Genomic DNA, 72,089 nt, shown 5'->3' on the forward strand with positions numbered 1-72,089 from the left:
ACACTAGCATCTTCATCTTCCAATTCCTTTCCATTCTCTTTTCCAAGCCTCTCAAGACACTCCCTCCTAATATGGCCTTTCTTTAGATAATGAAAGCATGTAACATTATTCTTTGACTTTGATTTGCTACTTTTTTTCCCATTATCCTTTATAGTTCTTCGTTCATGTGTACATCTAACAGTTAGACCTTCACCATCTCCATCTTTGCCATTGATTCTTTTCTTAGCATCCTTTACGATGATAGCCACTATCACTTCCTTCAGGATTGTCTTTCATACTCGAAAAGTATCCACCAAAACTCTTATTTCCTCTAGGTAAGGAATTTAGCAAAATCACCATTTGATCCTCATCCAAAATTGAGATTTACAAACTCTCCATTTCTTGAACCAACTTCATAAAGTCATCAAGATTATTGATCAAAGACTTTTTGTTCTTCATCTTCAAATCGAAGAAGTGTTGCTTCATATGAATGCAATTTAGGACCATCTTAGACATGTACCTTTCTTTCAATTTCTTACAAACACCTGCCGTTGTCATTTCCTTCTACACCTTCTCAAAACCTTGTCTCCTAAACTAAGAATTATTAAACTATAAGTCTTTTTCAATAATTAATTCTTCTCTTTCAGATCCATAATCTCTAGTAATTCATCCTCACCATTTAAAGCTGAATTTAACCTTAGCCAATACTGCCTTCATCTTCATCTTCTAAAGCCTAAAAGAGTTTGAACTCGTGAATTTCTCTACTTCAAACTTGTTAGACACGGTTAACTTTACTTTTGTATGCAAGATTTCAACTTCATTTCGATTAGGGAACAACAAACTAACTAACAAAAAGGCAATTTAATGACAACACAAAATCCCTAAATCTAAACCACAGGTTTAAATCCTAACCTAAGCTTTAATACCAATTTGTTGGGTAAATACAATGTGTAGTTATGAATAAATCTTAATCCAATCAAATAAACTAAAGCACAAAGAAAGATAGTAACAATAAATGGAACCCAAGCACACTACCAACTTAAATCTAGAGAGAGAAAGACAATAAATAAAAATAGAAGTCGTGGCTCTTGACAAGTCAATCTAAGAGAGTCCTAGGTTTTTAGATAAAGAGCCCTAGCTCTTAAAATAAAGAGCCTCAAATTCTATCTTCTAAGCCTTAGTCAGCTCCTTCCTATGCTTTCTAACTTCTTTTGCTCTTTCCTTCTTCAATTCTACCTCTCCAAACACCAATACACATCTCATAGCACTCCATCAAGCTTGTGTCCATGAATTTAGAGCCATAAACAACAATTCCGCACCTTGACTCTAAATTCCCATTTCTTCACCCTCTACCTTCCTTGTTTGCAATCTTCCCTCATCAGTTATCAAACACATGGCTTAGGCCCAAGCCCACCTAAGCACACCAGTTGCAAGGCAAACACCAATGTGTTTTTTCTAATCACAAATTCATCTCCCATGAATCCTTTTGAGTACATAAGATTCATACTAGTGCTTCCAAATGTGGTTTTCGAAGTTTACACAAATACCTTCTAACTATACTAACTGATTGAGCAATGTTAGTACAAACCAATTGACATTCCAGGTGACCTCTAGCAGACACACATGGAACCTTTTATCTCTTCCATTACCTAGATGCATCCACCAAACCACAAAGACCCTTGTTGTAATTAGCTTCTAGGTTTGACAACCCAATAACTCCTTTCTCTATCCATCCATCTGATCTTACAAACATGAGGCTTCACCCAAACTTCTATATTAAACTATTTCATGAAAGTCTCATCCTTGGTCTTCACAAAATAAACCCACACTCCCCTTGAATTATCATCGATAAGTCTTACAAAATATTTGCAACTTCCATGAGAGAGTATTTTGGCCAATCCCCACAAGTCAGAATAGATATCTTCCAATATCTCCTTGGTCCTATGCTCTAAAAGATTAAACTTCACTCATGCTCGCTTGCCAATAGTGCAATATTCACAAAAGTCCAATTCCTTAAGCTTATCTTCACTCAATAGGTCTTGATTGCTAAGCTCTGTTATTCCTTTCTTATAATATATCCAAGCCTTCTGTGTTAGAGTGTAGCTTTATTTAAATTCTCATAAGACATTAGAACTTCATTTTAAATTACATCCCTATTAAAAAAAATGCAAGCCATTTATTTCCTTGCTTTAATTACCAACAAAGATGTTTCTAAGACTTTAAGAATCCCCCTCTCAGCTCTATAGTCATATCCACTCTCTTCCAACATTCTCAATGAAATCATATTCTTTTTTAACTCATGAACATACGTTACATTAATTAGCATCTTAAAGCTACCATCATGCAACTTCAGCTATATGGAACAAATCCCACCAACTCTGCATGCTACATCATTTCCCATGAGGACTTTCCTATCTTCAATCTCAATGGAAGATTAATTGTAACATTTCGACTCAATAAAATGCCTTAAATTTGAACTTTTAACCACGTTTGACACAGGTTGATCAGAATTGACCAAGTGAGTTTCACGGTTGACCTTTTAGTCTGAGAGGAATTTTATATTGACCGAGGTACCTGGTAAATTACTCATTGACATGAGTTCGTAGGCTAGTAGTACTCTAAAATCGGAGCTAACATTTGAAAGTTATGGTCAAAACAAGATGTGAGCCAAAATGATCAACAAGCTCAGGATTGAATTTTGATTTATATGGATTTTGATGTTGACTTGTATACCATGCGATAATGCTTATTAATATGAGAGCGTATACTAGTGGCACACTTAATTGGACCTAGGTTGAAAAGTTACGGGTTTGTAATATCGTGTCTATATTTTCTGAGAATGTATTTATCGGGTAGATGAGTATTCAAATATATCTCTGATAAATGCCACATGTCACTAACTAGAAGGAGCCATGTGTCACTATCAAAGAAGGCCATGTGTCACCACTATTTTTCCTTTTCATTTCTCTTTTCTTCCCCCCACCCCCCCTCTCTCTCTTTCTCTCTCTCTCTCTCTTTCTACCCCCTTCCTAAATGATAGTACGCACCCTCTCTCTCCTCCTTCTATCTTGGCCCTGGTCGGTTGCCGCCATCCCGACGACCATGGGCCACATGCATCGGCCATGAGGGAAGCCAACCTTATGGCGGCATTAGAGCCCAAATTTCTTGGTCAGCCACCACGTACACATCCAAATCGGGCCGACGATGTCAACTTTAGTTTTTCTAGTGGACTTAGCCCATTTTATACCCTATTCGCCCTATTTTGAACCTTTTGATCTCAAAAATGCCTTCATTTGTCCAAATTCCAAACCGTTTGAGAGCTAAATTGAATGGAAGTTTGGCCAAAACTTTCCCACTATTTTTCGACCACCAACGGTGAGATTAGGGGCTTTGAGCTAAGTATATTTTATCTTTATCATATAAGCTTTCATTTTATATATAGTTTATTAATTATAGTTGTGTACTTAACCATTTTTGAGCTAATTGAGGAACTGTTGTAAAAATTGGATTGTATTGAAAAATTTTCCTAAGAAAAATGATCACATTTAGGTTCATAGTGGGTAATAACAACTAATGAAATAATTAATTTTATAAAAATTGGTTGTAATTAGGGAAATCCCAAATTTTGGGTGATAGATGAATTGGAGATTGAGATGTAGTCAGACGCATTTAGAGTCTAGTATTGAAAATCCGAGTTATCGAGGGTGAGTTTTAAAATATTTAAAGTATTCTAGTATCATTGGAAAAGGTATGTGTTAATTAGGTAATATTTTTTTATGTATGTTAGACATCGATGGGATTTGCAGTGAATTCTACGATAGAGTAGGAATGGACAATATCCTTAAAGTGAGTAATCCCTTTTTCCAAAATTATTGTCGTGCTGTTGAAGGTATATATGTATATATATATATATATGTTTTTTTTGTATGTTATATAAAATTCTGAAGAAATTATGTATATCTTAAAATTTAAGAAAATTATTATTAAATTTTATTTTTTAGATTTTATGTGCATAAAATTTATATTTGTGATTTTAAAGAAATATTGTATTAAACTATTGTTAAATTTATTGTTATATTTTATTGCTAAATTTATTATGCAAAATAAAATGTAATTATGTGTGTTTATTTATGTGTGGATTTCATTTGATCTAATATAATTTTTGCATAAATAAATTTTAAGGGTTTTAGAAAAATAATTGTATGTTTGATACTGTTGGTATATCGTATGATGCATCAAATATCTTTTTCATATATATATATATATATATTATGTTAAGTCCATGTGTATGCATCGTACGATCCGATTCTAACCATGAATAGCTTAGTCTTATCACTCTGTCGCCTACGAGACCAATGGATCGGACGGCTACTGTAGGCAACCATTCCAAACCATATTGATAGCAATACACTTATGACAGCTGATATCAAAGGACTGTGCATTAGTATGTTATATAGTATATCGGCAGTATCTTCGCTACGAGTGTGCGAGTTACTTAGTATATTTATAAACTTAAAATTTTATTTTATTTTATTCATTCATGATTATGATTTTCTATTATTATCATTATTTATTTATTATTGTTGTTGTTGTTGTTGTTGTTACTACTACTATTGTTATTACTACTACTACTATTACTACTACTATTATTGCTTATTGTCATCATTCATATTATTGTTATTATTTTTTATTTTATTATTATTATTATTTATTATTTTTACTGTTGTTAATTATTATTGTATTGTTGTTGTTGTTGTTGTTGTTATTATTATTATTATTGCTGCTTGTGAATTTGTTACTATTATTATTATAATCATTAGTGTTAACTGCATACTCATCATATTTATCAAAATGGGCAAATATTATAGACTTCGAACAAGTATCGTAGCCTTCAGACAAATATCATAGCCTCTGGATAAATATTGTAGCCTTCAGGTAGGTTACCCAAACTCTTGAAAGATTGTATCATCACTATTATTGTTGTTATTATCATTATTGTTATTGTTGTTTTTATTATCTTCTACTTGTATTTATGAGTTTGAAATATTTATGAAACATTGTAATAATATATAATTGTAATAAGTGGATGGTGTGGGTGGACAAGAGTCATAAAGGTATTTATGCATTATTAATTTATAGAAATCCTACAAATTTATACAAATCTCTCGTAATAATGTAAAAGGAATAAAATGGTGTATTATTGACATGTGTTATTTGGGCAGGAAATTTTGAGTCATGTCCAACTTTTAGAAAAGATGCTGTGGAATTTTCTATAAACTTGCAAGTATGATGATTCAACTAGTTTCATTCCTCTAATCTATCATTTTATCTGGTCCTTTTCTAACACTTGCCAATAGAATCTTAGAAGAAGCTTTTCAAAACAGAATGAAACCTTTGACTATCCTTCCTAACTACTAGGCTTAGCTCCATGGATATATATGAAGTTAAATTGGTTTTTTTTCTTTTTTTCTTTTTTTTTTATTTGAGTAATAGTAAACTCACTAGAACTAGGAAATAGGGATTTCACCTCAGATTAAAGTTTAAATTCTGAAAATGTATTTTTAATGATTTTTATCACTAGGCTAAACTTAAAAAATCAAAGCCAATTTGGTTTGTACGTTGGAATCTTGCTGTTTAGTTTTAATCTACACATACTAATTTTATGGTGTGAACTCAAATTTCAGCCATGCTCGTCGAAACTTTTATTATTAGTTTACTAGCTATGTATAACAAGCCTTAAATAATAACTCCACAGTTAAATGAAAAACAAAACAAATATATATATATATATATATATACATATGTGTGTGTTTATCAAGTGAAGCAACAAAAATTGACATTGTACAAATGATTATTTATAGTAACATTTATGTACGCCTGATTTTTCAAATTTAATATATATATATATATATATATCAGAAAAGTTTTTGCAATTTTTAAGGAAAATGGATTGAGAAATGATTATTAGCATAACTTACCATTGCCGAATTAACAAGAAACTCCGTTCTTTCCTTGCCTTCTCTGTCCTAAGAGTTGGAGTGGCAATTGGTTCAAATTGCCCCAGCTTCATGGTGCCCTAATCAGGATGGTAGAATGAAGAGGGGCAAGCTTATTGGCGAATATAAGCCTACCATATACATATATGCAATTAAAATTTTATTTTTAATTGTTTATACACTTTATTATAACTCTTTTTTTTTTTTTTTTGGTTATTTTGCTTGAAAAAGGAAATAGTAATATTACCACCCCAAGTTGAGGAGTGCGAGCGAGCTACACTCTCTTCGACACTCGCTGCCTTTATAAGGTGACATATGTCTTTCTGCTTTTGTGGAAATCAAGACAGCCATGACAAAAATAACTACCCAATGTCTTTTGCATATAATAACGAAATTGTCATCTTCTCAACTTTTATAAAAAGAGTACTTTTGCAAGTCCAGTTTTAAGGTTTTTTTTTTTAATGAAACCACTCGTTTTGCCAACTATTAATTTATACGGCTTCTTTAGGGAAAAAATAAAATAAAATAGACCATGAGTTAAACACAACCTATGAAAATAATAAAATAACAAAAAAATTTCATATTTTCACATATTTAAGATAAAGAAAAATAATATTTTACAATACTTCATAATATATATATATATATATATATTGTCGGTAAATTTAATTTTTTTCAAAAAATATATATTTTTACACATATTTTAATTATGTCAGTCAAATTAAAATTGTGCCCTCACTTCTTGAGTGTAGTTTTTTTTATTTCATTTCTGCAATTTAACAATCCACATAGTGTCTATTACAAGTTTCATAAATATTTTTATGTCTTAAAGTTACATAAGTGTTAATAGCTGAGAGTTTCTAGATCAATTATTAATTATCATTTTAAGAATAAAAAAGGGTAATTAATATGTTAATGTATGAACATTCACAATTGAAATTTGATCCAAAATATATAATTTTTGACATTTTAGCTACTTTTTAGAGAACATTGGAGAATATTGTACACTTGATGCATATATTGGGCTCTTGTGGTGTTGTTTTATTATGTAATTTCATTATTTTTTTTATTGTAACAAATACATTGCATATTTCAAAATTGTTAAAAACTAAACTAAAAATAGTTTAAGGACCAATTATACATGAAAACTTATATTTAAAGATCCACCCAAAGATATCATAATCCAAAGCACATTTATTATGGAATAGTTAAAGATTAACGAATCCAAATATATATGAATCATCATCATCTTTTTTAATTTTTCATACTTTATGAAAGTATAAAATTATTTTAATTAAATTTTGTTTTTGGTTTAACATTATAGCTAAGTTGTTTAGCCCTTGAGTTTGATTAAAAAAATAAATTATAAAAGAATGGAATTCATATTAGAGTTCCCAAAAAAGAAGGGGTTTCAATAAAAAACTTAAAATTAAAAATTTCTTTAAAGAATGGAATTTCTTTAAAGAACTGAATTAAAAGTTAACAAAATGGCAATTTTCGTTATTAAATGCAAAAGACATGGTAGTTGTCATCCTCTTATTTTCACAAAAGCTGTAAAACACAATAAATGCAGAGTGTCTATGCAAGTGTTTTAAGAGTGTGTCGCTAGTACCTTCTACCAAGTTTCAAAACATTATTTTTAATTTTTTTTTTTAATTAAACATTTTAAAAATTAAACGGAGAACTGGGATGCTGAATGGATCCCAGCCAGCCTTTTCTTAAAAGTGGAAATTAGGAAAACAAATCAGGTGTTTTGTACCATCTAGTTTTAGATAATAGTTTTATAAATATTTTAATATACGATAAAATTATTATTAGAAAAATTAAAATATTAAATTATATTAAATAATTTTAAAGTCATATTAATTAATTTTTTTCACATTTCAAAAATTTATGCTCTAAAAACCACTTCATTTATTTTCAAAACTTAGACCGAGAGGGAAAAATTGCGGGGAGCAGCCTTGGTCTTGCCCAGCCTTGCCAATCCCAAGGCCAGTTGCTTTTGCCTTATAATTATTCAAAAAAATCTGCAACTGATTGCACCATTCTCTATCAGTACTTGAGCATAATTATTTCTGGTTGACCTCATGTTCCAGATAAACATTTAACCAATTAAAGGAAGTTATAAATCAAGAGAAGAAAATATATTAGCTTTTTGGTCATTTCCATTTGTTAAAATCATCAATTTAAATAGAATATTGAAGTAGTTTCGCAAAAACAACTTAATATAAGGATGTACCAATATATTTATATTTACTAGTCGGTAAGGATGTGCTATTGACAATGACTTGTGGAATCAGTCAATTAGATCAAATATTAATCACCAAAAAAAAAAAGAATCTACTATCTTATTTATGAAAGAAAGGAAGTTGTAGGAGATATAGAACAATTTAATATTGGAAAACGAACAAATTGGATTTTGGAAGTTTTATATGCTTTAAATTGAAATGCTTAAATGTATCAGCACCTAGGAAACGTCTTTGTTCGTTCATCAAAAATTAAAAGGGAGGAAACATGCTAGTTCTTGAAAAGCCTTCATTCATATGCATCAAATCAAAAATTCAAATAAAAACAAACAAAAACACAGAGGACAGAATTAGCTAAAGCATCAACGATTAATATCTTTCTCTTGCGTGGAAATTTCAAAAGTCAAGGTCTTTGTGATGTTGTGATGCATGCCATGCCATGAAAGACAGAAATAGCTCATGGCAGGAGCTTGTTTTAATTGACCAATCAAGCAGTTTGTATTTTCTCTCGATATTTTGCCACAGATAATAACGGGTGGAAAATTTTGATTTTTCTTAACTTCGGACTCAAATCATCCAAAACGATCCATCTCAAATTAATTGTTGGCTGTGATTTTCCGGTCACAATTGACTCAGTAAGCATTGACATAAATCTCAATCCTCCATTGCTTGATACTTCTTTAGCTATTTAGTTCTTCCTACAACTGTTTTTGCTGTCTGAGAATTAATGCATGAACTCTCTCTCTCTCTCTCTCTCTCTCTCTCTCTCTCTCTCTCTCTCTCTCTCTCTCTCTCTGTGTAGCGTACATCTTCTGCCATGTTTGCCAAGCTTGTGAGTATATTATCCTTCTACTTCATCATAGTTAGTGTATTTGCAGCTGAAGATCTGAGTTTCACCTACAATGGATTCAAGTCAGCAGACTTGCTTAACTTTGACGGCATAGCAAAAGTCACTTCCAATGGTATTCTCATGCTTACCAATGATACTAAACAGCAACAAGGCCATGCCTTTTACACCACTCCACTAACCTTCAAGAACTCTATGAATAGCTCTGCTTTCTCCTTCTCTACCACCTTCGTCTTTGCTATCAGATCGGAATTATATCAACCTCTGAGCGGCCATGGAATTGCTTTCGTGATTGCTCCAAGAAGAGAGCTACCAGGTGCTGTTCCGAGTGAGTTTCTTGGCCTTTTCAATCAAGCAACTAATGGGAAGGGCAGCAATCAGATCGTCGCCGTCGAGCTTGATACGGTAAACAACTATAAAGAGTTCGGAGACATCAATGACAATCACGTTGGGATAGATATTAATGGGCTGAGATCTGTGACATCTGCTCCAGCAGGATATCATGCAGACGGTGGGTTTAGGAACTTGCCCCTCATCAGTGGCAAATCAATGCAAGTTTGGGTCGAATACGACGGTGAAAATAAGCGAATGGATGTGAGTTTGGCTCCAGTCAAAGTTGGCAAACCTCGGATTCCACTTCTGTCATTGACTAAAGATCTGTCCCCCATTTTCAACAACAGCATGTATGTTGGCTTCTCAGCCTCCACTGGCTCTGTTCCAACCTCACATTGTATTCTGGGTTGGAGCTTCAAAATGAATGGCCTGCAGGCTCAAGAACTTGTCCTCTCTCAGCTTCCCAAGTTACCCAAATTAGGAAGCAAGAATATTAGATCAACAATTTTATTAGCTGGGTTGCCATTGATTTCTCTAACAATACTTGCTCTAGCAATTTTGGGTCTAGTTTATGTCATAAGAAGAAAGAGGAAATTCATGGACCTCGTTGAAGATTGGGAGATTGAATATGGACCTCATAGATATAAATACAAAGATCTATATACTGCAACGAGGGGGTTTAAAGATGATGAGCTGTTGGGTGTTGGGGGTTTTGGTAGGGTCTATAGAGGTGTATTGCCAATGACTAAATCTGAGATTGCTGTGAAAAGAGTCTCTCATGAATCGAAACAGGGGATGAGAGAATTTGTGGCGGAAATAGTCAGTATAGGGAGGCTTCGTCACCGGAATTTGGTACCACTTTTGGGGTATTGCCGGCGAAAAGGAGAGCTCCTATTGGTCTATGACTATATGCCAAATGGTAGTCTAGACAAATACATCTATGACCAACCAAAAACCACACTTAATTGGACACAGAGATACAGAATCATCAAGGGAGTAAGCTCGGGTTTGCTATATCTCCATGAAGAATGGGAACAAGTTGTGGTTCATAGAGATGTCAAGGCTAGTAATGTACTCCTTGATGCTGAATTCAATGGAAGATTAGGAGATTTTGGGCTTGCCAAACTATATGACCATGGAACAGACCCTCAAACCACACATATCGTCGGAACACTTGGATACCTTGCGCCAGAGAATACGAGAACAGGCAAGGCAACGACCAGCAGTGATGTGTTCGCTTTTGGAGCTTTTTTGCTTGAGGTTGCTTGTGGAAGAAGGCCAATAGGGGCACGAAATCCGTTGGAATCGGAGGAGATGATTTTGGTGGATCAAGTGTTTTCGTGGTGGAAAAAAGGTGATATTCTTGAAGCCAGAGATCCAAAGTTGGGTTCGGAATTTGTAGCAGAGCAAGTGGAGTTGGTGTTGATGCTTGGCTTGTTGTGCTCTGTTTCAGAGCCTGCTTCTAGGCCAAGCATGCGACAAGTCGTTCACTACTTGGAAGGAGAAATGGCATTGCCTAGTTTAGAGTTGCTTGCTGTTTGTTCGAATGGCTTAGCATTTGCTCACCATGAAGGTTTCGATGATATTGTTGCCACGCCTTCTCCTTTTTCTGTTGACCAAGCATTCTGCTCGCAGAAATCTTCTACTGCAGATTGGCTTCTCTCAGATAATTGATGAATGAATCATCTATTTAGCAACTTAGTCCAAAAAGTAGTTTTAGTATAAAAAATATAAAAAAAATAAAAAATTAATGTTGCTAAGCTAATACTTCAAAATAAGAAAAATAAATATGTTGCTGAGCTTAGACTAAACTTGATGCGTTGTATAGATTGTTGTATATATGTGTATATATATATATATATATATTTATGCTTGATGTCTAGTAGGAAAGGAATGGATTATTTTCATTGTGATTGTCAGAGGAAACATTAAATTTACTACTGGACCATCTACGCAGGAACTAATTAATTGTTGAAATCAAATTGGATTGATTAGAGTATTTTGACACCTGTATTTTAATTTTATTAAATATTCTATTTAATCAAAAATTTAATGCAGAGAAAATAGATTTTATTTATTTTTTTTTTTTTTTGGGGGGGGGGGACAAATGGGAAGAAATTGATTGGAAGTTAAAGCATACAAGAAAATATAGCATTTAGCTTTTTGAATTGTCTTTCCCATTGACATAAACAGCATTTGGCTATTTGAATTGTCTTTCCCATTGTCAAAAACAGGGAAAGAGAAAATCGCGAAGAAATTGGTTATTTTCAAGACATGGTGATCTATAATTGTACAACCTGGTGTACAAACTGATAAATTAGCATACTTCACAATAGCAAATTAATCTAATTTTCCCCCAAAAAAAAAAAAAAAAAAAAAAAAAAAAGGTGGCGAATCGACGAGAAACTTCTCTTTCCTAAACTTTCATATCTAAAATGGGGAGGCTTTTCTGAAAAAGAAAATAAATAAATATATATATATATATATATATATGTGTGTGTGTGTGCGTGTGCGTGTGTGTATGGTCAATAATCTGTGATCAATTGCACCTTCAAGATCCAGTAACGACGAACATTACAATTTCTGGTTCACCGTGTATCAGATAGACATTAAACAATTTAATATATTTATATATAATCTCATTTGGAGTCTAAAAACTAAGAGAAAATAGTAGCTTTTGGTCATTTTAATTTTTTGAACCTATCTAATTTTTCAATGTTTTCAGGAGTTTATTTTCACTAGATCAAGCTAATTATAAGGTTGTTTGAATTTTTATATCATGTTGTAGGTAAGTATGTGCTAGTAACAAACAACTCATCGAACCAGCAAGATTAATCGATTGTGATTTATTTTTAAATTTAGAAACAAGAAGCTTATAGCTAGGATATGTCAATAAAAATAAAAATAAATAAATAAATAAAGGCACATTGGACTGCCAGAATGCAAATATCACATATTAAAATTTTGATTTCGATCCAAGCTACCAGATCTTTACGTAGCATAAACTTATATTTCATTTTGATACAGAGTTCTCATCTTTCAATAAAATAATCCACTGAAATAATTTTATCTTGCAAAAATATACACTGTTCAACTATGTTGAATCACTCTAGCTGGTAACAGACAAAGTAGGTTGGTTTGCCTTGAACTAACTTTAAATTTCAATCATTAAAATAGCAAATTCAATCAAAGTTAAAATTACTCATATAACAATACAGATATAATCTCTTTGATACTATTGACTAGTGATTTTCTTTCTTCTTTTTCTTTTTCTTTTTTTATTTTTTTATTTCTCTCTATTTTTAAGTAAAGGATGCTAAATAGAGGCTCTAAGGTGAGAAATAAAAACATCAACTAACAATATGAGATGGAATTGCACCTTCAATGACCAGTACAGATAGACATTGTACATGGTAAGCATGCGTTTGTTAAGAGAAATTTAGTCCAAGAAAAGGATTAAAAAGAAAAGCTCGCCTCGTGCACCTGCCCTCACCCCTAGGAACATGAATATAATTTACAAGCCCTCAGGTTATAACTCTACATTAAATCCAAGATGTATTACCAGCAAACAGCAGAGCGTAGGAGAAGCACGTCAAGTTAGTCTCCATGAATCATGAACGATTGAAAAGGAACCCTCTTGATTTCCACAAATGTCGAAAACTGCTCGTCCATTGGCTGTTTCCATGGCTCCCCATCCATTTGCATGTATGCATTTTTCCACTCACCACCTCTAATTTCCAATCGGATTGCAGCAGCCTATATAATAGAAGATCTTATTTAACCAATGAGTGTAAAAGTTCGATACGAAAAAACAAATTGACCGTGTGTATTCATAGAGGAAATTCACCAGAAAAAGGAGACATTCGACCATTCCACAATTTGAGTACTTTTAAGGCTTGTATTATATAAAAAATAAATAAATAAAATAAACTAAAAGTAAAAATAAAAAAGGCTGTTACTCCAGCAGATAATTCAAGACATGTAAGGGATAAGGATTTGTACAATGTATCCAACATCATATATTGGAAAATATTAATATTTGTAAATGAAGAACTCGTACAGCATGTAATTAAAGCCATACTAGCTAACGGATTGTTTGAGTTCCAACTAAGGCCACATACAATACAAGCATGGCCCCAAATAGCAACCAAACCACCCTTCAATGAAGGGCCACAATATCACATTACAATGTCATGATTTTTCAATTTTCTCCTTAGTTTTTGGCAAGACTTTAAATTTTTAATAAGCATAAATACATTTTACCCTAACTTTTTAATGACCAACTGTTGATTCTAGGATTTTTAACTAAATGCGGTACCTGGGCAATGTGCTTGGCTGAGATGAGTTCCACCATAACAAATGACGCATGCCATCCTTGCTTAAGCCCAAAAATTTCTAAGAGACCATCATCAACATGAGCCTCAACAAAGCCTCTCTGAAAGCAAACATAAAATTCAAGGTGACCATTATCATCTTGAAAATTAATAGTCATTTAACCTGGCAAGGTGAATACATGCAAAAAATTGGGAATACAGTTGTAATGAAAGAGTCAGAAGACCAAGAGATTGGGACAATGAAACATGTAGCTAATACAGATTATATATACATATAAAAGCACTTGAAAATGTTGACAATAAAAATCAAATCCACTCGAGGAAAATATATTTCATACCTTTTCCAAATATTCTGGCTTCAAATGACCCCATGGATTTCGTCCACTTCCATAGTTATGAAGATTTAAAGCAACAATAGCCCTCACGCTGGAGTAGAACGAAATTATATCAATGAGGTGTAGAAGAAAGATTCATGAAATCCATAGCCAAAAAATTATTGGGTGGGGAAATTAGACGATGAACCAATTCCATATAAAAATCCTGTGGTTCATTAAGTATCAATTCACTCCATATGCTTAATTCCATCAACTTTTCTCATTATATAACATTTAAGCCATCCTCAATAAACTAACCAAAAAAATCACAAAATCCACATCATTGTAAGTTCTGACGAAAAACATGGATGAGATCAATCATTTTATTTCTAAAAGTAACTTTGGTTAATTCAAGTTAACCTACATGAATTTTAATGCCACAATCTAACGTAATGAAGTATAAAAGAAAAACTAACACTTTGTCAACCACAAGGCAACAATGTTAAAAGGAACGTACAAGAAGCAAAGTAAATTTACATAGAAAAAGTAACTTTAAAGAACAAAAGTATATATGCCATTGCAATTAAATGCAACAATTACATCCATAGAAACAATAAAGGAAATCCAGATTAAACGAAAATAATAGTATGAAAACGATAATATTATTGGAACCATACCTTGAAGGTACTGGAATCAGCTCCCATTCTGAGCAGTTGACCTTTTTGACATACATCCTTAGGATGTTTTTAAGTCCCCTAAGACAAATTTTAACACATATCAGTAAATTATGTATATTACTTATATAAGATTATCTGTTCAGTGTTTACATACTTGGTTCTATAATTAAAAAGAAACTCTGAGTTGCTTTTAGGAACCAACACAAGATCTTACTTAATCATAACTTACTTTCCTACATTAACCCCCAAAAAATAATAAATAATAATGGCCACACTCCGGTCAGAAAATCTAACCTTAAACTTGGATGACTTGTGCAAGGAGTGAAGAACCAACCTTGAGTGCAAGTATAACCTGAGTAGATCAGCTGCAACAACAGATGGACCAGATGAATTATAATTAGCAAAATATGAATATAGCTAGGAGAGGTATACTAATGCATGTTTTCTCATCATGGTAAAACATATTACTTCTATGAAAACTAATATAATATATTCAGTATCAAATACAGAAGGAAACAGAAAGATTGAGGACTTGTCTGGAAACCAGTTTGAGAAAATTGCTTCCCCAAACTATATCAGAGAACATCATCAAATGCAGGAACATCAATTTTCTATTTTCGAAAGAGCATTTCTGTCTTTAGTTGCAAGAAAAAAAGAAAAAATAAATAAAAATAAATCTCCCACACAAATCTAAAACAACCCAAACAAACACAATTGTTTTATTATTTCTAAAGACAATATTTAAAAACAGTTATAAAATAGCTTTCAAGCAGTCTCTTGGTTCTGAACATAGAAACATTTATGACACTGATAGAATGGTTTCAAGGGAGTTGAAACCATTAATGAAAGGGTGATGAAATTCAAACAGACCTTATTCGTAATTGGACCTTGTGCAAGGTACGGTTTTTCATTTCGTAAATGGTGGAAACCATATGCAACCTGGGCGTCCATTCCTATATGACCAAACAACAAAAAATGAGGTTCCATAAAGTTTCAAAATCTGGGCTCCATTTGTTTCCATTTAAGTGATCAGCATGTAAAATGAAGTTACCATCTTTGCAATCCATAAACAAGCTTATATGTGTGGTGTTTCCAAAACTAACAGATGACTAATAACAGCTCTTTTTTTATCACAAAAATAATAAATAAGAGTATATCTACAGGTCAAATAAACATACCTATGCTAAAATAATTATAAAACACTCCTTCATAGCAACTCACTTTGTCAGCCAACTTTCCCTCAACTTCCAAACCCTGCAATCACAGTAAGGATTACAAAGTAAAATACAAATCATGTTATCTTAAAGCACTAAAAAACATAAGTCTCAACCAAAATGATGTGTATCTTAACGCACTCTACATTTTACCTAACAAACATCAATGTGTTTTATTACAAGCATCAATTTTAGCAAAGATCACCCACCCTTCACCAAATTCTCTTCAACAGACTACTAGTAGTTTGATTCTTCTGCAATTGAATGGAGATTTAATCCCTCATTTTGAATGAAGACTTTAATAATACTCACAATACAAGTGCCAAAATAAAGCTTAATCACTTTACATGAACACAAAGGAACAAGGCCTAGAGGAACATGGATAGCACCAGCAAAGTTGACTTCCAAAAAACCCACATGAGACATCTATATCCTCATCTAGAAGCAGAGCACAACTCTAAAAGGAGTTGCTTTTGAAATTTAATATTTGTTCAAAACATGCTTTTATGGTCAGAAAAATATCTTTAGGCAATAAATCTGAAATCAGTAGAAAATGGGCAATAGATACACTCCCCAAAACCTATTAGCATAGCCTACTAAATAACAGTATTTTAGAGAGATTATCAGATCAAGTAGAGTCACATCTCGATATACATTTTGCATTTCAGGTCATCTTTTGAGGAGATTATTCTCAACTTGATTCTAGAAACAATAGGGGATACCATTAAAAGCACAAAAAAAAATGATAAAAATTTTTTACCAACATATATATAGAAAAAATAATAATAAAAAATTCACAGCAAAGCAACAAACTAAAGATAAGTTTGAGGATAATCTGCAGTTGGCATCTGAATGAATAGTACTGTAAATTAAAAGATTCACAAGATACAATTTCTCCAAACAGAAGCTAACATAATGGTGTAATGTAAACTAACTAGATCCACAACCTCATCAAGAGCACATTCTTCTATATGCTTTAGAGAATGAGGAGGCTCCACAATTTCTCCAGTGGGCATTGACAACAGAATATGCCAGCTGCATTCAAAATGAATATCAGACTAACTGCTAGATTAATCACTAAGCAGTATTTTGATTAGTAAAACAATGAGTATTCAATCCATATTAAAATTTATAGGAGAAAAAGACATGACCGACCACCAGGAAACAGCCTCTTGTAGAAATTGTACAGGAATGAAATTCATCATTGCTCTTTGGTAAACAACATTATTATTGAAATCACCAAACCAAAATAAAATCCAAATTAGTTTATGTTGTTTTTAACTTTCTCGTCTCTTGTTTCATAAAACCAGTAAAGATGCAATATAAATATTACATACGAGGAGAATACAGATATTATTGATATTTTAATAAAAAATTTTAAAACAGATCCTCATTTATCTCTGTAAAGAGCTGCCCAGAGAAACTGCATCTTAATGGATTTTGCTAAAAGCTCTTCGAAAAGCCTAAAGCTTTTATAAGGAATTGTCCACACCACCAAAAAACTACTTTTGAGCCTTAGAATCCAAAAACTGCTCTATTAAATTTATTCCAAAATTAACCCAAAAACTTCGAAAAACATTAACAACTAGATATTTCATTTGATAGAAATAAAGTATAGAAAAGAGAAGAAAAAATATGAGGGCCAATATGAGAACAACATTACCAAGTATTAATAATTAAAATGAAAATAAAAATTAAATATACTAATAATTGGAAACTTACCTATCCAAACGGCCAACTGCACCTTCAGTAGCCCTAGAAAGAGATCTTTTGATGGCTGATTTCCAAGCAAAAGGGAAAGAACCACCCTGTTGAGAAATTTAAAACTCAACAATCAACAAAGCAAGATTGCACTTGGGAAATCCAAAATTATCTGCAGAAGAAAACATACCCAACCAAAACTTCTAGATAGGTCATTTCCAGTACCAAGTGGAATAATTCCTACTGGAGGAACTGGAAGTCGGCCCTCTTTGTGAAGTTCTCCAAGACATCCTAACACCCAACCAACCGTTCCATCACCTCCTGCAACCTACCCAATCATCCAATTAACTCTACATATCATGTTAAAATATTTTGGGTACATTATTTATTGTGAAACATAAGAATATTTTTCGAGGGTAATGAAACCCACTATCATACCATAACTCTCATCTTTTCACGGCACTCTTTGGCACAAGAGTTGCCATGACCAGCCAAGATCTCCAGGCAACCCAGCCCATAGCGAACAAATTCATGAGGCTTCACATCTGATAGATCAAAAACCTGCATTAAATACAATTTCCAATTCAAAAAACTTGCAAAACAATTTTAAAATAAAAATGTTTGTCTATAGACAAAAAGAATCAAGAAAAATGAAAACTAGGAGTTTCAGTCTGTAAAAATCCATCCCGCTTTTACATTCCACATTCTCAAGCTAAATATCTAATTGACAGAAAGATTTCAATTCCATGTGCTAGTGTACATGTGGCAAGCATATAAGCCTATATTGAGCACCAACATATCATAATCTAAGATTCTAAATCCATCTAATTTTTCGCAAGACCAAGCCAGTTCAGGTGTACTCTTTAGAATTTCTTACCTCATAATGGCAAGTATTTGCATTTTCATTGGAAAATAGACAACTTTAATGTTCCTTTCAATACTTTCCAGAGACTGGATATATTTTTAAGAGTTAAAGAAACAACCATAAATATGAAAATTTTGTCTCACCTTGCATGACAGTAAAAAAACATTCCATTAATTTATTTTTGGTGCTGCACCCCGGAATCTCTAATGATTGCTAAGTGGCAACTAAAACATCAACCTTTGATAGGAAAATGCCCAATAAGAAACTCTCAAAGAAAAAAATATTTGGCCAACCCAACCATTGACATCATCACCAGCCATGGCTTTAACTACCAAACAAGAACCAGCCACCTTGGGCTTGGGAATAAGCTCTAATATATTCTGAGCACTGAAATAGCTCTTTTCCTCAACCTAGCTTCAACAACCTAACATAGGCTAGGACAAATCATCTAAAGCTTCTATGCAAAAGCCTTCAGCTAAGTCACCGAAAATAAAAACATAACACTTAATTGCAACACCACATATCACCTTAATATTGACAAAGAAGTTCTCCTCTATCTCCAATCTTAAATAAAGGGACTGCCAACATTATTGTTTGAAATACCCTTCCTCCCAAACCACCCATCACAAAATTTTTCAACCATCCTCCACATTGAAGGTAGTGACCAAATGCCCTTATGCAGGGTCCTGCATCCAATTTGCAAACTGATAACTGTTGTTGAAGTCAAAACTCAAATTAACTTTCCTAAGCATCTAATTAAAAGTTCGCTCATTTCTGGCACTAAAGAGAATGGGGTTGAATTATATCCAAATAATCTATTTGTCAACAACAGTCAGCTTTCCAAGCAGTCGACCATGATGACAAATTCAAAACCTTTACAAGATAATTACATCTACCCACTGAGCTGTCCATAACCAAAAAACAGCTGAAACAACTTTTACCAAGTGAGTTCAACAACCAAGTAGGCAAACAAAATATATAAGAATATTTTCTTATCAGTTAACCCTAAAAACTTCAAGTCCTCAGACTTTCCATGATATTCTTATGATACTTTAAAACTGATACTACAGATATAAAGCTATTGCTTTCATTTACATTACCAAATAATGTCGGATTGTAGCAATGCGAAGAGTGCCAAGTAAACAAAGACCTGGATAAGCAAACACTGACACACGTCATCATTCCTTGCTACCTTTTCTAATGAATTTTATAATAATGGAAACGGTAACCAGTTAGAACGGAGTACCCATTTGGAAAGTAGAGGCCAAACCACTCATTTTCCCAGCATAAGATGAAAAAGGCAGGGAAAGCTGAACAGGCAGATCTCTTGATGTAATGTACTGATCGAATTCTACCGGTATACTAAATAGTATAGGAGGCAAATAGGATTTTCCTAACCTATTTGAAAGAGACCACCAGCAATCTTAAAGTCAGAATATCTCAGTGAAAATATAAGATTGCCAGTCAGTTCTCTGAACTGAACACTAACAAAGAAACTTTAGGTCTATCGATTAAAAATTTTAAAAATCTAGTAGCCCAAAAAACCCAAAATATAAAAAAATTTAATGATTAAAAAAATAAAGAAAACATACTTGAAAAAGAGACCTAAATAACTAAAATTATAAGTTTCAAAGCTACATTCTTTTTACATTGTACCCTGTTTCTTAGCAACAAAAAAACATAATGGACAAGAAAAGCACAGGGGTCAAAAAAAAATAATAATCAAAAAAGTTCAAAACCGTACCCACCTTGCAACGAAAAACCCAAAACCAAGATGGTAGATATTATTCATCGAATTGGCATATATACATGCATGCATGTACACATACAGACATAAATAAAGATTGTTAATTTCATTAAGGTGTGTGTTCATTCAGTAGTCGTAGTAAGAAGATTAAGAAAATTGCGAACCTGTTCTTCGCTTATCAATTGCTGAAGCCTCTCCTTAAGCATGGGTCCATGTCGCCCACCGCTACGCGGATTAATAAAGACGACCATGGCCGACTCCGGCGGTTTCTCGTCCTCGGCATCGGCTGCAGCGGGTGCGCTGAGACTGTTTCCGCGTTCGAGGAGTCGGGTCTCGCCGGCAGCAGGGTTCTTGAACCTGATGGAGTCGCGCATGGCGAAACGCAGTAACTGAGGCATCTGGAGCCTCCGCCTCAACTCCACCTTGTCAATCCTCATCCCCGACAGCCCACATCCCCTGAACGACTCGATCATCGACGATCTCGTTGCGATCCGCGTTGAGTACTCGCCGGTCGATTCCGACGGCGAGTCCATTCCCTTCCCCTCTGTATCTATCTCTTTCAATTCCAAATATCAAGAGGAAGATGAAGAAGAAAGCTCTTTGCAAATGGCGTGTGTATATATATATATATATAAATAAATAGATAAATCAGACAATAATATGAATCATGTATTTATATATATATATATATATGTATGTATAGATATAGAGAGAGAAGAGAGAAAAGGATGGGGAATGAGACGGAGATTGGTGTGCGCTTATTCGTCAAACCCAAAGAAGAAGACAATGAGATTGATTCTTAGAGAGTGCGCGTTTGGGAGGAAAATGCTTTTCAGTTTTCAAATTCCCGGTGTGGTGGTTGTTTTCTACATTTAATTCGTTCCTTTTTCACAAAATGACCTTCTTTCTTTCACTTATTTACTAAAAAAGCCCCTCTTCTTCTTCTTCCCTTTTGTATACCAAATTGTGCCTGCTTTATGGAAAATGGAAAATCCAACTCAGCAGCTTCCCATTTCCAAACTTAACGAAAACTGTTTTTTTCCTTTCTTTTTCTTTTTTCTTTTTTCTTTTTTCTTTTTTCCACCTAAAAAAAGATACTTACAAATTTTGAATATGCTAATTGAGTAAACACCGGGCTCTTTATTTATAAAAATCACCATTTTTACTTGGGTCTCTTAACTAAACTGAAAGAGATAAATTCTCTTTTTCAAAGAAAAATAATACTAATAATAAATGGTTTTGTTGTTGAAATGTCAACAAACAAGATGTATAAATCCATAATTATGGAATATTTTGTTCATACACATCAAAAGTTTTGTTAATGTTTGATCAAATTATATTATTATAGTATATGTTTCTACTAACATTTTTTTCATCATTGAACAGTGGAAAAAATAAAAAATCCACGTAAGATTATCATCATGGTTTGAAGAAGAGTTAAGAAATCCAGCAACCTCCACATTTAGTGCCACATGCTTTTACAGTTGGTTCATTATTTATTATTTGTTTACATAATATAAAGACAATGATTTTCTCCATCAATGGGAAAGGCTGGAGTGACGCCCCACCTGTTGGATTTTGTCGAGCATTAGTTACCTTAAATAGACACGTATAAATAATACCTTCTCTAGAAATCCAACAAAAACCTATGAAGCCAAAAAATAATAATAATTGTACCAAAAATGGATCCATTATGAGCTATGATCAAAACCAAACTAAATCAAATCAATGATTGATTCAATTTGATTTGGTTTGATCAATTTGAAAAAAATTGGCTAAAGTTCATATGAATCAAAATCAATGCCCATTTTTACTTTAGAGTTTTTCTAACCATAATTTTTGTTTCTTCCCCCAAAAGAAAAATAAAATTTATATGCATACAAAGACATCACAATTAAGGTGAATAAGATATTGGATCCAGTAGTTGCAAACTTTCATTTTTCAACCTAATCTAAAGTGTATATATATAAAAAAAATAAAAGCTATTTTTATGTAATGGAGATAACTTTTTAAAAACCATATTTGTCAATTAAAAAATATTACAAATGAAATCCGATAAAAAAAATTAGTTCTAATGGTTGAGTATCTCTACTTGTATTCATGAAAATACGAATTTAAATCATAAAAAATAAAAAATTTGGGATAGATTATAATTTAAATAAATTGTTCAAAAAAAAATCCACAATTGATATGATAATTATTTTTAATAGTTCTATTTTTAATATATGTTATAAAAACTAAAACGTATATGAAAAAAATTAAATTCATAGAGACATTGTTCTATCGTAACACCAAACAAGGATGGTTGAAACATCACAAAATAAATAAATAAAATCGGTTGGAGAGTAAAAATGTGACGTCTGACGTCGAACGTCCAACGTCCAACGTCCAACCTGTGCAGGGGGACCCAGAGACATTCTTATAAAGGGAAAATGGCATTCTCGTAGTTGTTGAAAGAAGAAAGGGCAAAAGTAGAAATGAGGAGGGGACTGTGGAATCACAGAAACAGCGCGTAAAAAAGGGAATCGCTGGGGCACACACGGTGAGTGACCGTTGATCCTAAGCTTTGGGCCCCACAGGTAGACGACGTGGAGAGTAGAAGGAGAAGGATTTGGGGCTTGCGTTTGCTAATGCCTAATCCTTAAAAAAAAACAATTGCTTTGTTTGGATTCTTATAAAGAACTTTTAAAGAAATGGCTTTTGTTTGACCCCTCTCTGTTTTTCTTTCAGGGACTCAGACCCAAACAGAGAACACACACATGGATGCTTGAAAGGTCTTCCAAGGTACAGTGCTTGCGTTGTGTTAATTTTTTATTTATTCGTTGGTATAGATTTTTTGGTGAATAGGTACCATGCTTGCCTTGTTTGCAACCATAAACAGACACAAAGATACTTCCCAGTGTCTACTTTTTTTAGTATTTCTATATTCTACGCCTTTTCAACAAGTTGGATCAATCTTTAGATTTGATTTTATTTGTGAATTGTGATTTTGGTTTACTGCTATTTAATATTATTTTTTGTGAATTTTCACTTTGGATATTCTATTATAGGATTATGCCAACCATAATACTTTACCTTATTATCTAAAAATAAAATAAAAACTAGTGACAAAATTTTCAAAGTGAGAACTTTCTTCTTGAACCAACAAAACAATTATGGGCATTTTGATTATCTATTTATATTGATTATCTATATCCAAATGTGCCAGATCTGGTAACATTTTTTAAATATATATATATATATATATGATATGTGTGAAGAGGGATCCATGTGTGGTAAACGAGGAAAAATTCTATCATAAAATATTTCACCTTGACCTCAGCTAAAAAAAAATATATATATATATATATATATATATAATACATCTTGAAAAGATATCAATTATATTTGTGTTTCAGTGGAAATGGCGATGATGGGAAACACTATGACAACGATAGCAGTTGGTGCATTGATTTGGTTGTTATTGGTTTATCCTCTTTAATAACATACCAATTTACGAATATACCCTTCTTTATATATGTATATATATATATATATATACACAAGCAGCTTTACGCCAATAAGACCTCCAATAAAGACCTTTTTTATGGGTTTCTTACATTAGATTTTTCAATTTTCTTTTTATTATATTAATAGTACCAAAATTTTTTAACTCGACAAGTGAATTAAAAATCAAATTAATTAAATATTATTAAACTATTCAATATGCTATTTAATCAATAAAATCGGTGATCCTGTGATTATTATTATTATTGTTATTATAATTAGTAAGTAAGTTGAAAAAAGATTTCAAATTGGATTTGAAGCCAAAAGTTCTGCACAGATCAAATCATCAACTTGCAAACCAGCGTCATCTTTCCACTGGGGTCAAAATTAATGAAGAAAGAGACCACTGGGGTCAAAATTAATAAAGAAAGAAAGCATAAAGATTTTGTTGTCGTTGTTGTTTTTAAATAAGGATTTTGTTGTTGCATTCACTTTCACTATTCACAAGCATCAGAAATTATTAAGTGGTTGGACTCATTCTAATTATATTATGCTATTTTATTAAATATAATATATTATTTATGACTTTTTAAAAAATTAATAAAGTTAAATTTCAAATTGATAATTTATTTGCTACCAAATCAATTTCTAATTTAATCCATGTAATATTATTTTTAATTTTCTTCTACAGAATAATTATATTATTTACTTTATTTAACTTTAATTTTAAAAAATAACAAATTCAAATATATATATATATATATATTCTAAATATACCATAAAAAACTTTATTATGTATTTTATATCCTAACCAATATAAATATACACACACTAATATGATAATTTGAGAGGGATGCCTATTTATTTTTATTTTTTACTTTTGAAAACAAAGGAATATTTTTTTATACTTCCCTTTCTGTTGCTACTATTTTACAAGAAAAATATAATATATATATATATATATATTGCCTATACTAATTTTTCCAAAATGCTTATAAGAATAAAGCACTAGTATATATAATGTTTTTATTTTCTTTAAATAAATTAATAAATTCATATTAAAAAAATTGATTGATTTCTTTTAGATGAAATATGAAATATTAAAAGAATTTGATTTGTTAATAAATAATTTATCAATTTAGAATTTAATTATATTGAATTTTAACGATGACATAAATGATATATCATATTTGATAAACTAGCATGATATAATTAGATGGGTCTAATTTCTCAATAAGCACGGGTCGTCTAGAAAAATTCATAATCAATGCTAACGGTGACTCTGATAAGAAATACAAGTATTTTTTTTTTACTATTCAACTGTATACTACATTATTAAATGTTGAAATTATTCTATCAATTAATATTTATTATTATTGTTTTTATTCTTATTCTTGTTCTTATTTCATCTCCATGCTATAGTCCAGTGGGCTTTGCTAAATTTCGGGACTAGGGAGGCGTTTGTTTTTCAGAGATCAGAGGGAGGGGGGGGGAGGGGAAGGGCTTTGATCTGCTGCTCTTATGAACTCCACTAGAAATATTGAAAAGCATAAGATTTTTTAGCCAAAAAACCAACAAAAAAAATAAGCAGAAGGAAAAGAAGGGGGGGAAAAAAAAAAGAAAAAAAAGCGCGTCAAAGAAACGGACTAAAACAACAGAAAATTCTCCAACCATGGAAACATCTTTAGGTGTAAACAAAGAAAGTTAGCTTAATTTGTCCCTCTAATTAAAAGTTACCTTAATTTGTCCTTCCATGACAAATAATTAGAGCGCTTCTGGTTATTGTTGGGGATGGCTGATGATGGTGAGACCTTCTCTACCATGACATTGCCATTGCTGTCAATTTTGTATGAAACTTCTAATCCTTCCACTATCAGGTGATATATTATTTTGCCAGACGAAAGAAGAGACAGCTCGGCTGTATTGCTATGAGGTTCCTCATCTCTGTCATCCTCAGAATCCAAAGTTTTTTCGAAACCTTTACCATTTTCTGTCCTAATAAGGGAGTTGTGAGGTCGATTTCGTTGAGACACTGATCGAATATCCCATGAAAGCACCTGCTTTATCAGGCTTTGAAACTCATCAGCAGAAGCATAGAGTGACTTCTTTCCCTGGATTAAACCATATACATGATCAACTTGTAATGATAAATATAAAGATAAAATATACATATAAGCTAGTCCTTTGCAGTTAGTATATGACATAGTATCAACATCTAAGAAGCAAAAAAAGGATTAGTAATAGGATAGATACAGCACGCAGGCTTACTGAAAATAAAGGTAAACAGGAACATAGAGCTTCTAGACATCGTTGTTAATCATCCAGAATGAGGATCACAACAACAACACAGTGAAGAATTTTCCAAAAGTCAATGGACTAACAGAGTGAGGCCTAGAGACCAAGTTTTATGAAGAATATGAGCGGTAATGAAAACAAGTAGCAATGAAGAAACTATACAGAAGTTTTTCTAGTTTCTGTAGATGAGGTCAACAAAATCCAACAATTGGAATGTGTTTTAAGCATTGGAGATTGATCGTGTGTATGATCTAAAGATTTCAAGGTCAATATAAGACAATCAGGTTCCTGATATTATCAAGTTATAACTTATATCCTGATTCACAATGAGTTTCTGGGCCTAGATTTTGTATTCCCACCATGTGTCCTCTTGCTATAAAAGAATTGATTCTTTCTCATGGTACTACAAGAAGCTTGGACAGCTAGCATGTTATTTTATCAATTTCCCCAAAAAAAAATAAAAAATAAAAAGCGGTAAGTACATGAAACAAAGTGAAAGCAGACCCCAATTCAAATAAAAGTAAGTGATCCACAAGCTTGAGAATCCAAGTAAGGATTGGACTACTCACAGTTATTTCCCAACAATCAGCAAGTGTGGAAGTGAAATTCTCAGAGAAGCTTACAGAAGCTACCACTAATAAATTGTCCGCCTGCGCAAACAAGAGAATCAAGGCAAGGGAGTGAATGATATAAAAAATAAAATGAATCTACATAGACATCTTTAGTTTACAGGGAAGATTCCTTTGAGGAGATCATAGTTTCATAACAATTACAATTTATTACTTCATAGATTAACCGGTGACAACTAGTGCTATCGACAAGACTTCGTGGAATCACATAATATAAATTTCTTATCATTTGAAAACCGAACCCAAATCCATATTAACAAGCAGTGTAGAACCAGCTCTTTCGTTGGCAGTGAAAAAATTTTGGTGTGCCAGGTGCAATATTAAGACTAGCCACACACAATACTAAATCTCCACATTTAACAACTAATTATATTCATTAATGAAGTGGAAGTTATTTACATACTCGTGACAAAAGTAACAAACTGAAACCTTAGAAACAAACATAGATTTTTAATATACTGAAAAGCAATAGAAGTAATACCGTTAACCACTCAGGTATTGTTGCTCCTTGGATGCTGTCACAGTAGGGAAGATAAGGTTTCACATCAAGTACTGGCTGATGATAAAGTACAAACAAGGAACAAGATATCACAATCAAATATCAGTGCCATAAAAAGCAAACAATCAACGAACACACAGTTTTCTATATACTGCAGCTTTAGGGATAGAAAAGAAAACTTACCGTCCCATCAACCAGATCCACGCCAGAGAGTAGAAGCATATGCCCTTGTATTGCCTCCACCTAAAGTACATAGAACACTATTATTAACACAATATCTTCACTTTGCATTGCATACTTCTTTTTTCCAAGCAAACTCTTAATTTTCTAATTGTAATATAGGAAAAAACACCAAATGGTATAAGATTTCATGAAATGGACTGGATATGAGATAAATAATAATAATTTTGGAAGAAACCAATCTGATGAACAATAGGAATAAAAGCTTGTTCATATTTCCAATTTATTCTCAATGCACCAATCAACCACACAGCGAGAGAAGCAAATGAAATGCATATATCAGTAGCATGCATCAGGTACAGATGAGAATCCATTTTCCAATGCTATCCTATCCTCCTTTAACCAACCAGGTTACTAAATTTATTAACAGTGAACAAGAGCTACAACTCAAAGGAGAGGAAGTTCCAGTTCAAAAGAGTTATTCAACAAGTCTACGAATGGATTATTTTTAATCTTTGTTTTTATCATAGAGATCAGTTTCTTGAGATAATTAAATCCAAGTTTCCAAAAATATAAACCAAAGGGTTATATTCCAAAAAAACATCCTATGACAAGTCTGACATTTCGATTTCTCATATCAAAGAGGAACCAATCAATCTCTTGCAGACCTAAGCCATACGACTATCCATTGCTATTCATCTCTCCCAACCTACCATTTATGCATCTACTTGGCACCTATCAAAAGGAAGTCATATCCATCGAATCCCATTGAAACAGCAGGTAGGGGACCAGATATCGAATCTTTACTTCTCCTCCAGTGTCATAAAATTAGTCTCGGGCCAAAAACTGACAGGTTTACAATTATATCAACATGCAAAACACAACGATTCACGGGTAATATGTGTCTTTACCTTTGCAACAGTGAGCCCAATGGGGCAAGGCCGATGTGGAGACCGTGTTGCAAATACTCCCATCCTTTCACCTTTCAATCTCGGCACTCTCACCTATCCATCCAGCCAACCCTTAAAAGAATTTTATATAAACATATAAGAACACCTAAAAAAAAAAAACTAAGTCTAAGCAAATAAATATAGCACCAGCCAAGAGGCACAAACCTTTGCCTTGAACTTCGACTTAGTTGGGTCCTTCCAAAGCTTCTCAAGATCAGTATTTAGATGAAAGACACATACAATCCAGCAATGAGAATATTGCTCAAGACCCTCAAGGGCTGCTGGAGGAACACGAGACAAATCAAAGACCAAGCATGCCCTAGCAAGAGGTACAAGTAAAGGTTGCCTAGGTGTCCCATTCCTGCAAAAAGTGAAAAAAATATTGCTTCATCAGTGAAATTTTAACTAGTTTGAATCACAAAAAAAAAAAAAAAAAAAAAAAAAAACTTTTTTTTTTTTTTTAATTGAAACTACCTGGTAGAGAAACACGAGTGTATGATACCAATGGGTGTCATTGGATAAGAAGTCACCTCAAGATTGTCAAACTTTGGTTGAACCAGTGATTTCCTTAAAGCCTAAATTTTTTTACACATAATACATTTTTAAATTAATTAAAAAAAAACCAGCAGATGTATGATACAGCTAAAGACGATAAAAAAAAAAAAAAAAAAAAATGGTTTCAATGAAAGAAGAAATCTGTAAACCTGCTGAGCCCGAATTCGACCTTGTCTCTCCGCAGCACATTTCTCAAAGGAGGATTGGAGAGACTTTTCCAACTCTTTGACCTTGGATTCCAAATCCCTAGATTTTCTCCTCCAGAAATGCACTGTTATTATGAAGAAGTTAAAGAAAATCAGTTAATTTAGCTTCAACAATATATATATATATATATATATATATATATATACACTAGCAGGTAATTTGAATTTCAATATTTTGAGAGTGTGAATACCAGAGAAGGCTGCGGAGGCAGAAAGAGCTGCAACCACAAACACTATGGCGGCTTTGAAGCCAGCCCCTTCCCCAGCAGCCATGCTCATACTCCAAACAACTCCTGACACTGTTTTCCTGCGTTGTGTATTGTATTCCGACCAAAAACGAAAATTGTCAAAAAAAATACATTTAACCCTTTCCTAACCAACGATCAAAATTTAGATAGAAAAATATGGAAATTTTTTAAAAATATTGATAAAATTTTTTAAAAATAATATAAATTTATTTTTAAAAAATTTAAATTTTTGTTAAAATTTTAAAATTAATTTATTTAATTAATTAGTTATCAAAATAATTATAAAAATATTAAATAGATATTATATTTTTTTAAATAATTTAATTTATAATAAATAGTAATAAAAAAATTTATATTTGATATAAATTATTTATTAATTTTATTTTTATTATTCAATATTTAAAAAATAATTAAAATATATAAAAAAAACTACCACTAAAACTAATTTGACAAAAATAAATAAACATCAATAATATTTATAAATTTTTTAAAAAATTTATTGATATTTAAAAAAATTTTATAAAAAATTTTAAAAATTTCAATAAGTATTATAAAAATTTTATCAATTTTCATTTAAATCTAAATTTTTTTTTATATTTTAAAAAATTTTCAATAGAAATTTTAGATATTTAAAACTTTGTTTCTAACTACAGTAAATATTACCCTTTTGTTAGTTTTTCAATACTATCTACATTTTCAATATAATCTTTTAATATCTTATTTTTCTAATATAATATTATTTTTTAAAATTTTGAACAATAAAATTAAAATTTAATCTATTTATGTTTATTTGACCTTTTTTTCACTTTCATAAATTTCTTTTTACTCCTAAATACTTTAAAAGAAAAGGATTAGTAACAAATTATATATATAACTATGATCATCTTAAACACAACTTTAAAAATTAAAAAATTATTTATATCAAATTCATTTAAAACTATTTTTTTCTTCAAAGAAAAAAAAACAATTTATCATGAGTTGCTTTTTGTTTTTTTGTTTTTTTTGGGGAAAACTCATTATGAGTTATTAAATTATTTTCATTATTTTAAAAGAATTTTATTAAATAAAAAATAAATAGGTCAAAATTTAATTTTATTGCTAAAAGTTTTAAAAATTAATGGTTTATTGAAATGAAAGTTAGGTGCTGTATTGATATTTTTCATAATAAAAATGTAATAATATTAAAAAAAATACAAAATAAAAAGAGCTATAGTGATATTTACCTTTCAAATTATTAAAATATTATTACACATTTTGCATATTATTTCCACCTTTTGAATTTCTTTTTTTTTTTATCATTTTAGTCCAATTAATTGGCATATATATATATATATATATGTATACCAATTAAAAATAAAATATAATAGTTTTCAATAGGAAGTTGTTAATTATGTATGGTAAATTTGATTAAATTCATTTATGCAAAATGCATAATTTAACTAAATTGATTATAAAAAAAAAAAAAAAAAACAATAATCTAAGAGGCAATATGACTGCTGTAATTTGGATTGTAAAAATTTGTAAAATGCAGTATAGTTTAGAAAGACTAAAATGTATTTAACCCTAATATAAAATTAAAACTATTGTCAAGATTATAACTCAATCAAACTTTAAATATAATAATAATAATAATAAATCAACAAACCTTTTATTCCAAAAAAAATATAACTTTTTAGAAGAGAGAAAAAAGAATATATGTATATAAATATATATATTATATAGACATACAGAATAGTTTTACGTTATAGACCGTCTGTATACGGACCTCATCAAAAACCGATATTTTTTAGAAAAAATTGCTGTGTGTGCTGTGTACATATATACAGCAAAATCGATATTTTTTTTTTTCAAAAAACGTTGACTTTTGATATGATACGCATGCAAACAGTCCATACCATAGAATATCCCAAAACATATATACATATATATATTATTACTTAGAAGAATATCATTGAATGATTTTGAGACAACTATTACTTTTTATGTATGTATTATGCTAACACAATATTAAATAAATATTACCAAAAAAAACAATTTTAAGCAAAATGATTAAATACTTTATTGGACATTTAGAGGCCCAAATTTGTGATGGGCCATTGATCCTCATAGTGTGAGCTGTGAGCTGGACTAGGCAAAAAGGTAGAGCCAAGAGATACAATGATCCAAGAGACTTTAGTACAGAAATTATCACAAATTAATCTAATAAATTTCTTTTGATAAATTACTAATCTAATACTCTTTTTTTAATCATTACTAATCTTATACTTTGTTATGAAGAATCTCAATATAAATAAACATATGTTCCTCTAGGGTTTACCACCTTAAAATTAAAATAAATAAACACGCATATAGTTGTGCAAAAGAATTTATTGAAATTATAAACGAACCCAAAAATTGAAAGGCAATCCAATTTTCTTTGTGCATTAGTGGTCTGTACAAAGAAAATAAGGCCATGAGGCCCAATAGTATGAACCTGGTGAAATTTTTAAGATGTGCTTGGACTTTATACAAAAAGATACACTGTATCACATGTACCTCTTAGCTGTGACGTTCTATATGAACAAGTAAGATTAATAATAAAGGGCAAAATCCATGAAAATTTACTGCTTATTGCTCCATTTTTCCAATTCACGAGAGAGAGAGATACAAATAAGGAAAAATTAAATAGGCAGTGAACAAGTTGATATTTCAGGTCAAAATCTGCCAGCTCCACCATATGATGGGCAAAAAAGGGCTACAAGATTCGGATCCATTTGTAACCTACAAAAAGATCCTTAATTTTCTTCATATGTGTGTATCTATTCGCTTTCCTAATGCTAAATTCTTAATTGAATTTTATCTTACAACTAGAGATATAGGATTGGATATTGTTGGGAAGATGTGCAACATTCTATAAGATCTCTCGCCCATATATCACCCATATGTACATTTGAAGCGACTCTCTTACCCATATTTGATTATATATCCAACTTTCTGCAAACCCAATTGGGCATGGATGGATATCTATGCCAGATATATATTTATCTATAAATATATATATATATATATATGTAAATCATATTCCCTAATATTTTAATGCACTAAAAATCTTCACACCTTTTTAAGCTGAGAAAATATATATAATAATCATTTATGTGGTGGGTTGCCTCTTTTAATTTATTAATTAAAGCTCCCCACTTGGAATAAATTTATTGTCCTATGCACAGCACCACCTAATTTAATTTTATTATTAACTATTTAAAGATAAAATTGATAAATTATATATGATAATACTAATTTAAAATATTTTTTATTTTTATTTTAAATAATAATTTTTTTAATAAAAGTTAATTAAATTTTTACATGGTGTTTAAATAATACTAATTTTTTTTTTAAAAATCAAAAATTATATATATATATTTTTATCTTTATTTAATTTTATGCCATATCAATATTTATCACAATAAGCTGTATTAGGTAGCTTATTATATTAAAACTCTATATACATATATTTTGACCATTGGAAAATTAACAGAAAAAGTATTAGAATCCGACTGATGAAATGTAAGGATATCAAGATTTTTACCCAAAAGAAGGAAACAAAAAAAAAAAGGGAGGATTTGGGGATGATAGAGACTCACCTAATTTAGCCTAATAAACAATATTGTAAAAGGGCATTAAAAAAAAAAAAAAAAAGACTCAAAATGTGCTGGGTTGCTTATATTCCAATATATCCACTTATTGTAATCTTGAAAGCAATTCTTTTTTGAAAAGATATATAGACCCTCCTCATCAGTGAAAAAAGTACCAAACTGGCTAAGACCCACTAAACAATTGTGAAGAAAAGGTGAGGGAAAAGTTAATTGAATTATTAGTTTTAAATGTGGATGAGAGGGAACAGGTAAGCATGGTGGTCAGAAAGCCTGCATATCTACAAAAAGATGAGCAAGAAAAAGGCATGTTGTGCTTTGTCATATACTTGTCTTTGCCTCATAAAAATCCAAAATCTCTCATTCCGATTTATTCATTCAAAATTATCTTCCTCAAATAAAATAATTGTTTAGAGATAAAAGAATCAAAACCATATTTGTTAATAAAATAATAAATAGAAAAGGAATATTGGTGCTCTAGTAAAAAAAATAATAATAATAATTTAAGCAATGGAAAATAAATTGATTATAGATCCCCACCTTTTTCAACCTAGCTACTTTTTATCTTTTTTCCCACTAAAATAATTCAGAGACCCAGGAACGCTTCAGATGTCAGCATCTTCTTTTTAAAGGTATTGGAGAAAAAGTTGATGCATTCAGTATTTCTTCCAAGACAATCCTTTTCTTTTTAAGGGGTTTAGGTAAGCCAAGTTGGACCCTACATAAAGAGTGAGAGTTATAATGGTTGTATATATATACATATTAATTATATATATAAAATATATAATATATAGGTGGGTGGGAGTTGATTGTGGACTTTGATCTCTTCCTTTTTAGAACATGACAAAAGCAAAACAGTAACCAAAGTAGGTTAAAAGCCTCTGCTTAACTAATACAAACTATGTTACATCCTTTTTTGTTTCTTTTGTCTTATATTGAATTTTAAGGAAATTATCCTAACTATTGCATTTATCATTTAGGCCACCTTTTCCACTTTTTCAAATCATTCTCTTAGACCTAGCTAGTTGCATTTTACTTGTATATATGTTATCATCCCCATTCACCATGCATACAACAAAAAACATACATAATTTAACATACATACATAACATACATACATACATACATACATAAATATCCATGTATACTATAATGCATACAACAAATATATATAGAATAAGTCGCATATTAGAAAATTTCTAATTTAGTTAAATCCAAAATAGTTATATAGGAAATATTTCTTAGTTGATTACATTATTAATTATTATTTGAATTTAAATTTTACAAATTTGAAATTACATGCTGCAACCTTTTACTCATGTATACCATAAAACAAGAAAAAGTGCTTGCAGGCATGAGATTAGTAATTAACTCAATCACTCAATTGTAAATAAGCAAAATCATTATAAAAAAAATTAATAAAAAACAAAAACAACTCGCAAAATTGGTGCTAATAATGCAATTAGTCCTGTTTTGATGAGGAATAATCTTATAAATCATGTGACGTATTGCATTGCAGGTTGACAGGTCATAATTTTTGAATCGACCAAATATTCTGCTTGACAATAATGTTGCGCATATTGTTAGCTATATTGTATATATAATCAGCTTAGCGGAAAAAAATCATTCAGTCTTTATATTTATGGATTTAGGAGTTGAGATTCGAATTTTAACAAGCTCCGTTATTACCTCAGATGATCTTATGCCGTAATGCCATGTGATGCAGAACTACGGCCTGATGTCTATTATACTACAAAGAGATATCTTTTTATTTTAAGCAAAAATTGTATATATAATCAAATATTATATAATTCAGGTTCGGTTAATGACAAAATCACCCATATAGAATTCATCAACAACAACAACAAAAAAAAGAAAAAAGAAAAAAAGAATCGCCCATATATCAGAAAATTAAAATGGAAAAAAACAAAACAGAAAAAGAAGAAAGAAAAAAGGGAAGTGAATTTGGTAAAGCCAAAGTAATAAATCTTTATATATATATATATATATAGAAAAGGTAGGGAGGGGTAGGGAGGGTCTCAATCAGCTTTAATACGAGGAGAGAAAGTAATGGTTCACACTAGTCTCTTTGTTTGGCTTTAGAAAAAGGTATTATGCAAAGCATGGAAATTTCGTGGTAAAGTTATGCACCGGCCTTTGGGGAACCTCCTTTTTTAACGGTTGAAAAGTGGTTGGGTGGTCGAATCAAAAAGTGCGGGTTCGAGTCATTTGGACCATTTCCATGCCAAACCTATCGAGTGTGAGCCGCCGACACGCATGGTCTTAACCCACTTTTTTATTTCCTTTCTTTTCCTCTTATATATATATATGTGTGTGTGTGTGTGTGTGTGTGTATCTGCTTTCTGATCTGCCTTTTAACTCCTTTACTTTTTTGACTAACTACTACTACTACTACCCCATCCTTAACCCCCTTTTGAGATAGGACTTTATGGTGTAAATGTTGGGATAGTGGAAATACATCCCTATACAATGCAATCATTATCAATTTAATTTTATGTCTTATATGTGTGTGTGTGTGTGTGTGCGCGCGTGTGTGCGCGCTTAATTAATTAACTTTAGCAGCCTCGAGAAATGTTAATCAATTAAGCCATGGTACTCTTCTTGTTAATTATCAAATCCCTACCACATTCTAGGTCATTTATTTAGTCATAGCTTCTTGGATTACTTTTTATATAAAGTCACATAAATTATTTGAGTTTTTAGAAATATTACCTATACGCACGGCTATATGTTTGAGTTTAAATCATCAGTAGCCAGTTATGCATATATACTTAATTAGATTGGTAGTTATTGTTAAAGTTCGTATAAATATATAAAATTGTTTGGCCTCCCAGTTGGGTTATGCTTTTAGAAATAGTGATGATAATTCAAGTGAAATTCAGAGCCATAATAAATGAAAGAGCTCAATTATGGTAGAACAATATCAAAATTATTGTTAGATTTGAACTCTAAATTTGAAAATGTATTTTCAATAGAAATGGCAACTGAGTCAAGTTTATCTGAATCTGAATAAACCCAACCTCATCCAATAACAACCCATCCCTATTGAAATCCAATCTAGTTTTAATGTTAATCAAGTTTTGCCTAACCCTTGCCATGCTAGCTTGACCTGACTCGATAGATTTTGTTAAGAAAAATTTAAAATTATCACATCTTGCCTTTAAAATATCCAAATAAATATTGAGTAAACTCGAACTTGAACCCGATCCGAATTTGAAATGGGCACAAATATTATAAATCCAACTTGACCCAAAATCCCATTTTATAATTTTCCATATACCCACTCGATTAGGTTGGACTTGACCCGATCCGACCGATTGTAATTCTTAATTTTTAACGGTTTTACTATTTGATTAAGAAAACTAGTATTTCAAATGTAAAGGGAGCTTAATTAAACTTTAGTAACATCCTTTTGAATCTTTAAAGATGGCCCGACTTACACATGAAGAAAATGTTAAAGAAAATAGAACTATAAATATGGCCTACCAAATAAAAATTAAAATTAAAGGATTTTATCCACGTAAAAATAAAAAAGTGATAAGATAGAAAAAGAATATATATATATATATATAAATATATACTAAGATCTAAATACAAATGTACATATAGCCTACCAAATAAAAATCAAAATTGGAAGCCTTATCCACGTGAAAATAAAAAAGTGGTAAAACAGAAACCAAAAAAAAAAAAAATTTATGTACTAAGACCTAAATATAAATATAAATATGGCATATCAAATAAAAATTAAAATTAGAAAATCCTATCACATGAAAATAAAAAAGTAAAAAGACAGAAAAAGAAAAAAAATATGTACAATACCTTTGATGTGAATTGAACACATAGAATTTATACTATTTATATTGTATATATTGAAAATATATATTTATGAATCCAGTGTTGGTACTATGGTGAACTGAGAACGTGGTTAGCTGCAGGCTTTTCTTATCGTTTTGTACATACACACACACACACACACACATATTTTTTTATTCTTGATAATGGAATGCAAGATATAATAGCATCGAAAGTGTCAGTGTTTTTCCATCAGATACTGGAATGTGTTTCGAATTGATGATTGAGTTCCAAATGGAACCCACATGAGGAATCTAACACATGTATAGAATGCTATATATGCTGTACACTATACCTCGGATTCGGATAATATATGAATTTTTTCATGCCCTAAAGTTGTGGTTTATAGAAATCTGGAATCTTTTTCTTTTTATATTGTTCGCGGATCTAAATACAAGGTAAAAAGATTGAAAGGGATCGCAAAGTTTTTCGTATAAATCTTTCATATATCTTATTTACTTTCATTTAATTCTCAAACTGCAAATATACGTACACACAGATATTCAATCAATGCTAGCTTTTCAATCTTTACTTCCATATTTGATTTACTTTTTTCCTGTTGAATATATATCTAAAATCTGTCACTTGGATTTCCTTGTATATATATATATATATATATGTCTAATATATGATATAAACCCTCACACCAAATAGTTCCAGAAGGATCCAGGTCACATAGCCTTATTTTATATATATATATTATATGCACCAGACGTATATTTTTTTGGCCAGTTTGGTGAAGCAAATAATGTAAATGCATATTTGTCTTTATATGCTGAGAACAGAAAATTAACGTTTATCAAAAAAAAAAAAAAAAGAAAAAGGAGAGCAGTAAATTAACCGTATATGAATAATGAAGAGTACATGAAAGAACAGCAAAAAGCCAGGTGTCTAAGTCGTGTATATATATGCATGAAGAAGACTAGAAAGCGTCGATAAGAGGGAATTCATATGCTTGAAACACATTGGATAATTGGTTGCCACTTGGGGTAGCTTCAGGCATTCCTGTGAAGCACCAGTTAGTTTGTCTGGTTGTTTGCTGGACCAGTTAAAGATATCTATATATATACTTAGTCAATACAACTCTCTTATCATCATAGCCAATATATATGTTCTTACATGCATGTTAAATTATCTCTCTCTCTATCTCTTATCTCTCTCTCTCTATATATATATATGATAAGCATGCATGTCATGTACCATGTGATTCAATATGTAAACTATCCCATAAGAATTAACTAAAATTTCTAACAATGTACATATATTGATTTTATTAGTTAAAACATGATAATGCTACTGATTTCATAACTAAAGTCACTCTTTTCCAATATTATTGTAACAATATGCGTGGTACCAAAATTAAAATTGTGGGCAATTACCCGCATATTCACACGGTGATGTAAGTGTCCCTGGTTTAAAACAAAAGTATATTTGTTTCGTATACATATGTGATATTAATTCAACAATGCAAATATTCACATCATTTTCTTTTCTTTTTCTTTTTTTGTCAGAAATTATAATATATTTTAAATTAAAAAGAGGAGATTTAATCTAGATTTAGTTAAATTTAAGACTAAAAGGTGTATTAATTTTTAATGGTTTTACCATTCACGTCACTTATGAGTATTGATAACTAATAAATTATTTATATTTTGTTATAAATAAAGTTTGAGAGATATATGACCATATATGTATGCATGCATATATATGGTACAAAAAACAAATGTACTATATATACTATATATATGACCCCATATGCCTATGTATGTATTCTTATATTTGGTCTAGTAAAATCATTCAGAATATAGCTTAAGTTAATAAAAATATATAAATATATATATATATATTTATATATATATATATGTATACTTAAATTTGAAGTTAATTTTGGTTTTGTTATGGTTAGGAGGCACATGGATGGTAGGGTGTTTGTGTGGCTTGGAAGAAAAAAAGGTTTTTATTAAAAAAGACAAAATAAAAAAGGGTATTTTGATTAGGAAGACTAGTGATGTAAGTGAAATTAAATTAATGTAGTCTATGGGTGGCGAAGAAAGAGAGTGGTTGGGTGTTTGTTTTCATTCCAAAAAGGCTGAAATGACATGAAGAAGGGGACACAAGTATAAAGTTGTAAAGGTATGTGGGTTGAAGAAGAAAACGCCACACTGCTGTTTTTCTCTCCTCTACTTTTTCTGCATCCAGACAAACCAACTGGAGCTTTCCTTGTCATCAACTATATTCTGTGACACTATCTCCTTATCTCTCTACCTCCCTTTGCTTTCCATTTCTTTTATTTTATTATTTTTCTTATTCTTTTCAATACTTTTTTATTCTCTTAACCATCAATAATTAATTTACTCCCTGAATTATCCATTAAACAACTCTAAATAATTAACTAGTCAATATGTATGTATAGTTTTGTATTGTGTATTGATTATTGCCTTAATTGTTCTATATATATATATATATATATAATGAATGATAAGGTACAATTAGAATTTATTCTCTTATTAGAAGAAGACAAATTCAGATATCAAGAGAAAATGGGTGAATATGCATTTCTGTTTCTCTAATTGATGTCAGACATATACCAAACTCTATTTAATTCTCCATCATGCTATTGTATTCCAAGTTTATTATCTGTAATCATAAAAGTTATGGTAACTATATTTCTGAATTATGCTAGTTTTTGCATTTAATTTGTTTCCCAAACTAAAAAAATTTCAACCCTTATACTATTTATTTTACTATTTTTTTTTCATTTATCAGTTTAGTCAACTTAGCAAAATTTGCTACTATACACACTGCTCAAACATAAAATAAAGTAGAATCAAGCCGTTTCTAATCGTAATATAAGTTAATTTATAAAATTCATCTATTGAACTGCATTATTAGAATTAACTAACAAGAAAAAACAATAGTTTAGGAGTGATCTGATTTATGTTGTTTTAATAATTTAGGATATAAAATGTTAAATGTGTTATAGTACTTCAGGGTTTGATATTATAATATAAATAACCCCCAAAAAGTTTAAACACAGTAAGAATTTTAAATTATTTTATTTTGTGAGGTGCAAAAAGTGGTATGGATGGCTGTTTTGGGGAGTAAAAAAAAAAAAGAAAAAAGAAAAAAGAAAAAAGAAAAAAAGAAGAAGGAGAGATTGGGAGTCAAAAAGAAGGGAAAATAATAACACATGCATGGTTGGGTGATGGTGATGATGGAAGGAACTCCATTAATTTGCTTTTTTGTAATAATATTAGTCATCAATGACAATAACGTTTTTGTCATTTTATGTTGCGTCCACTTTACTTATCCATTTATTTCTTTATTTATTTTTCTAAACAAATCTCCAATGTTTCTCAAACCTATTGCTTCCATCAAGGTTGTCCCATTGAAAATAAGACTTTTTGGAAAATCAAGAAAAGCAAAAAGGAAAAAAAATAAAATAAAAATTGAACTCTAGCTTTTCAATTCAAACATGCCTAAAGTATACATGTTTATTTGCCCACCTTGGAAAATCAAAGCTCCGACGAATTTAATCAGTACTAGATGAACATTCAGCGTTATTGTTTGACTACCTTACACATTTTTTTTTTTTTCCATTAGAAAAAAACACAACCTCGTTTTTTGTTGCTCTTTTTCCCTGACCCAGAAAAAAGTGTTCAACTTTTTAGTTCCAAAATTGAGAATTATGGGTTACAGAGTTGGCTCAAATCAATGGCGCATATTAAAAAGGACCAAGAAAAAGGAAAAAGAACATGTAAAAGGGGCTTTGGCACATTTGGAGGGTTCTTATCTTTTGAGTATAACAAGTCATCAAAAGGTTTTGGATATTTTCTTGGTTATATGAAGGTGTAGGCTGTTTATATTCCAAAATTTGAACTACAATTATGCATTCTTGTCAACATATACATAAAAGTAGAACTTTTCATTTCCAATAAGGAAATGAGATTTATGACTGACTATAAGCGAAAAGGTGTATGTATAAATTATTCGCATTTTCACAAAATAATAATAATAATAAATTAAATTCTTTTTTCATGGTAAAAAAGAATACAAAATAATTACTTAATATTTAATTAACTTAATTTATGTTAGTATAAATTCTTATAAAAAAAATTGAAATCCTAATATTTCTATGAAAAAAGAAAAAATTTAAATCGTCTATTTAAAATTCTTCCTGGCTAACAATTATGAAAAGTAAAATATTGGTATATTAATTACTTTTCTTCCTTTTTTTTTTTTTTTTTTGGGTCGAATAATTACTTTTCCTTTGTGGACTATATATTAAATACTTTTAGAAAATTAAAGACCACTAATTGCGATAAAATTTCTTTCAAAAAATTATAAGCCCTGATGAGGCAAGAACTTGGGAAAGTCGTAAATAATAGGGGAGAGAGAGAGGTGAGAGTTTGGGGATTTGAAAAAAAGCTGTGTGTGGATATTAAATGAGAACACATGCATGTAGGGTTAAGATTATGAGGAGTTTCATAAGTGTATAAATATATAAGAATTATATATGTTGAGGTATATTAAAATATGGAGTAGGAAGGAAGCATCACTTTTTGTCTTTTTGGACATGTTTTGGTTTCTTTTTGTCCAGGTTCAGAACAAAATAATGTCGGTACGTATTTATTAAATAGAAAGCTTTTTGCCATTAATGGGGGTTTGCTACGCGTTGAAACTAAGATGCGTGTTGTGATGATATGAATGGTATTGTATGGCTATAAGGTCGTTTGGCTTTTGAGATCGCCACAAAGACAAAATATATAAGTAAATATATTAAAAAGACAGACAAGAGAGAGAGAGAGAGAGAGCAAAAATGGAGTGTCTTATCTGTGAATTTTGAAATAGAAATGAGACATCCTTCTCAATTAAGAGAGATTGGAGATTGAAAGTGGTTACTTTGATCACCATGCAGATAAAGAGCTTCATTGTCCGCTGGTGCCTCTTGTGGTCCGCTCATCACTTTCATCTTTTTCATGCCATCTGGCCATGACTTCCATATATGTCCATCCATACATCTATATATATATATACTCGTATATATATATATATATATAGTATATAGAAATACACATCCATCTGGATAAAGATTTTGTATATTATATATATATATATATATATATTTTTATAGAATATCATCTTATTTTAAAAATTTAAAAATTAATACCTAAACAAGAATGGAAGGGAAAAAATAATTAAAAATAGAAGATCTCAATCCTATATATATATATATATATATTATAAACATCCATGTATGATTGCATGCATGCCACTCTTTTGCATCGTTTTGATGTAATGCTAATGCATGTCAATATCAAATCCTTTTCAGTCTATCTTCATATTCATTAACGAAATGCATGCATCATATATTTGTAATTTTAGCTCATAAATTAGAAAAAAAGGGAAAAAATAAATTAAAGAAACCTCCGAAACCCCACATCGCATTCCAACTTTGTAAAATCAAATCATAATGTTTTTTTCTACATCTAGATTTTTCTCTCTTGTTGAAGAGTAGTTCACATCTTATTCGTTTAAAACAACAATTTCTTCTCTTTATTCACCTAAAAAAAAAAAAAATTTCTTCTCTTTGGAAATCCGAATATAAATAAAAATAATTTATTTATAAGATGAAAGTATCATGCAAAAGAAAAGTTAAAAATTCAATATTAGCATTTTATATATATATATATATATATTATAATATATTTTAAAATTTAGTTGTCGTCTTTGACCATGACGTTGACTTGAACAGCGTGACCAGAAGTCATCTAATCGTAAGGTCACCAAAGGATTTCCACACAATGCAGATAAACTGCGTCGCACATGATGCGACCACCAATCACGTCTCGTCATACAACTCTCTACCTGATCGAATTCGTTGTAAGATTCGGGGCCACGTGAAAGTTAATTCTATGACCACGTGGCAACAACGAGCTCAAATATTCCACAAAAATACACTATTATTTTTTCCTTTTTTTTTTTTTTTTTTGGGGTAAAAGTAAAAATAAAAGAGGAGGAATACCTCAGTCTTATTAATCATCATCCATGTAATTAATAAATATTTATGATTATATAATAATATATCCTATAAAATTTTAGACATAAAGAAATTAATAAATAATACTAACAAAAAAAAAAAAAAAACTAAAAGAAAAAAGGATGAGACTTCCGTATACCCATCCAACGTCTCCTTTTTTCTAACGGTTTTTTTTTCTTTTTTTTTTTTTTCTTTACGTATTTTGACTAACTCCGCCAAGCAGCTGACCATATTTACATTTCTATCCAACACGGGGGAAAAATACCATCCCTATCCTCCACGCGGTTTTGTTTGTTTCCGACCCCCCATTATCGTCGTCGTCATCATCATCATCATCATGCATCAGTCACCACCACCTTGATGTTTCCGGGCAACCAATCACCACATCTCCGGCCATCCAAATCGCCGTCTAATTCGAGCCTAACCACCATCGACGACTTATCGGGCGGTGAAACCGTTAGGCTCGACTTGAGCCTCTGGAAGCTCGGAACCAGTACTTTGTCCGTCCATTCCTCTAAACCAGTCCGTCCCAGCCATATCCCACCAAGTATCTTTTCCACAGCGTTTTCTTCAACTTCCAATGGCATTCCGTCTCCGATGATTGACGAAAACCTTTTGGTTATGGAGTTAGTGATGGTACTCCTAATGGGTTGGACTTCCACCGGCTTGAAGACGATAGCGTCGTCGACATTATCAAGCAGTTCTCGTGAAACCGATAAGGATGCAAATGATGAAGGCCTGTGGTTGAGACCATGTTCATCTTCGTGTTCGATTGTGAGATCGCTTGAATTGTGTGACCCATCTGCCTTCTCGTCTTCGATATCTGCAGCTTCGTTCAAATCAAACGATAGTCCCGAACCCGTCTCCTTCCTTGGCTTTGCAGGTGATCTTCGATCATGATCTTCATGAATCCAATTGGCTCGCCGTTTCGCAGACCTCTCGCAAAGTGATAGCCTTAATTGCCAATTCCCTCTAGCTATATTGGCGAGCTTGTTTTCGTCGAGTAGAGCTCCAGTCGATAAGAATTTGAGATTCTCTGGCAACCAATCAGCTGTGAGAATGAATATGACATTTCCTAGACTGATTTCGCGGCCATGAGAATCAGCTAGACGACCTCTTTCCATTGCCCTTTTTATGCTCCCGCGAACTATTAAATCCGCCTCATTGATATCTTCGATCATGATCACTGAAAATGGGTTCCTCCTAACTGCCTCTGCAATCCGATCAAGAACCGTTTTGCCACGAAAACTCATATCCGATTCCCCATCCCTTCGACGCGAGCCCAGAGATACCATCACGGGGCTCGACCTCGAGACAAGCTCCGAAAGAGCCCATGCCATCTTCTTCTTGCCAACCCTGTCTGGACCCATGAACAATAACCACATGTCTCCTTTCGTTCCGGCACCACGTCGCTTGCCGTTGCCCAATTTGCATTTTGTCATGGTTGCAGCCACAGAGGTGGCTGCTTCCGTCTGCCAACACACCTTCTCCATCAAACCTTTCAAGAGTTTCTTGAAGGAATCAGCGTCTAATTGGCATAGATTCTTATAATCACTCTGCAACACTTCAGCGAGTTTGTTGTTTTGTGGTGGTTCTGAAGGTATGCAGCCCATAAAGTCTTTGATACGTTCTTTGTGAGTCTGCTCTGGTGTGGCTTCTGATGAGACTTTGGTTTGACCGAGAACCAGGTCAGTCCTCACAGGGCTTCCCGGTGGGGATACTGTCCGTTCAGATGGTTGGTTCAGCGCCGGCGATGGTGATGGAGCTGGTGCTGGCGGATTTATGTTCAATTGCAGAGATTCCCCAAGGTTTTTATTCATTTGTAACTTGGGCTGGAAAGGTTGTCGACCAAGCAAATTCGGATTGTACAAGCCCGTCATGGAGAGTGGTGTTGAAGCCATTATCTCAGAGCTGAAATTGCGCTGATGAAAACTAGGATGAAGATTCAAACATGTTTCGCTCCATTTCTTTTGCAATTCTTGGGTCTTCTGCTTCAAATTCAATTCTTGGTCCTTAGTCTGTTACAATACAAATAAAAAGTCAACCTTTTTTTTTTTTTTTTTTTTTTCAAAGATCTAATAAGACCCACAAGAAGACAGAAAAAGAAACTTAATTAATTAGGCGGCTAGTAGTTTAATTGAGCTCAACTAACCTGCGTCTGATCTAAGCTTTTAACATCACCATCACGGGTTTTAGCATTCTGAAGCCATTGTGGCAGCAGTGGTCGAGTTGCGTCTGGTTTTATATCAGAAGACGGATTCTCAGACTCCTTGGCTACAAGTTTTGCTAGCTCCTTTTCATAACTCTGCATGCACTGTGGGCAACAATTTGTTCTTCGAGAGGGATCCAAGTTTTCAGACAACTTTCTTGGTGGAGCAATTGTTGTTGGAAAACCCTTCAATGGAGAAAGTGATTCAACTGAACTGCTAAGAATTCCATTGGTCCCAATCCTAGAGATCAATAAAATATTGAAAGTCAATCCATAGGTACCAAATGCATAGGAGCTAGGATGTTCATGCTTCTTGAAGCCTAAATAGAGAAGATTAAAAATTCTATTTCAACAGATTACATAATCGTACAAAAGGGGAACAACGCAACCTTCATGTGTTTGGACAGAACTAACACCGAAATAAGAACCATGCCACAAGTAGCCAATGTAGAATATTCTGGGAGATGAACAGTGCGAAACAAGAATCTCAAAGAGTCAAGGCCTCCAAAAAAAGAAAATCTTTTAGATGGGAAAATGTTCTTAAGATTTTTTCAGATCAAAATTAACTTTCCAAAGTAGAAATTTTAGAAAGACACCATCTCAAGGATTCCATAAACAGCAATTCATGATATACCATCTCCAGCAAACGTGCTATAATCATTTAAGAGCCACACGAATAACATATCCAAACAACAGCAAGATGACCATCTATATGGTGGATAATCCAACGCCAATGTTCAGACGTTGATAGAACTTATTAAAAAAAAAAAATTAATAATAATAATTGGTTTAATTTGCAAAGAACACCAAAAGTACCTAGGAAACAATCCCGGAAGAGGCGCTCTAGCTGCAATTGGCACTGCCTGTAGATCCCAATCATTTTCCATTGAAGGATGATAGACCTGGCATCTCAAATATGTTTCACATGTAGCAGTCCCAATTAACCAAAGCCGCCGGCCTGAACCGGCACCACCCTCACCGAACCTTGCCAAAAGTTTTGCCACCTCTGCCACCGCGGCACGACCAGCCTCCGAAACAACCTGTTGCTGCACCATGCCGGAACCCGGAACTCCTCCGACGCTCACGGACTGCTCTACGAGCCATTTCAAGTCACCCAAATCAAGAATAACACCAGAGCCGTTGGAATTGGCCATTCGGGTCTCAACCAAACCCCCCAACTCTTTCACTTTACCAAGTATCTGTGTCCTATCGGGACAGAGATCTTTCTCCAAAGAAACAACCTGAACATTATGTAGCGACCCTTCTCCCAATTCTTTGTTCTCAATCCTCCTCAAAAGCTCTTTAATCACGGCCTCTGGCTCCGAATCGCCAACCAATACCGGATTCCTCTTCTTCGTCCTCGCCAATATATCCGCGACCTTCTTCAGTTCCTCCCCTCTCTGCTGCCCCGATTGGGCCGCGCTCCCTTGCTGCTGCAACCGCGGATTCAAATACAAATTCCGGCTCGGCACAGCCACCGCCGTTGGCCGGAATCCCAATCCAATTGGAGACGAATTGGCCACGGCGGCTGCGGCGGCGGAGGCTGCAGCAGAGGAATTCAGAGACTGTTCGATAGTGGCTTTCACGGCGGGACTGGAGAAGCTGGCTTCGCGCATGACTCGGCTCACACTGGGGTCGTCGAGTATGGATATGATGAGCTGTTCAAGCTCGACCTTGACGGCTAACAGAGGCTGCTGTTGCTGCTCGGGGCAACCACGGCGCTGGTGAGCCTGAGCGCGCTTAAGGGCCGCCATGAGAGCATTGGAGATAGGGGGCTCCATCCCCGGGCTCATGTTTTGTGCGGTAGGAAGACGCTCCAGAGCAACGCTGAAGCAGAGCTCGAGAGCTCTGCACTGGAGTGGGTGTGAAGAATTGGGATGGGATTTGATACATGCTTGGCGGAGGAACCCAGAAGGCGAGGCCAACAGCGTCGCCGCCACATGGAGCGGCGTTGTCTGGCCGTGATTCCGACGACCAGCCTCGGCGATCGAATGGTTCAGTACACTGGCCGCCTCCGGCGTCAGGGTTTGCTGGATCGTACTCAAGCCTGCTCTCATTTCACGTATAGGAAATTTTGTTACCGGGAATTTTTCTAGCAAACCCAGGTGGAAGAAACCAAAAAATAAAAAAAAAAAAAGGAAAAAAAGAAAAACCCTGCTATGTACCCAAATGAACCTCCTCTTCTTTTCTCTTTTTTTCTATCTTCTTCTTCTTCTTCTTTTTATTTTTATTTTTTTTTATTTGAATCTGTATCTCTCTCTGTATGTCTGTGTGGCTTTTGGTTTCCAATTGGGTTATAAGAGCAGGAGCTGGAAAAAAGATAAACTGGAAATTCAGGACTTTATTTGCAAAATATCCCACTAAAGCAGCAATTGAAAAATGGTCAAGGTGTGAATGCTTTCAGATTAGACAAATTTGCATTTTCAGGGTGGCAAAAGGAAAAACAAAAAAAATAAAAAATAAAATAAAATCAATCACAAAATGGGCTTTTTGCAAACACAAACAAAATCAAGAAAGTAATAGCTTAGCTTTAGTTTCTTATGGGATCTATCATCCTTTTTTAAGCTCTCTTTCTCTCTTTCTCACGTTCTCTCTCTCTCTCTCTCCGTCCCTCCCAAGTATTTGTGTGTATATATGTTTGTGTCAAACAAAAAAGCTATTAGGAGAATTCAACGCGAAAAGGAAATATCAGATCCCCACCTTCACAAGAACCTCCTCCCATTTTCTCTTCCTTTCCTCTTTCTCTCTCTACTTTCTATCTCTATCTACCTGAATCCTAACCAAAATATCCCTACACAAAATACCCAACATTTATATAAACAATAGAGAAATTCTAAAAGAAAGGGTAAAAAAAAAATTGGAACCGACTTTTTCAAAATATTACAGAGTGCATAATAAATACTAATTCAAAAAACCTAAAAAGAGTAAAAAATTTCTTTTCTTTTTAATTAAAGTTAGAGGGTACAAAAACAGGAGAGAGAAAAAGATAATAAAAAGGTGCAAGAGGTGTTTGTTTTTTTTTTTTGCCAAAGAGAGAGACAGAGAAAGAGAGAGAGAATTTGTGGAAAATTGAGAGTTGGAAGTACTATCAGTTTGCAAGGATTTCTGGAAAATGCTTTCTGTGCAGAGCAATCTGCTCTCCTTTTTGTGTCATCTTTTCCTTTATTTATTCTTTTTTCTTTTTCTTTTTTTAATTTTCTTTTGGAATCCTTTATTTATTATTTTTTTATTATTATTTTCTTTTTTTGTCCCAGTTACCTCAAGAGAGATAATGGAGTGAGAAAAAGAGTAAATAAAAGAGTTTTTTTTATTAACCAAAATAAATATATTAATAAATTCATGACTACAGATTGACCGCCTTTTTATCTTTATATTATAACTAAAGTAATCATGAGAAAAACAAACACCACGCTCCAATCAGTTGCGTCAGACTCACACGCCTTGATCTGGACCCATCTCATTTGTGCGTACTGCGTGGTTCATATTGGATGTGATAGTGCGGCGTGGCACCGAATTCGCGTTTAGAGTGAAAAAATAGAGTTCTTATTATTATTATTATTTTCTTATTAGGCTTTGAACCAATTTTCTGCTTTTCACACGCAAACTAGCTGCCAAGGCATCGCACGGTTTTCACCTTTTCATACTCTCACTCTCTTTTTTTTCTCTCTCTTAACTTTATAAAATATGTAATTACTCTTTAACACACATTCTTTTTTTTCTTTTTTTCTTTTCTTTTTTTTCTTTTTGCTTATTCTTTCATCTTTTTCTCTATTTTATGTATTTAACCATGAAAAAAATAAATAAAGAAAAATAAGCATGCAATTTCACAGGAATCCCCTTTGCATGGAATTGCTAGTTTTGAAAATGAAAGTTTTTATATTTTAGCAACCAAAAAAAAAAAAAAGTTTTGAAAGTGAGATTATTTAATCCATGATAACAACATCTTGCTACTTCCACACCATCCACTTCTTGATTAAAAAAATGGATTTTATATTATAATTTTTATCCAAATGAACTATTCACATATTATCATAAATTTTTATTGGAACTTAGTGCCCAAAAATTTTCAAAAAGTAGTTTCGTATAAAAAAATATATATATGTGTGTGATTCTTTTCTAACCGTATTAATTTCAAATACACTTGATTAGAAAAGTTTCTATATAGTTTCAAAATAATCATTTACGCGGCTTGTAGCTAGAAGAGATTTAATTCAAAGGATGTTAAATGTTAATAAAAAATTAAGGAAGCAAAAATGATGTCTTTTTGAAACCAAAGAAGGATCGATTATATTTTTAAAACCAAAATGGTCAAATATTAAACTAAATTTCAAAAGATCTCAATCATATTAAGAAACTCAACATAAGAAATTATTATTATTATTTTAGTGAATGAAATTCTTTTTTGTTTTTTTCTTTTCCTAAATTTCAAAAGAGCTCAATCATATTAAGAAACTTAACATAAGAAATTATTATTATTATTATTATTATTATTATTATTTTGGTGAATGAAATTCTTTTTTGTTTTTTTCTTTTCCTCAAAGAAAAATGCACGTTCATACTAGGTAGAACCTAGTACTACCTATTAAGCTGTCAAGAAGATTACTTGATGACACAACAAATCGAAAGGATAAGCCTTACGAAATTTGTAAGCTAATAAAGCACAAGTTAAGATGAAAATTAATTTTAATCTTCAATCGGAAAAAGAAAAAAAAGGAGAATAATATGTGAAATTGATTTTTGGTCTAATCATTGCTGTTATATCTTTTTCACAAAAACATGTGTTGTAAGAAGAGGGCATTGAATTTTCTTCCAGTAACTGTGTGTGTCACAGCAACAAAGAAGAAAGATAAGCATCAGAAGTGTTGGGGCCTAGTTCATTAAATGCTATTAATAGTGGTGTACAATCTTACCCTCTTTACGAACCACAACTGCCCCAATTAAAATGTATAATATATCATATATCATATAATAATAAAGTTTGGTGGAGTTGAGCTTGGTCTTAAATTTTAATATTGGACCAGCCTAGTAGTCATTGAGGTCTGGTCCAGTATTAGACTATCAGCTTTTCAATTTCATTCACAATCAGTTTGTTCTAACGCCCATCAAGGATTTGAAAATAAAAAGCTGTGTCACAGAGACAGCAAGCGGATAAACACGGCTTTTCAGATAAACTTTAACCCAACTCCCAACTAAATATATTATAATATATATATATATATATATATATATAATTATAAATTGAGTTGGATCCTTTTTTTAAATAATTTATTTGTAAATTGCTAAGCAGAGATTTTTCTTTTTTTGGATAATGCTAGATATAGATCAAATACCATAAATTAGATGCATTAACAAATGTAATCGAATTTAGACATCAAATAATTTTAAGAGCTTTGCTAATTATCTCTATTGGTGATGAATACTAAAAGCAGTGCTAGAAAGTATTAAAAAGGGCAACCAATATGTTTGCTAAAATGATATATCAAAATAAATGTAATGTGTGTTATTATTGTTATTAGTTGAAAAATTATTATAATTTAAATATGAATAAGTAAATCTATTAAGAAGTTTACAAGTGATGAATTTCTTATGTTATTAGTGATAATTTCTTATGTTAATAATGTGATAATGATTTTAAGTTGTATCCATTAACAAAGTAACACATTATTTGATATCTAAAATTTGGTATTTGTTTGATGACCTTGGTGTTACTCTTTAAACTAATAAAAACGTTGATTTTATGAGAAAAATAAGAAGTATTAAACTAATTTTCATAAATTATTAATAAATAAATAAAAACCATAAAACGTAAATGGTCAAAATTGCACGTTTTGTTGATCACATGTCTCTCGTTAAAGGCGGATTTATAAAATGAGGTTTTTGTATGAAAATTTGTAGATTTTTTTAATTTTTTTTTTAATTTTTTTGGTCAGTTGAAGGTCAATAAGCGCCGTAATTCATTAATAAGTTTTGGAAAACTTGTTGAATGGTTTATTTCAATACGGATTGAACCACATTAATATCATGGGGTCATATGTATTAAAATCGAAGATATATTTCGTTAAACCAAAGTCAGTCAACAATGTTGTTTTAAAAAAAAAAAAAAAAAAGACAGACGTCCAAACGAAGAAAACATAAGAAATTATATTAACCACAAAGAGCCCGATTTTTTTTAATTAAAGTGAACAAGAACTCATTGTTCACCCGTGAGAAGTGTAAGTACATATTATTCATTTATTAACTAGCTATCAATAAAATTATTATAAACATATAAATATATATATATATTTAAAAAAGTTTTTGAAGCATGATACCTTTAGTCATAATCCTTCGCAAGAGGGATACTCTAATGATGAATTTACGAAGAAAAAAAATATTAAAAAAAAAACCATCACTAGTCTAAATACAACTTTTCATGAGATTCCCAACTTTATAAACTAACTTTATTTTTTCTTTTATTTTTATTTTTTAGGTGAACTTAAAAGAAGAAAAAGTAGAGAGAGAGATAGAGAGAGAGAGAGAGGAGTGTTGCAGAAACAAAAAAATGATCATCATCATATTCCCTTTTGGTAACGCACGCCCTCTCTTCAGTCCCTTCCCTTGCCTTTTACGCGTTTTTCGAACTACAACTACAACTACTACCACCTTTTTACACACACTCTCTCTCTCTCTCTTTTGTCTGTTTCCGACACTTTTTTTGTTTTCTTTTATGCTTCACTGCTTCTCCTGTGTACGTCCTACTTTACCTTCGACTCCTTTAGGGTCCCACCTTTTGAGTTTTTTTTCACCCCCAATGTATTCTAATCGTGGACCCCACGTACCAAAGTAATTCATATTTCATATTCTGATCGTCGGATCCTGTTGATTTTTTTATAATTTTTCGCGATATATCGGGATACGATAAATTAGTTGGAGGAGAAAAATTTTGAATACTGACGCGTGGAACTTAGTCATTCCCTTTTCCGGTGAACGAGAAAAAAGTAGAAGAATTGAAAGTAGACTCAGAGACTCAACTTTTTGCATTTATTACCGTTCACGTATCTTTGCCTCCACTTTATTTGCCACTCGAAATGTCGACAATGCCCTTCGTCTTATCTTTTATCTTCATGATTGCCACTTAATTGGATTTTTTTATTTTTTTTTAAAGAAAAAATAAACCACATAATTAGACTTGGCAAAATCATTGCACAGTTAAAAAAATATTTTAAACGGTAAAAAGTAATCTTCATTTATTAATTATTGTTGCCAAATTTATAATTTTGTAATCCGAAATTTGATGATGATCATATACCCCTTCCTTCTTCTTCTTCTTCTTCTTCTTCTTTTTTTTTTTTTTTTTTTTTTTTTTTTTTGTAATAATCATATCACCCTTTTATATATATATAAAAAAAAAAAAAATAGCGTCCTAACTTAATCGTATGATAAATTGTTTCCCACATATATATATAAAGTTATTTTCAAATAAAATTTATTTTTCTATTTATGTTATAAAAATATGAATTCAAATTATAGGATACAAAAATTTAAAATAATTAATAATATTGTTTTTTAAAAAATAAAATTTATTTGACTTTATTAAATTAAAATTTATTTTTAATAATTATTGTATTTTATCAATGAATTAAATTTTATTTTAAATAAAAATTCAATATTTATTAAAGATAGATTTTAATTGAATAAAAAAAAACCTAACCATATTTGCCTAACCATAAATATATATATATATAAATTATAACATGTTTTTAATTTGTTTAACTAATATCAAATCCTGTTAGAATTTTATCCATACTAGTTGTTAGATTGTGTACTTTTAGAACAATTCTTGTTGTTTGTCACAATTAATGACAATTACTAGCTTATACGGTAATTTTAACTAGGATATTTATTATTTTTTAATTAAAATCTTACAAGTTTTTTTTTGTTTTTTTTAATGATGATCAAAATTATCATGTGATATATAAATTCTATTAATAATCGTTTATCAACCATGATAAATAATATTTTTTTTTAAACAAACTACTTAATATCAATCAAGTGTAATACTAAATTCTTTTTTTACGGGTAATTAGGACTAAGTAATATATATATATATATATATATATATATATATATATATATATATATATATATATATATATATATATATATATAACACCAAGTATTGCTTCTTATAAATGTTTGTGTTTATTATATGACTGATAACGTTAATGTTCGAACTAATGCATCTAAGTCAATATAATATTTGTTTGAAAACAAATTTTTTTATTATTTTATAAGAGTTTATGGCACAAAAAGAGATTACATGCAGGCATCCATAGTTCAATTGAAAATGATCCTAAATTTACTTAAGTGATTCTATGGTTGATTTGGACAAAACTTTCTAACAATAAGGTGATATTTTCTTGTTTGTTTGTTTGTTTGTTCATTGTTTTTTTATTATATTTTTTGAGCCATTGAAAGACACTTTTGAAATTGCTTTTTTCTTCTTTTTTGGGTATGCTTTTCTTTGAAAAGCTTTTGATTAAGCTAAAGATTTTAATTGGATGTTTTCGAAGGGACTTTTTGCAATCATTCTAAGCACTAAAAAGGAGCTGGCGAGCCTAATGTATATTTTCTAATTAGTGAGAATAACAATACTATATGTAATATAAGAAGAAAAAAAAAATTTAAAAATTAAGAAACGGAAAAAGGAAAAAAAAAAAAAAAAAAGTAGTTGAAATAGGATTATCAAACAGTTGACATAAAATTTCATTAAACAAATGGTGAAAAGTTCAGAAAAGATGTACACTTGCTTTGACCATACTACTGCATATGCATATGCAGGGGATCGAGATCGAGGTGGTTTTGACAGGGTTGAACTAGAAATCATGATATTCACAAAAAAAAAATAGAAATCATGATCATAACCACTTGTTTGAGCAATATGAATCTATATATATACATACATATTTGTATAAAGAATTTATATGTTTTCGAGTTTATTACATGTAAAATATTTATTTTTTTAAATATTTTTTCTATTATAAATATTTTATTATTTTATAGTGTTACACCATAATAGTTGAATAGAAATATAAATTACTAATTACGTATTTGTTCATGAATAAGTAATTTTTCAATTTATTATCAATAATTATAATTTAATTTTTTTTAAAATTATTTTTAGTTGTGTCCCCTCTAATCAAATTTTTTAGATCCGCCATTGATAACGTGGTATATAAATTTTTGATACTATGGGTATTAATGCTGATTATATGTATAAATCCCCTACAACTAACATGTAGTAAAACATAAATCCCTATTTTAATGTTAGTGTCAATATTCATCATAACAAAGATATATATATATATATATATATATATTTTATAGTGTGGATGTCTATAAAGATGATGTGTAAAGACAATGATTTTTAGAAAAATTATTTTTTTTGTGTGATAATATTAACGATTTTTTAAAAAATTATTGTCTTTGTCGATGTCTGCATGATAAAAACATGTGGATGTCCACATCATAGACAGAATATATATATACAGAATATATATATATATATATATATATATATATATATATTACAGAATATTTCAATAAAATGCATGTATGTCCTCAATATCAAGGATGTGTATAATCTATAGATTACATATAATTGAATTATGTAATGTAACTCATTATAATTGATAAATTATATATAATTGATTGAGCATGCCTTTGATATTAAAGGTGTGCATGAATTTTATAGCAAAACTTATATATATATATATATATATCTTAACATCTTTTTTTTTTTTTCTTTTTTCCTTTTTATTGGTAATAAAAATAAGGGTATCATAGCCCTTAGATTAAAAACCTACCATTATATGACAAAAAATTTTAAAACCTTCCGAAATAATAATGAAAGATATCAAAATTAATCATAATTTTTGATTGGTTTCTTCTACTAAACTGCCACTCGGAGTTCTTCACAGTTTTTTTCTTGTCATCATGCAGTTGTTGTTTTCAACAAAGCTCAGCCATATTTTGATCTCCATGATTAACGGCTACTTCAGGGTAGCGTTAACCGATCAAAAATTCTTTTATTTTTGAACAATATTGTTGGGAACTTTCTTTTTCCCTCCACATAAATGAGTAATAGGAGTTGTACATTTCAACAAAGCTCAGCCACATTTTGGTCTGCATAATTAATGACTTCTTCGTATAAGCATTAACTGATTAAACATTCTTTTATTTTTGAACATATTGTTGGGATCTTTCTTTTGGCTTCCATTTGAATGAGTAATATTAAAAAAAATTACTGTTTTCAAAATTATATATGTTAAATTAAAGAATGTATATATTTATTCCTAATTATAAAAAAAGGGTAAATTGTACAAACTCCCCTTCTAGTTTTAAGATTTTCATATTATCACAATCTGTTTTTCTAAAATTACACATCCTCCCTTGTAGTTTTAATTTTCTTTTGCATATTTTATTTCCTTTGGTCAAACTTTAAAATGTAGTGGTTAAAAAGCTTTATTTTTTATAATGACGAAAACACCTTCAACATAAAATATTAAAGTAAAAAATTCAATGGGATTTTTATAATTTGCCTTTAAATTAACATATACAAACAAACAAATTTTAATATTATGTTTTGTAAAAATATGGTATTTTATAGTTTATTATTATTTTTTGACAAATAAATTTGTTTATAAAATAACTTCTAAAGTGATAGAATAGTTATTTTATTTTTTTTCTATTTTACATTGAAGGTATTTTTATCATAATAATAAATAAATAAAATTCTTTCTAGGATATCTTTACCACAAGTTCCTTCTGGTTTATTATTTCAACGGATTAATTGTTTGAATTTTAAAACTTCTATTCATCTCCATGTTTCTCATATTTTTGGAAAAGGCAAAATGGTGATAGATAATCTAAACTTGCTCTCTCGGCTTCTGATTGTTCTTGGTCTTTTTATTTACCTCATGATTGTATTTCTTCTTATATTAATGATTTATGGGGGGATTGCACTTTTAGATTTACTTAAAACCTTTCCTTTTTGGTATTGTTTATGTCCCCTCGATTTTCTTAATATATTTACTTTTTGTAGTTTTTGGGTTTTTAGATGTGGTTGGGATATCCATTTTCCTTGATCTGCCTTAGTATTTTTTCTCAATATATTTAAAAATAAATAAAATTAAATCAGGTTGATTATCACATTTCAAATGGAGTATGAGAAAGAAAACCAAAATTATATGAGGAATAATATTTGCAGTTTTTAAAAAATGAAAGGTGTATGTGAAATAATTTGAAATTAGAGTGGAGTTTGTGCAATTTACCTAAAACGATTGGTCCAAGAGATGTAATTACCTTGTGCTTTGACTTTTAACACCTGATAAACGTTCATTATTTAAATCAATTGCTATTTTCAGAAGTTTCTCGTTTTTTTCTTTGATGGAAGTTTCTAGCTTCTAGGTTTCGGGATCTTGTCAAGCCTCATTTTTGAAATAATTTAATTATTTTTCGTTGTTTGTATTTATTTATTTTTTATTTTTTGCATTTATTGGCTTGAAATGAAGTGTAACCAAAGTTATTGACAAGAGGATTTTAAAAGACAAGGACAACCACATGTACAATAACTAACTCCAAGCTAATGATTTTCGACTTGGTTATTAATTAATTAATTTAATTAAATATAAAATTTTGTTATTTTTTATTATTAACTATAATTATCAATTTATATAGTTAATTTTAATTAAAATATTTAATTTAAAATTTTAAAAATAAATTATTTAAATTCACATTTAATATGCAAGCAGGCCAACAATTGTTGACCAATTTATTCACAAATAGCATTTTTATTCGATATATAATATAATTTTTATTTATTTCCTTTTTCATCCCGAAAGTGCTGCACTAATAATTGATTTATTACTGCTGAAAAATATCGATATTTACAAATTCAAAACTCGTGATAAAAACAATCAAACCATGTCTTTCAAGGGACAGTTAAACATCCCCTGTTCTTCCTATTAAATCCAATGTCAGAGAAATTTTTGTTCAAGACTTTTAAGACCGGGATTGACTTGAAATTATTGTGGGAGGTGGGCCAATAATATAAATAAAATAATATAATATATATATATATATATAATATTATTTTGAGAGAATTAATAATGGCTTTGTGACTTTTGCCATTCCGGATCTTTAAAAGGATTTAATATACATATATTTATTAAAAAAAGAAAAAAATACGATACATATATTTATTTTCTAATTGCAGAGCTGTGGTTGGATCCAAAACCAATTATATGTTCACCCCTTATCTGTAATATTTTTATCATTCAATAATTCTTGAAAAATAAGTCTTTTAACAAAATAAAATTGTGGACAAGATTTTTCAACAATTTAACCAAAAAAAAAAATCATTAGTCATGAGAAATTTATGTTGGAGTACCAGAAATATCATGGTTAAAAGTTTTAATCAAAACTTAACTAAAAAATTTTACGAAATTAAAAATAATTTCAATCGAAACTAATTTTGTGACAAAAACTTATCATTATCTTAATAATTACAAAAAATAAAATAAAAAATTGAATAAGCAACTAAAATATTAAGACACAAAAAAATTGAAGATGAAAAATAATCCACTTAATTAATTATTTTTTGGGTAATATGCGCTCAATAAATTCTTGGTGTTGAAGAGAGCTAGAAAATGTTCGCTTGCTATTGCATATGTACTGGCCCCTTATGGATTGAGAGCTATAAAGTAGAGAGATGGAGCAAGCGTGAAGCACCTGCAGTCCTATTTCCACGTAATATAAATCTGAGTGCCATAAAAGAGTCTTAATTAAACACATTAACCAGTATCAACAATTCTGGGAATATTTTTCACCAAGAAAAGAAAAAAAAAACAATTATGGGAATTTCTGGCTTTATTAAATCATAAATTTTTACCATGTGTTAAAAATTGCATATTCCATTTATATATATATATATATATATATATTCTTTATAAGAAAATTATTTTAAAGATAAGAAATAAATATTATTAGCGTCTTGTCCAGGGAGCTGAGGGTACTGGTGTTACGACCCCAAAAGTCCATCACGAAAGAAAGCAAATTTCCCACACATTCACATTTTATCTATTAAAAAACAACAACAACAACAACAACATTGGAACCGTTGTGGGTTTGGCTATTTTGAAAAATTAGATCTTTAGTCATCATGTTGGGGTTTAAGGGGCATCAACAACTTTTAAGTCGTGCAAAAAAATTATTTCCCTCAATACTAGCTCCTCTGTTTCCTCTCTTAATAGTTTTCTATTTCCAAAAGTCATGACAAATAACTATTTATTTGTTTGTTCTATATATATATATATATATATATATTGTTTTTGATTTAGGTGCACATATATATATAAAGTTATATATAGTATGAATGTCAATCTTATTCACACATGGCTGTAAAGGCTTGCAATGAAGAGAAAGTGCAGGGGAGGATTGAAATGGAAGCATAGCATCTATAAGCGCCATTTGTATTATTAAGTACATTTTTTAATTGATTGTCAACACGGGAGTTTTTTGATTAGAAAAAGGTTAGCATGATTGAGAATGGTTGTTTTTATTCACAATATAGCTGATAAATGGTTGTTTTTATTCACAATATAGCTGATACAACAAAGTATTGATTGCATTCAAATGATCATATTAGGAAAAAAAAATAAAAAACTCTATAGCTAGCAATCCAACAAGTAAAATTAATCGGTAAAAAAATAAATGTGGAAGGGGACCCAAATGAATGATGTGAAATACTAATTATATGGTCTGCCTTAATGCTCTCTCTCTATATAACTAATAATTATATAAGATAAACACATTTCAAAAAGGAGAAGGATATGATTAATATAATTTGAATGTGGATGGATCTCTACCTAAAAATCTAAACCAAAAATCAAAATTTATGTTGGAAAAGCTCCTGTTTTTGTCTCTATATAGCATAGAATATATACAAATATATTATAAATATATATTATATTTGATCTTTAGAAAATATCTCCAAATTTATATTAAAATATAAATAAATCTACAAATATTAAAAATTGTCACATTTCAAAGTTAAGATTTTTATTTTAAATTGTTGATTGAAATATTATCCATATAATTTATCATGTAACTACATTATAAAATAGAGATGATAATTTCGTACAAAACAGTTATTTTATATATACATATATAAAAGTGTATATATATATATATATGTATATTAATCTTAAGCATGATGCCATAATAATTTCTTCCACTTGTGAAGGTGACTTAGGTGACCTCATCACTCTAAACGCCTTTCTCCAACTTTTAGTAAATCTGCCTTTTTGAAATCTTTCTATCACATACTAGCTTTCTTTTTCCTCAGTTTTGAATTAACACTTTGATTTCTCCCCCTCTTCTTCCTGTAGATTAATTATTCTGCCTTTAGCATCATTACCAAAAGGTGTTGCTTTGTAATCGGTTCCTTCACAAGGGAAAAGTTTTCCCACTCCCACTCTCTATATATGCCTTTTCAATTCCCTACCCTCCCCACCAATAATAGAGGAACCATAATTTCAAAAAAACTTTTTCCTTTTTTCCTCCAAGTAAGGATTGCTAAGATCAACCACTGACCCCAGTTTTGTAAAGATCAATCTCTCTCTCCCTTATGTAATATTATTATTATTATTATTATTATTATAATTATTACTATTTTATTTCTAATTTGACCAATTAGAACCTAAAGCCCTCCCTTTTCGTCCCACAAGTTCAAACTGATCACAATTGTTCAAGGATGATCAATAGGTTAATAAAAACGTATTCCACCAAAATGCAAATTTTGATGGAATATTGTGAGACAAAAGGGCCCATTACTCTTTTTCACTAGTGCAAGCCAAACCCCACAGCTAGCTAGCTTTTGTTACAATTATAAATATGTGATATAATCATGTCATCAAGGTCAAACTTTAAGCAAACACATAGCAACAAATCACTCACAGCTGGGGGAAGAATTGAGAGCCATTCTCTTTAAAAAGCTTTTGGTAGCTTCTTGCACTCAAAGCAAGTAGACTTTCAAGTCCCCCTCCAACTTTTCTTTTTTCCCCTTTCCTTCCTCTTTTTTTAGTTTAGAATAAAGGAAAGTGGATTTGCTTTTTTCATGAAAGATGAATACGGCAGGGATAGAAGCACCAATCAAGCAAAAGATAACCATTGGTTCCCCATCATCCCTGTTTTACAAATTACAATATACAAGCGTTGCATTGGTTGGAAGAAAAAAAAAAAAAACATATATATATATATTTATATAGAGAAAAGTTTGAATGTGATGTTAAATTTGTACTACCGGTCGACCAAAAAGAAACTTGATTTCAAAGAAGAAAACTAAAACAGATTAACAGTGACTTCTTGTTTTTATTCGGATCTTCTCCACTTCTATATATGAAATTAATATCATTCAAAAAACACAAATGTCAAATTAATTGATGATACTCTTGAATAAAATTAAATTCTACAAGTGAGAACTGTTCAATAGTATGTCCTTCATACCTACATTTTTTAAGTTGTGAATTCAAATCTCGCCTTTCTCTCCTGTTTAGAATATTATTTCTGACGATTTTTTTTTTTTTATATTGAAATGTAATAATTCATTCTAATCATGCTCAGTCCCTTTTAAATTAGAATATTGTTAATGACTAATATGAATTTTATTTTTAATACTCGATGTGAAAATTTCAACAATCTTTACTAGAAAAAATGTTTTGGTTACTGGACCATTCCACCAGGACTTGATAAATATGAAATTTGGATAGATATTAGTTAATTTCTAAAATTTTTGGGCTATATTTTATATGAGATCAAAGCACGAGTATTGATATCTACCTAAAAAGAGCAAACCCTCGCCAATTATGCAAAGGAGGCACCGCCCCATATCAAAGACTTTTTAATGTTAAGTAATCAAATTTAATTTTTATAAAGAGAAATGACAATTGGAAGATGCCATATCCTCCCCACCTCAACATGCAACTTTGTTGAAAGAACATGGCATCTACTTCCTTTTGGCTTTTGTGGATTTTTTTTAATTTTTTTAATTTTTTTATTTTATGGAATCCTTAAAGAGTTCCTAACAATAGAAAATCCCAATTTGAAAGAGGCAGAAGAAAAAAGCTACTTTTCTCCACTAATGGTGTGGAAATACGGTTTTTTCAAGCACTAATCCTCTTCTTCCCACTTTACACACAAGCATTCAACTTTATGGGGAGAAATTAACAAAAGGTTTCTAAGAATGACTTATCCTTTTGGATACATCGCAAAAGGAAGACATGCCTACGTGAGACACTTAAATCTTACATTATTACATTTGATGTTGTGATGGGGTTCAATAAAACCATAAAGTTTGGTTTTAAAATGTGCTTTTAAAAGTTAAGACAAATCTTTAAGCTACCCATCTTCTTTGAAGGGCCCTACATTTAATTATTAATTAAATGATAATTAATAGGATAATCCCATACCCTTCATTAATAAATTTGGTGGCTACTAGAGGTAGCTTAAAAGTTGGGATATAACACTAATTAAGATAATTATGTAAGCAAGCATACATGATACATGTATGTATCTGCGTTTTATTATTCGATGTATCAATATAGGTTAAATTAATAGGCTACAAACTTTAATATATATAACTTTCTAATAATGTATGATTTTTTTTGATAAATAATTATGAATTCTTAATTATCTACTTTTCACGGTTTTAAATGAAAATTTAAAAATTAAAGAAGAATCTAATTAATTAATATTCTTGATTTAATAGATGGAATAATGCTACAGTAACAAAATTCTACCATTTCATATTTATCAAATGATCAATTGTCACCATCATCATTATTATTATTATTTGGTGATTGACTTATATTAGTTATATTTATCCTCTCTCTTAATAAGCATTTGAAGTAATGCTAAATATACATAAAAAAATATACAACTTATTTATCATGCGATGTGACATAAAAAAATAATTTTAATTTATAGGTTTATAGGAAGTTTTAAATGGTTTACTTATTCATATCTAGTTTATGTTAATTTTTTAATTAATGAAACAATAACTAATCATTTGGTAAACAATTTAGTACTTATAATATAATTGTTTTTCTTTAGAATCCCAATGGTGATTTTTTTTTTTTAAGGACATTCATTATGTTATTGATTATGCTACCAATTTTTTAAGTTATAAAAAGATGAATGAACGTATATAAATTGAGCGCAACCATTTTCAACTACATCAATAAATGCAATCTGGGTTCATCACTCCATAAATCCCTCCTTATCCTCAAAACATTGAATGTAAATCAAACAATTAGCTGACATATTTAACAGTAGCAGTTGGGACCTTTAAGAAAGACTAGGAGGTATTGCCATAGACTAAGTCCTAGTTATTATGATATATATGGATGGACTTAGGACTTTAAAAAGCATCTTAATTAGTATTTTTGATAGAGATCCAGTAGATCAGTAGATCGTTCTAAATAATATCGAAGTTACTGCTAGATCGGAATAGTTAATGGGTCAAAGAGATGAGGAGGTTCATAGACTAACCGACCTCAAACATAGACATATGGATCTCATGGGATGCAATTCAGCAAAGAGTGGTGGATTACCGCATTTTTCCACAGAGATGCTCATTTATAATTCAGATGGATGTATAGTAAATTGAAGATAAATTCGTATGGGTAAGAAAGGGACTCATAAATATTCCTTTTTGTAATTAATGAAAATGTACAGTTCGATTTCATAAGCAACAATAAAGAAAATACGAGGCGGTCCACAATATTTCTGTTATCTATATACTGTAGACAATAAAAGGCGAGTTTATTACATACCTGTTAAATTGCTTTATCAATTTTTTGATATTATATGGTGATAGGGTATTGGAATTCAGGCTCTTTGCTGGAAAACAGTACCGGATAAAAGTCTACATCATTTCCATATTAATTTTTCTAACTTCTTTGACAAAAATACTAAAACTCGTAAATGAATTTGATTATCATAATAATAGAAAAGACATTTAATTACCTATTAAGCACATCTCTTTATTGGGTAACAACAGAAAAAATGAGGTAGTGCATCTCACATTTGCATACTGAACATGCAATTATAATGGACAAAATTAGTTAGTATATAAAAAGTGAGAGAAGTTCTAGGTGAGAATAAAATAACAATTAAAAAAGGAATGAATTACAGCACAAGTATTTGGAAATGAAAATCAAGTCTCAACAAATTGTCTAATTTTAATCCCATTAGTACCCCTTGATTAGGGGAAATCTTGAAAGGAAAAAGTTGGTATATTAAAATAAAGCAAAAGCGTATGCTAGCTTTTTCATGTACAAGGCATGTGAAGAAAGCCTATGAATAAACGAAAACTGCATCTTGGGAGACAAATCCTAGCTTTGTATTGAAGTATCTACCATAAAGTAGGATTAAAAAAGCTTTAGAGTTTGCTTGTGTTGGTTAATGTCAACATATATATGGGTTATGGAAAAGCCATTTTCCTCTTGGTTGGACTGTCACATTCTTGTGGTCCTAAGAGAATCCTAATCTTTCATTTAAGATTCATATTAATCAATCACCATGTGGGTCCGACCTAGGAGCCAATAATGATTAAATATATATATATATAGTTGATCATATATATATATATATATATATGAAGGTGAAGCTGTGCTGGCAATTACTTTTACTTTTTTTTTTTTTATATATATATATATTTTTTAACACGCCCTAAATAGACTCACATGAATGCTTGCTTTGCACACTAGAATTTTTTGTATTTAATAATTAAAATTCCTCAAAGTTTTTTGGAGTTTTTTTTATTTATTCATGGAAATAGATAATCTTCTCGCAATTAAAGGGAGACAAGTTTTTCCATCAATTATCAGAAGATTAATTTGCGAAACCCTTCAAATTGTTAATTATACATATCCAGGCAAACAAATATAAATATTTATATATAAATATAATTCCTAGTGTCCCACATATAATTTGTATCTGTAGCAATTTTGGGGAGCCAAGTAGATAGAAAATTTTTTGGACACTGGTCTTTGGGTCCCAAAGCAAATAAGCTCCTTCTCACAAGTCACAAAAAGGAATTTCGGTGACTGGTTCTGGAAAATGACTGGTATACGACATGCTAAATATATATGTCTATGTAAAGATCTGGAGAGAGAGAGAGAGTAAAAATAAGTATTTAAAAATATTATATCTTATAAGTACGCACTTTTGAACATTATTCTTCATTTTATCGTTTAAAAATGTTGATCCCTTTGATATCTATTGCAATTTATATATATATATATATACATGGAGACAAAATAATTAAGAACAATAAAAAGTCAATTTCTCTTTACCAAAAAAAATAAAAAAGTCAATTTCTTGCGAATAGCAGTCAATACAAATTCAAAGATGAGCTCAAAAGCAAAAAAAAAAAAAAAAAAAAAAGAGGACATATATAACAATAATCTATTACAATAATTGTTATTACGTTCAAAAATTGCAACTAGAAATTAATTAAAGAGCAAAAATATTAAACAGATTTTTGTTCTCGGGGATCGAAGTTGCAAAAGTTAAAAACAAATGCTGTAAAGACAAAAGAGGTTATAATGCTGTAATAGTACCACATGAATAATGCCTTCAAAAAGCTGCAAAAATCTGTTTAATATTTTTAAACAAAATAAAAAATTGAAAAATAAAAATTGTAAAGAATCGATTCCTGAAGTTTACAACCCAAGAAAATAGAGATGAAAGGAAGGGCAAGAAGACCAAAAATCGAGCACTTAGATTTTGTGTGTAATATAATTGACTAATAGATTAATGGAGAGAGAGAGAGAGAGAGAGAGAATGTGATGGACACTAGCTTCAAAGATTCAGACATGCTTCCCCTTTAAGCAGTGGCTAAAAAGCTGACCTTACCCAGAAAGAACTTACACGCCAGAAATTGAAGAGAAAATTTTTAATTAAAAAAAAAAAAAGCATATGGCACATTTGTCAAGGGCTACATCTTTTTGAGCAACTTTTGAGTGCACAAAGCAACTGTTGAGACAGAAAATTCAGAGAAAAAGGGCAAAAAAAATTATTTTGAAAAACCGTACACTGTGAAAGAGAGACTTTTTTTTCTTTCGCCCCATGAACACGCCAGAGGATGCTCAGTGCATGTATGCTTTATTATATATGTTACTGTGGCCTTGACTTTTTGTTTCTTCGTTTCTGGATTCCATTGGCATGGCTTTGTTTCTTTGTTTCTCTATACATATGAGGTAGGACATTGAGTTTTTGGGAAAAAAAAAAATGAAAAATTAAAAAATTAAAAAAGCTTGCTTTTTGATTCAGGCCAATAATCAATGAGTCGGGTTGGACGGAGATTTCAGAGCAAACAGAGGGAAAAAAAAAAGAAAAAAAAGAATCACCCATTTAATGCAAAAAGTGGACGTTGGGTTTGTCCAATAACATGCAAACTCCCGGGATTGGCGCCGAATTTCAGTTTGGTTTGAATTCCATGTCGCTTGGGAAAATGATTTTCTTTCTCTTTCCATCGTATCTCTTTGAAGATAAATAAATATACAAACACATAATTCTGCTATTTTACGCATACACGTACATGTTGTTCATAGACTAGGTACGTGCATCTAAATGACATATAATTTTGTAACAAAAAATATTAAAGTTATTAAAATATTTATAAAATTTATTTATTAAATAATAAAATATTTATATATATATATATATGATAAAATTTAATTAATTTATTTTTTAATATATTAAATATTTATTTTTTTATATTTATATTATATAAATATATTAACTAATAATATTTGAATATTTATCATTTAATAAATATTTTGATACTTATAATATTGTTGTTCCAATAATATATCCTATCCATTATATGTAGTTGAGTAATATATCATATGAATTACATTTAATTAGACATTCATATTTATTATAATGTTGATGTCTAAACATTATAAACACAAATTTTACACTTCAATATATGTACAATTTTTTTTTCACATTTATTTTGTTATTCTTGTGCGTATAATTCATATTTAAATATGTTATAACTACTTTTTGATGTATGTATATCATTGTGAAAGTAGCTAGAAATCCTACTTTACACCTAAAATTTTAAAACTATTTGGTTTTAGTTTCTATTTATTATTGAACATCGAAATTTGCTACTACTTTTTTTTTTTTTTTTGGGTACTTCGTTTCTCATTAATTTTATTATTCATGGTTTGATAATATTTCTGCTCTCATCATTGTCTACTATATTTTTTAGTTAATTTCATTATGTTTGACCAATTTTGTCAAGTTCATAAGACAAAAATTGTATGACATATTTTGACTAACCTAGGAGGGAGACAATAGTTACAGGGTAATGTGAGTAACATAGACTTAATAATCAAACTAATTACAACAAGAAATACTGAGTCATGTGTTAGGAATTTTGAAACTCTGTGAGGTCATTGCATTTTCATGGATAACGCGCTCACAATCTCTAAGAACCTACTCATAAAATTAAGGGAAAACAAAAAAAGTAAAAAAATCAAAGAGGTTTCCCAATTGATCTAAATTACTCTCTAGATGAGGCTACTTCCTCGAATTGAAATACCAAGGGGATCTAACTCGCAAAAGAAATAACGTATTGGTGTCAACGCCCAACATAAATTGAGCAAAGACGCCCAATTGAAAGTTACTCTGCATATGCATATATAACCTGAGGTAACGGATGGCTTTCTTTCCATCAGAGAAGTCATACATTTCATAAATCTCTCTCTCATTCTCCACTCAAAGGCGGATCTAGGGGGATCAGGCAGGGTCGTTGCCATATATATATATATGTATATTATCCTTTTCTATATGATGTATTCATCATAAATGAGTGATTTATGATCATTAATAATTTGACTAGCTTTAAGAAATAAATCATATAGTTGATAGTTTCTATATTTGACTTGTTTCTTTAAATCTCTTGTTCAATAGTAAATATAAATATTCTCTAAAAAAATACAAATTACAAAATTATTCTATGGATAACTTTTAATTTGTTTTTTTTTTTAATTTTGTTTTTATGAAAGTTTACAATTGACATTAAGTTAATATTTATCTAATCAACGTTTTTCTTTTTATTCAAATATTTTTTTCTTAGATACCTCTTAAGTTTTTTTTTTCATCTAATAAAGTTTAGAATTTAGTAAATAAATATCATGGGTGAAGTATAGTCTCCCTCTCTAGTGACAATTACTCTTTCTATTAAAGTTTTTTTTTCTTTTTTTCTTTTTTTCTTTTTGATAAATTAGAATACCAAATATTAAGTTTAGGATTTGGTGCAATTACTAGCAGTCACTGCCAACTGCATATCCTTCCTAAAAAGAACTCTATATTAAAGTTAATATGTACTCAAACACACTCCCTTAAAAATAGAGTTTGCATAAACTAACTAATTTAAAAATTGCCTTTCTGAATTGGTCCTTGTTTGGATTTGCCTTAGCCTCTCACATGAAAATAGAAATTAGAGTCCATTCTCAGTATTTTCTAAGTCTATCATTCCCAATCTTATTCATTTTTAAAGTAAATTGCATTTTAATGTCTTAAAGTTTCAAAATTGTATGATTTCCGCCTAAACTTTTAATTTGGATGAATTGCATTTTAAAATTTCAAAATCAATGCAAATTGATCCAATTTTTAATGGTGATGCTAAATTTAATGGTGCTAATGTAAACATAATGTCATAATTATTTTTAGAAATAAAAAAATTTTAAAAATACATTTTTTATTTTTCTATTTATTTTTTATTTAAAAAATTGTATCCATTTTTTATTTAAATTAAAATTAATTTTTTTTGAAAATAAAATTAGATCAAAACATAAAATTGGAATTTTGGTCTAATAAAAATAATTTTATAAGATGAAAAATTAAAAGTAAATTTTATACCCAAACCAAAAAAAAAAAAAAAAAATTAGACCAAAAATTAGAAAATAAGATAAACAATCTTTTTATTCTAATTTTTTTTTATCTAAATACCATAATTCGTTTTTCAAAAATAGAACAATAATATTTTCTAAAAATCTTTGAAAAAAAATATTTATTATTTTTCCACTTTATAAACAAAAGAAGAAGGGTGTTGTTATTTACACGATCCATTTTGCTTTTCACACTGTTGACTTTTTTTTCTTTTTTTTCTTTTTGTCAATTTGATTTTTAAGGTTTTATGTTAGTTGGCATTTTCTTGATAGACGAAGTAAAATTCCGATTAAAATCAAAATTTGGATTGAATTCATCCTTCATTTATGTTGAACAATTCAAACTGCGTTTAAATTTCCAAAAGAGCAAAATTGTCCAAATACCGAAACATCATCTTCTTTAAAAGAGTTTCAATGACTTGGGTTTCCCCCGTAACCACTCAAAAGTACTGTGCATGTTATGGGTCTTCCCCAGATAACAGTCGTTGATGTTCCCAATATCGAAATGGTTCATTCTTATTTATACCCACCTCCACATTCTCTCTATTTCCAATAAAATTGAGCAAAGAAAGAAGAAGATTAAGCTTTACATGAATTTTCAGCAATTTCGATCAAGATGGAACGGTGGAGATCAATTTCATTTACCCATCCGGCGAGCTTCAACATAATCAGCAATGCAGATTTGGAAAAGAAGACAAAGTTTGAGAGAGTTTTTCAATTATTAAAAATAAAAAAGGTTTGTAGTAATTTTACTCGAGCACAGTGTGAGAAGCAAAATGGGTTGTGAAACTAGCAGCATTCAAAAAAGAAAAAAAAGACCAAAATTGTCTAATTTTTCTATTTTTGAAATTTTTTTGCATTTGATCAAATGAATTATAAACCAAAATATTAATATGGAAATGAATTATGATCTATTTTTTCATTTTGTCCAAAAAAATAAACCATTCAAAATAGAAAAATAAAAATTAGACCCAAAAAAAAAAAAGGATGCCATTTTTCCAAGTTTGGTTTATTCTAATTCATTTTTTCATTTTTCCATTTTTGGCCACCATTTTGGTTTATAAAATGATTAAATTTATTTCAATTTTGTTTTAAGAATTATTTTTTAAACTTTTATTTTTTTTTAATTTTGGTCCAATTTTTATTCTGGTATTTTTATCTAATTATTTTTAATTTTAGTCAAATAAAATTATTTTGATTAGACCAAAAAAATAAAATGGAGTCTTTTTTTTTTTTTTCCGTTATTCCATTTTGGTCTATTTTAATTAATTTTTTCATTTTTCCATTTTTGGCATCCAATTTGGTTTATAAAATTGTATAATTTTTTTTGTTTTTTTTGTTTTTTGTTTAAATATTATTCATTTTGTTTTTAATTAATTTTTGGTGTAATCTTTATTTTGATATTTTGGCCCAATTATTTTTAATTTTTCAAAAATTCCAATTTTATTTTATTTTTTAATTTTTGGTTTAATATTAGGTTAAAAAATTAATTATGATTGTGGATATTTTAATTTAAATAAAAAAGGAAAGGATACAGTTTAAAAAGGAATGAATTCAATTTTTCTTAAAAAAAATTATAAATATAAAATGAAAAAATAACAAATATATTTTTAAATTTTTAAAAAATATATATATTTTTTATTTTTGAAAAATAATTATGATATTGTCATAATGTCATACTGATGTCAAAACCGTCAATTTTACCATCACCATTAGAAATTTAATCAATTTATATCGATATTTAAGTTTTAAGATTCCATTTATCAAAATTAAAAATTTAAAACGAAATCATATAATTCTAAGACTTTAAAATACCAAAGTACGATTTATCTTTTTTTGGCATGATTATGTTCACCATGCTTTTTGTTAACAAGAAATTCCATTAACCATCACAATTTGTTAGTGTTGAGAATTTCGTTTTCAATCTTAAGTTGAAGCTTACATATGAGCTTAAGTTCTATACTATGGTAAATATTTTAAATCATTGCTCTTATAGAAAAGCAAGATGTATAATTTGGACCGGCTTTCTGAATGAAGACTTTTTTATTTGTTATTTAAATGTTGAATCGTAATTTTTTTTTTTTTAATTGGATAAATATGTTGAATCGTAAGGACCTCCATGGATTTGTTAGTCGGAGACAATAATTAATGTGACTAGCTGCTTTCAAAGTCAGCACAAACAAGACGTTTCAAATTTTGATAGATTCCTTCAGGGGTGGGTCACTCACTCGTATCCAATCAGAGCAAGCTTTTAGATTATTGCCCAAGAATATCAATATAGAAAATTATATAATTCATCATATGATTGTAAAAGATATCTATGACAATCAATATTGTTGACCTATCCCAAGGGCACCGTTCCCGTCTAGTTCTAGCTAATCGGTTAACCATGTTCATTAAAATCACAATTACCAATCTAATTAATTGCGATTAATTTAATTCCTTTTTTGCTGCTGGGATGAAACTTTTGAGAAATCTAAAATTAAAACTCATCAAACTGACATTATTCATTCATCTAATGGTAATTGTAATTTGTAAATATAATACACAAGTAGAGGAAAACGTTTCGTTGGATTTAACTCAAAATTGGAAGTGTAGTTTTCCTTAATTAAGCTGGTCCATCATCATGAACATCTCAAATCCAAATCAACAACGTAGTACAAGCAACGGTTTCGAGAGGGTTCTAACTTATTTATTTTGTCGTCTCTTGTTTAAATCGTACTACAATATGCAATTAATTTGTGCGACTTTGTGATAGCACGTATTATCAACTTGTACATGTTGAAGAATCAGACGTACTATCAACCTGTAGATGTTGAACAATTAAGCTTTATATATTATTGCTATCTCGTTGGCTAAAAATTAAGAGAATATGTGCCCATTTTTTTTAAGGGATTACAATATATATATATTTTTTTAAAAAGGTAAAAAAGAAAAAGAAAAAGAGAAGTTGTAACTTAAATGGATGGTCTCATGAATATGAATAGGAACACGAGGGACATACCATTAAACCAACCTTACTCATCATTTGCAATTTTCTTTTTTTTTTTTTTTTTTTTTTTTAATGCAAGAGCAATTATCCATTTGTTTGGTGATTTTAACCCATTTAATAATTAATAAAGTTAATGAAAATTTGAACAGTTTGGTATTACTATAGATTCTAAAAGAATTAATTTTAGTTGTGCTATAGAAAAAATCAATAAAATGTTTGATAAACTATTATTTTATAACTATAATAGATGATTCTAGGTAGTATTTGAATCTTTAGTAAATAATAATATTTAATTATTGTTACCCTATATAATGACTAAAAAATATACTATTTATTATTATCTTTGTATATATAGTACTTTTTCTATTACTCTATGTAACATATATTATTAAAATTTAACATAATTTTCTTTTCATTATAACTATATTAAAGAAGAAAATATAATTAATGTATCAAAACTGGTATTCTAATTATAAAAAATTAAAGAAGCTAAAATCAAATATCAAAAGTTAATCTTTTGTTATTTTTCAAAATTAATAGTTAAAAGATGTAAACAATTGTAACTTTTTTAATTTTACCAAATGTAATACCTTGTTATTCTTTTACTCTACTGATATTGTTTCCAATTTGGTTACTGCTTTCTAGAATATATAAGATTTATTATTCAAATTTTTTAAGGAGTCATCCATCCTAATATTACTCCCACTGAAACATATGCTCAACTCTAAGTTTTTTCAAACCTAAAGTTAAGCCCTTTGAGTAAGTCTCAACAACTTACATTTGAATCATCACCAATCCATATCTAAGTGACATAGGATTGGACTTGTCAGTGTCTTGCACTTGCTCACGTTTATCCTGGCAGTCTCACAAAGTTTTGCTCATGATTGTCACAATCTACTTCAATATATTATTCACTAATCTTATTCCTTATCGTCTCATATCATTTAAAGTTCATAAGTCTTACATCAAATATTTAAATTACCTTTAGATTCTTTATTTACAATACATGTGGAATGATGGAACAAGTGGGAAAAAG

At 30.3% G+C, this 72,089-nt stretch overlaps 4 protein-coding genes across 6 annotated transcripts; 1 reads left to right on the forward strand and 3 right to left on the reverse strand.

Annotated features, from left to right (window-relative positions):
* Positions 1-8,442: 8,442 nt before the first annotated feature.
* Positions 8,443-11,341, forward strand: LOC107414483 (L-type lectin-domain containing receptor kinase IV.1-like). The gene has a single exon (XM_016022614.4). It carries the CDS (start codon positions 9,039-9,041, stop codon positions 11,073-11,075), a length of 2,037 nt encoding a protein of 678 aa, XP_015878100.3. The 5' UTR covers positions 8,443-9,038; the 3' UTR covers positions 11,076-11,341.
* A 1,395-nt stretch (positions 11,342-12,736) lies between these two features.
* Positions 12,737-21,093, reverse strand: LOC107414502 (diacylglycerol kinase 7). The gene is made up of 12 exons (XM_016022638.3): positions 20,418-21,093; positions 18,080-18,202; positions 17,832-17,969; positions 17,663-17,748; positions 16,888-16,975; positions 15,905-15,980; positions 15,597-15,679; positions 15,021-15,091; positions 14,727-14,804; positions 14,074-14,161; positions 13,720-13,836; positions 12,737-13,157 (listed from the first exon to the last, which is right to left on the reverse strand). The coding sequence occupies exons 1-12, from the start codon at positions 20,784-20,786 to the stop codon at positions 12,999-13,001; spliced, it is 1,476 nt and encodes a 491-aa protein (XP_015878124.1). The 5' UTR covers positions 20,787-21,093; the 3' UTR covers positions 12,737-12,998.
* A 4,293-nt stretch (positions 21,094-25,386) lies between these two features.
* Positions 25,387-29,404, reverse strand: LOC107414494 (uncharacterized). Its single transcript, XM_016022623.4, has 9 exons — positions 29,245-29,404; positions 28,997-29,118; positions 28,767-28,867; positions 28,458-28,653; positions 28,254-28,346; positions 27,346-27,405; positions 27,145-27,219; positions 26,604-26,684; positions 25,387-25,850 (listed from the first exon to the last, which is right to left on the reverse strand). The coding sequence occupies exons 1-9, from the start codon at positions 29,330-29,332 to the stop codon at positions 25,473-25,475; spliced, it is 1,194 nt and encodes a 397-aa protein (XP_015878109.2). The 5' UTR covers positions 29,333-29,404; the 3' UTR covers positions 25,387-25,472.
* A 13,401-nt stretch (positions 29,405-42,805) lies between these two features.
* LOC107409534 (protein SUPPRESSOR OF MAX2 1) lies at positions 42,806-48,153 on the reverse strand. Of its 3 annotated transcripts, none has more exons than XM_048470332.2 (4): positions 47,753-48,153; positions 45,869-47,099; positions 44,996-45,293; positions 42,806-44,861 (listed from the first exon to the last, which is right to left on the reverse strand). In XM_048470332.2, exons 1-4 carry the CDS (start codon positions 47,772-47,774, stop codon positions 43,179-43,181), a joined length of 3,234 nt encoding a protein of 1,077 aa, XP_048326289.2. In that variant the 5' UTR covers positions 47,775-48,153; the 3' UTR covers positions 42,806-43,178. The 3 variants fall into 3 exon arrangements, with proteins under 3 accessions (XP_048326289.2, XP_048326304.2, XP_048326299.2); XM_048470347.2 differs by having other exon boundaries at positions 47,218-48,151; XM_048470342.2 differs by having other exon boundaries at positions 45,869-48,153.
* Positions 48,154-72,089: the final 23,936 nt, after the last annotated feature.

The sequence above is a fragment of the Ziziphus jujuba genome, chromosome 1 (genome assembly GCF_031755915.1).
Source record: "Ziziphus jujuba cultivar Dongzao chromosome 1, ASM3175591v1".
In the NCBI taxonomy this organism is placed as follows: domain Eukaryota; kingdom Viridiplantae; phylum Streptophyta; class Magnoliopsida; order Rosales; family Rhamnaceae; genus Ziziphus; species Ziziphus jujuba.

Excerpts from the sequence above, each read along its gene's own strand:
- LOC107414502 (XM_016022638.3), bottom strand. The coding sequence starts at position 20,786 with ATGGACTCGCCGTCGGAATCGACCGGCGAGTACTCAACGCGGATCGCA. Across the intron at positions 17,970-18,079 it reads GTGAAAAGATGAGAGTTATG|GTTGCAGGAGGTGATGGAAC; the intron begins GTATGATAGTGG and ends ATGATTGGGTAG. Across the intron at positions 15,092-15,596 it reads AAGGTCCAATTACGAATAAG|CTGATCTACTCAGGTTATAC; the intron begins GTCTGTTTGAAT and ends CTGTTGTTGCAG.
- LOC107414483 (XM_016022614.4), top strand. The coding sequence starts at position 9,039 with ATGTTTGCCAAGCTTGTGAGTATATTATCCTTCTACTTCATCATAGTT.
- LOC107409534 (XM_048470332.2), bottom strand. The coding sequence starts at position 47,774 with ATGGGAGGAGGTTCTTGTGAAG. Across the intron at positions 47,100-47,752 it reads GGGAGGAGGTTCTTGTGAAG|GCTTGAGTACGATCCAGCAA; the intron begins GTGGGGATCTGA and ends AAATGAGAGCAG. Across the intron at positions 45,294-45,868 it reads CTTCCGGGATTGTTTCCTAG|GATTGGGACCAATGGAATTC; the intron begins GTACTTTTGGTG and ends ATTGATCTCTAG.
- LOC107414494 (XM_016022623.4), bottom strand. The coding sequence starts at position 29,332 with ATGAGCATGGCTGCTGGGGAAGGGGCTGGCTTCAAAGCCGCCATAGTG. Across the intron at positions 26,685-27,144 it reads CAATACCTGAGTGGTTAACG|GCGGACAATTTATTAGTGGT; the intron begins GTATTACTTCTA and ends TTGTTTGCGCAG. Across the intron at positions 25,851-26,603 it reads CTGATTGTTGGGAAATAACT|GGAAAGAAGTCACTCTATGC; the intron begins GTGAGTAGTCCA and ends GGTTTAATCCAG.